This window comes from Balearica regulorum, chromosome W (assembly GCF_011004875.1).
Source record: "Balearica regulorum gibbericeps isolate bBalReg1 chromosome W, bBalReg1.pri, whole genome shotgun sequence".
Taxonomy (NCBI): domain Eukaryota; kingdom Metazoa; phylum Chordata; class Aves; order Gruiformes; family Gruidae; genus Balearica; species Balearica regulorum.
In genome coordinates this window covers 7,465,164-7,537,252 of record NC_046219.1, presented here as the reverse complement: position 1 = coordinate 7,537,252, position 72,089 = coordinate 7,465,164, and the positions used below count along the sequence as shown (strand labels likewise).

General features: G+C 43.5%; 1 protein-coding gene across 10 annotated transcripts; it reads left to right on the top strand.

Annotated features, from left to right (window-relative positions):
• Positions 1-14,351: 14,351 nt before the first annotated feature.
• On the top strand, positions 14,352-50,754 carry LOC142599191 (small glutamine-rich tetratricopeptide repeat-containing protein beta-like). 10 transcript variants are annotated; one of them, XR_012832828.1, is made up of 11 exons: positions 14,352-14,518; positions 16,765-16,891; positions 22,879-22,982; positions 24,376-24,445; positions 33,603-33,702; positions 36,558-36,662; positions 41,614-41,752; positions 41,840-41,902; positions 43,860-43,897; positions 44,046-44,316; positions 45,264-45,322. XR_012832828.1 is itself a non-coding variant. In XM_075739090.1 (11 exons), the coding sequence occupies exons 2-10, from the start codon at positions 16,792-16,794 to the stop codon at positions 44,218-44,220; spliced, it is 894 nt and encodes a 297-aa protein (XP_075595205.1). In that variant the 5' UTR covers positions 14,352-14,518; positions 16,765-16,791; the 3' UTR covers positions 44,221-44,227; positions 48,516-50,754. The 10 variants fall into 10 exon arrangements, 8 of the variants coding, with proteins under 8 accessions (XP_075595205.1, XP_075595206.1, XP_075595204.1 ...); XM_075739090.1 differs by lacking the exon at positions 45,264-45,322 and adding an exon at positions 48,516-50,754 and having other exon boundaries at positions 44,046-44,227; XM_075739091.1 differs by lacking the exon at positions 45,264-45,322 and adding an exon at positions 45,354-46,645 and having other exon boundaries at positions 44,046-44,227.
• The last annotated feature ends 21,335 nt before the right edge of the window (positions 50,755-72,089 follow it).

The window sequence follows — 72,089 nt, the reverse complement described above, 5'->3', positions numbered from 1 at the left end:
TGTTCAGGGTTAGCAAAAATCTTTTCAAGAGTACCACCCAGGGATCTTCCCCAAGGCTGAATGGTCAGGGCTGGCATGGCATGTGGGAGAGTATGGGTGGGTATCTAGAGACCTTTTCACCCCCAATGGTTTGGAGCTTCACTCCTGAACAATTGCAAGACCCTGATAAAATGGTAGAATATTTGAAAGGAAAATGCTGTGGGGATTCTAAGGAGACACAACTTACTGCACTGTGCTGGGCCCTGGCCACAATCTATCAAACACTGCTGGACAGTAGACAGCACCATCCAGAGGGAGAGAGCGGACCCACAGGCACTGCAGCTGCCCAGGCCCCTCCGACAGGCACTGCAGCTGCCCAAACCCCCGCAACAGGCACTGTAGTCGAGCCAAAAGATCAACCCACACCAGTATCAGTTGCCCCTATACACAAAAAGAAATACACAAGGAAATCAGTTCGCTTAGTGAAAGATGATGATGAACCAGGGCCATCACGAGAACAAGAAGAAGAGCCAGAACCAGAAGTGATTACTCGATCCCTGTCCCTGAGTGAGCTGCGAGATATGCGGAAAGATTTCAGCCGCCTTCCAGGGGAGCATATTATTACCTGGCTGCTCCGCTGCTGGGATAATGGGGCCAGTAGCCTGGAACTGGAGGGCAGGGAGGCCAAGCAGCTAGGATCCCTGTCTAGGGAAGGGGGCATTGACAAAGCAATTGGGAAGAAGGCACAGGCCCTTAGCCTCTGGAGGCGACTCCTGTCAAGTGTGAGGGAAAGGTATCCTTTCAGTGAAGATGTCGTATGTCGGCCAGGCAAGTGGACCACTATGGAGAGAGGTATTCAATATCTGAGGGAATTAGCTGTGCGGGAGATGGTTTATTATGATCCGGACAATGCACAGTTGCCCACAGACCCTGATGAAGTCCACTGTACCCGACCCATGTGGCGAAAATTTGTGCGAAGTGCACCATCTTCGTACGCCAACTCACTGGCAGTAATCGACTGGAAAAGTGAAGAGGCACCCACGGTGGACGAAGTGGCTGGCCGGCTCCGGCAGTATGAAGAGAGCCTTTCCTCCTCCCTAATCTCGGCTGTGGAGAAACTGTCTCAGGATGTCCGGCAACTCAAAGAGGATATATCTTACTCCCCACCTGTACAGACCCGCATTTCAGCTGTTAGGAGTAAGCGTTTTTCTGCTCCAGAGAGGGGATATAGAGCATACACACCACGAGGTATCCTGTGGTTTTTCCTGCGTGACCACGGAGAAGACATGAGGAAATGGGATGGGAAGCCCACCTCAACCCTGCGGGCACGCGTACATGAGCTACAAGGCAAGACAGCTGTAAGAAGGGACTCTTCCAGAAAGAATGCTGCTCCAGTTTCCACCGGGCAGCCCCCCAGACCAAGTGAAAGGCCAGATCGCACTTCTGATCCTCTTGAAGGGACCTCTAAGTCCTTTTTGCAAGACGTGAGTAGTGACTATGACGAGCAGGACTAGAGGGGCCCTGCCTCCAGCCAGGTGGAGGAAAGGGACAATAGGGTTTATTGGACTGTGTGGATCCGATGGCCTGGCACATCGAACCCACAAGAGTACAAGGCCCTAGTGGACACGGGTGCACAGTGTACCCTAATGCCATCGAACTATGAAGGGGTGGAACCAATATCTATTTCTGGTGTGACGGGGGGATCCCAACAGTTGACTCTGTTGGAGGCTGAAGTAAGTCTAACTGGGAATGAGTGGCAAAAGCACCCCATTGTGACTGGGCCAGAGGCTCCATGCATCCTGGGCATAGACTACCTCCGGAAAGGGTATTTCAAAGACCCAAAAGGTTACAGGTGGGCTTTTGGAATAGCTGCCTTAGAAGCGGAGGAAATTGAACCATTGTCTAGTTTGCCTGGTCTCTCGGAGGACCCTTCTGTTGTAGGGTTGCTGAAGGTTGAAGAGCAACAGGTGCCGATTGCTACTACAACTGTGCACCGGCGGCAATACCGCACCAACAGAGACTCCCTGGTTCCCATCCACAAACTAATTCATCAACTGGAGGGTCAGGGAGTGATCAGCAGAACCCACTCACCCTTTAACAGTCCCATATGGCCAGTGCGGAAGTCCAATGGAGAGTGGAGGCTGACGGTAGACTATCGTGGCCTGAATGAAGTCACACCGCCCATGAGTGCTGCCGTGCCGGATATGCTGGAACTTCAATATGAACTGGAGTCAAAGGCAGCCAAATGGTATGCCACAACTGATATAGCTAATGCATTTTTCTCGATCCCTTTGGCAGCAGAGTGCAGGCCACAGTTTGCCTTCACTTGGAGGGGCGTCCAGTACACCTGGAATCGACTGCCCCAGGGGTGGAAACACAGCCCCACAATTTGCCATGGACTGATCCAGACTGCACTGGAAAAGGGTGAAGCCCCAGAGCACCTGCAATACATTGATGACATCATTGTATGGGGCAACTCAGCAGAGGAAGTTTCTGAGAAAGGGAAGAAAATAATCCAAATCCTGCTGCAGGCTGGCTTTGCCATAAAACAAAGTAAGGTGAAGGGGCCTGCGCAGGAAATCCAATTTTTAGGCATAAGGTGGCATGATGGGCGGCGTCAAATCCCAATGGATATTATCAACAAAATAGCAGCCATGTCCCCACCAACCAACAAAAAGGAGACACAGGCCTTCTTAGGTGTTGTGGGTTTCTGGCGAATGCACATTCCGAATTACAGTTTGATAGTAAGCCCTCTCTACCATGTAACCCGGAAGAAGAATGATTTTAAATGGGGCCCTGAGCAACGACAAGCTTTCGAACAGATTAAACAAGAAATAGTTCATGCTGTAGCTCTTGGGCCAGTCCGGGCAGGACCAGATGTAAAAAATGTGCTGTACACCGCAGCCGGGGAGAATGGCCCTACCTGGAGTCTCTGGCAGAAAGCACCAGGGGAGACTCGAGGTCGACCTCTGGGGTTTTGGAGCCGGGGATATAGAGGATCCGAGGCCCGCTACACTCCAACAGAAAAGGAGATATTGGCAGCCTACGAAGGGGTTCGAGCTGCTTCAGAGGTGATTGGCACTGAAGCACAGCTCCTCTTGGCACCCCGACTCCCAGTGCTGGGTTGGATGTTCAAAGAGAGGGCTCCTTCTACACATCATGCAACCGATGCTACGTGGAGTAAGTGGGTTGCGCTGATCACACAACGGGCTAGAATAGGAAGCCCCAATCGTCCAGGGATTCTGGAAGTGATCACAGACTGGCCAGAAGGGAAAGATTTCAGAATGTCGCCAGAGGAGGAGGTGACACGTGCTGAAGAAGCCCCACCGTATAATAAACTACCAGAAGATGAGAAACCATATGCCCTCTTCACTGATGGGTCCTGTCGCATTGTGGGAAAGCATCGAAGGTGGAAGGCCGCTGTATGGAGTCCTACACGGCGAGTTGCAGAAGCTGCTGAAGGAGAAGGTGAATCGAGCCAGTTTGCAGAGGTGAAAGCCATCCAGCTGGCTTTAGATATTGCTGAAAGAGAAAAGTGGCCAACGCTGTACCTCTACACTGACTCATGGATGGTGGCCAATGCCCTGTGGGGGTGGTTACAGCAGTGGAAGCGGAGCAACTGGCAGCGTAGAGGCAAACCCATCTGGGCTGCCCCACTGTGGCAAGATATTGCTGCCCGGCTAGAGAAGCTGATTGTAAAGGTACGTCATGTAGATGCCCACGTACCCAAGAGTCGGGCCACTGAGGAACATCAGAACAACCAGCAGGTAGATCAGGCTGCCAAGATTGAAGTGGCTCAGGTGGATTTGGACTGGCAGCGTAAGGGTGAATTATTTCTAGCTCGGTGGGCCCATGACACTTCAGGTCATCAAGGAAGAGATGCGACATATAGATGGGCCCATGATCAAGGGGTGGACTTGACCATGGATGCCATCTCACAGGTCATCCATCAATGTGAAACATGCGTTGCAATCAAGCAAGCCAAGCGGGTAAAGCCTCTGTGGTATGGAGGCCGATGGCTGAAATATAAATATGGGGAAGCATGGCAAATCGACTACATCACGCTCCCACAAACCCGCCAAGGCAAGCGTTATGTCCTCACAATGGTGGAAGCAACCACTGGGTGGCTAGAAACATATCCTGTGCCCCATGCCACTGCCCGGAACACTATTCTGGGTCTTGAAAAGCAAGTCCTGTGGCGACATGGCACCCCAGAGAGAATTGAGTCAGACAACGGGACTCATTTTCGGAACAACCTCATAGACACCTGGGCCAAAGAGCATGGCATTGAGTGGGTGTATCACATCCCCTATCATGCGCCAGCCTCTGGGAAAGTTGAAAGGTGTAATGGGCTGCTAAAAACCACCCTGAGGGCAATGGGTGGTGGGACTCTCAAACACTGGGATACGCATTTAGCAAAGGCCACCTGGTTAGTTAACACTAGGGGATCTGCCAATCGAGCTGGCCCTGCCCAGTCAAAATTCCCACGCCCAGTAGAAGGAGATAAAGTTCCTGTAGTGCACACGAAAAATATGTTGGGTAAAACAGTTTGGGTTATCCCTGCTTCAAGCAAAGGCAAGCCCATCTGCGGGATTGCTTTTGCTCAGGGACCAGGGTGCACTTGGTGGGTGATGAGAAAAGATGGGGAAGTCCGGTGTGTACCCCAAGGGGATTTGATTTTGGGTGAAAATAGCCAATAAATTAAATTGCATGATATTAATAGCGATATGCTGTATCAATGGTATGACCATAAGAATCACCCAAAACTAATGAAGGATGGACTTTGAAACTGAGCAAAGTGCCACGATGATGGAACTAGAACTGCCTTCAACTGGTGCCCAGAAACTTCATCGAAAAATCACATCTTTGACATCCAGACTGTGAGCATGGACCATACCAGATACACCGGCTGTGAAGACTCCGGATGCAGCGTGCAACAATCCAGCAGCACGCACCATTGCTCCTGCTCTGAGAGACTGTAATGGCAGATGGAACCCAGAACCCTGGACTAAATGAACTCAACAGACATTTTAGAGCAATAGCCCATAGAGTAAGGCAATGAGTTCTGTAAAATAATCTGGGCATGACGTAGATGGTATGGAATAAGGGGTGGATAATGTCCTGGTTCTGGCAAGGATAGAGTTAATTTCCCAAGGAGCCAGGACAGGTGAGCCAAGCTGGCCGGGGGCTATTCCATACCATGTGACATCATGCTCCCCATAAAAGGGGGCCAGGCGGGGAGGGGCGGGTTCGGCGTGTCGGCGTGGCTCCGGGACGGGTCGAGCGTCCGGTCGGTCGGTCGTCGGATCGGTAAAATCGTTCTCTGTTATCACCATTGTTACTATCTGTTATCAGCACTGTTGTTGACTGTTCTCCCTCTCCCTTGCTGTCCCAGTAAACTGCCCTTATCCCAACCCTCGAGGCTTTGCCGTTGTTTTTCCGTTCTCCTCCCCATCCCGCCGGGGGAGGGGTGAGCGAGCGGCTGGGGCTAAACCACGTCACCGGGACAGGCCCGCATTGGGACAGGCCCACACTAGGAGCACGGGAGGCCTGCTCGTAAGGCGCGGTGAAAGCTGCGCAGAGTTGGGCTGAGGAGACGTTTCAGGTAAAAGTCTCTGCTAGGCGAAAGCCTGTGGAGCAGGGCCCACTGGGGAGGGGAAGCCTCCAAGGTAGGGATTTCTGGTGGCAGCAGAAATCCCTGGGATTTCCAGTGGCAGGGGAAATCCCTGAGGGAGATCTAACACGGGTTGGAGTCCCTCTGACTAGTGCTTGTGATAGTGCACAATCACAACCACTGAGTCCTTGAGAGATGGGTACTTTTCCGAGTAAGAAATCAATCCCACGAAAAACACCACTGGGATGTATTTTGGAACATTGGAAAGATCTGGGAAACATTGATCCTTTGACTCGGAAACAGTTGATTGAATATTGTAATCACTGGTGGCCACTGTATATTTTAGAGAATGGGGAAAAGTGGCCGGAAAACGGGATGTTGCAGTATAACACAATTTTGCAACTAATGTTATTTTGTAAAGGGAAGGTAAATGAAATGAAATGGCATATGTGGATTTTGTTTTTCACACTGCGAAATCATCCGGAATGGCAAAGGCAATGTGAATTGGTTTCAGCTAGTTCTGTGGTAATGGCATTAAAGGGGCAGGAACCTGGTAAAGATTTGAAAACAGGTTGCTCATCTTGTGATATTGGTAAACAATGTTTTAAATGTGAATTTGAAGATGATGATGTTGAATTATTGGTTGCACCTCGCAGGAGGTTAGGAAATGATCAAGGGGATCAAAATCTGGGGGTCAATAATGCTTCCGCCCCTCCTGTGGAAGAGGAAGCGGAAGGATTTAGCCCAATTGCTGGGAGAACAAGGGGAAGAGGGGGAGGAAACGGATTAACTCCCCTCCAGGCCCCTCTTCGACAGGCAGTTGGTAATGAGGGTCCGGTAATGGTGAAAGTCCCCTTCTCCATAACCGATTTAAGAGCATGGAAAGAAACTGCAGGCACTATCAGGATGACCCAGAAAGAGTTGCCAAAGTAATGGAAACAATAATTAGAACCCAAAATCCTGATTGGGAAGATTTGCAAGTAATATTGGATACATTATTGGAAGACACTGAAAAGAAAATGGTATTAAACACAGCCCGAAAACAAGTAGAAAGTGCCCATGCTAATGGAAATATACAAGGATCGGTGGACCAGAATTTTCCATCCACAAACCCTAAATGGGACCCTAATCAGCCGGGGCCCAGAAGAATGTTGACTAGGTACCAGAAGTGGATTTTGTTTGGCGTTAGACATGCAATGCCAAAAGCAATTAATTGGTCTAAATTATATGAAATAAGACAAGAATTAAATGAATCCCCTTCGGCCTTTATGGAAAGACTGAAGGTGACTGCTAGAAAATATACCAATCTGGACCCAGAGAAACCCGAGGAAGCTTTACAATTGGCCTCTATATTTATGGGACAATCAGCCCCAGACATAAGGAAAAAGCTTCAGAAACTGGAAGGGGCTGAGTCCAGAGACTTAGGTAAAATGCTTGAAGTAGCCTAGGCTGTGTATAACAACAGAGAAAAAGAAAAAGAAGTCAGACAAATGCAAAGGGATGGAAAATTCTGGCAATCTTGACCGAGAATAATAAACATGTAAAGCAAAACTCAGCTATAAATGAGCAGAGGGTGTTGGTGCGACAGGGCGAAAAGAGAACTGGCCTTTCTTGAAACTGTTAAAATTTAAGCTGGGAAAACAGTGGGTAACACATCAATTTTTATATATGCCCGAATGTCCATTGCCTTTATTGGGACGAGATTTATTAAGCAAATTAGAGGCACAAATTATTTTTAAAGATGGAGAAATTAGATTACTAATACCAGAATCAAAAGCTATAGAGGCGAGAGTGTTTATGTTACAGGATTCCCCCAAGGAGGAACAGGTTCCAGAAGTAGTGGACAATGCAGTCATCCCCCTGGTATGGGCAAGTGGAGTTCCGGGACGATCCAAACTGGCAGAACCGGTAAAGGTGACTTTAAAACCTGGAGCCAAGCCGGTAAGACAAAAACAGTACCCTCTCAAATGGGAAGCCCAAAAAGGGGCTAGAGGAATTAATCACAAAATTTTTAGAATATGGGCTGTTAGTAGAATGTGAATCAGAATATAATACCCCTATATTACCAGTAAGGAAATCAGGAGGCAGGGAATACCGATTGGTTCAGGATTTAAGGGCCATAAATCAGATAGTTCAAGATATACACCCAGTAGTGGCCAATCCATATACCTTGCTGACATCTCTGAGGGAGGAACATAAATGGTTTACTGTGCTGGATTTAAAGGATGCCTTCTTTTGCATACCTCTGGATACGAAAAGTCAAGGCATATTTGCCTTTGAATGGAAGAGTCCCACTACAGGAAGGAAAACGCAATTAACATGGACTGTACTTCCACAAGGATTTAAAAATAGCCCTACAATATTTGGAAACCAATTGGCAAAGGAATTAGAAATGTGGAAGAAACAGAATCAAGGAGGAGGCATATTACTACAATATGTGGATGACATCCTGATAGCAGCAGAAAGTAAAGAAACATGTTTTGAAATGACTATCAGTTTATTGAATTTCCTGGGCCAGGGAGGATATAGAGTCTCCAGAAACAAGGCTCAGATAGGGAAAGAAGCAGTGATTTATTTGGGATTTGAGATATCACAAGGACAGAGACAATTGGGAAACGAAAGGAAAGAAGCCATTTGTCAGATTCCCGAACCTAACAGTCCAAAGGAACTGAGAGCCTTTTTGGGAATGATTGGATGGTGCCGACTCTGGATTTTAAATTATGGACTGTATGTGAAACCCCTATATGAAGCCCTGAAAGAATCTAAAGATCAATACCTGACTTGGACACCTGAATGCCATAAATCATTTAAAGAACTCAAAAAGGCATTGATGACAGCCCCTGCACTGGGTCTACCTGATCTAACCAAACCTTTTGAGCTGTTTGTACACGAAAGGCAACCTCTGGCCCTTGGAGTGCTGGCGCAACGGCTGGGACCTTGGAAGCGACCGGTGGGGTACTTCTCCAAACAACTTGACACTGTGAGTAAAGGACGGCCGGGATGTTTGCGTGCCGTGGCAGCAACGGTGCTGCTGATTCAGGAAGCCCGAAAATTGACTATGGGCCAAAGAATAGTGGTATATGTACCGCATATGGTAATAACTGTCTTAGAACAAAAGGGGGGTCATTGGTTATCCCCTAGCAGAATGTTGAAATACCAGGTTGTCCTATTGGAACAAGATGATGTGGAATTAAAAACCACAGCAATTGTAAATCCAGCAATGTTCCTGTCAACAGAAAATCCTACTGAGAAATTGGAACATGACTGTCTGTTAACCATTGAACAAGTTTATTCCAGCAGACCGGACCTGAGGGACGAACCCTTGGAGAATCCTGATCTGGAACTGTTCACGGATGGAAGCAGTTTTGTGCAAGAAGGAAGGCGAATGGCCGGGTATGCTGTTGTCACCATCGACAAGATATTGGAGTCAGGGACACTACCTGCAAACACATCAGCACAGAAAGCAGAATTGGTGGCGCTGAAGCAGGCCTTACGAATGGCTGAAGGGAAAAGAGTAAACATATGGACTGATTCCAAATATGCATTTGGTGTGATCCATGCTCATGGAGCCATATGGAAAGAAAGAGGGCTGTTATCAGCCCAAGGATCACCTATAAGACATAAGGAGGAAATTCTTCAGCTCCTGCAAGATGTGCAAAAACCAAAGGAAGTGGCCGTAATGCATTGCAAAGCTCATCAATTTGGTCAGACGGCTGTCAATATAGGTAATCGGTTGGCGGATAAAGCTGCAAAGGAGGCTGCAGAACGAGGTATCCTTGCACTGGTACCAGTAAAACAGGTAAAAATTCCAAATGTAAAAATAAGATATGGTAAATTAGACGAACAATTGGCAGAGCATTTAAAGGCATCCCAAAATGCAGAAGGATGGTGGGTAACACCAGAAAATCAGGTAATAGTGACCCCACAAATTATGTTGGAACTTGCAAAAGAGCAACATGAGCAGACACATTGGGGTGTAGATGCTATGGTTACAAATTTGAAAACATTTGTAGTGTGCGTAGGAATGACAGGAATAATTAAGTCAATAATAGCTAAGTGCCCGATCTGTCTTAAAAATTATCCTTTAAACCAGAGGAAAGCACCTTTAGGAGTAACAAAGCAGGGTAATTCCCCAGGAGATTATTGGCAAATCGATTTTTCTGAATTACCCAGACAAAATGGGTATAGATATCTGCTGGTACTGATTGATACGTTTTCTGGATGGCCAGAAGCTTTTCCTTGTCGCACCAACAAAGCGAAAGAAGTGGTTAAAATATTGTTAAAAGAGATAATACCAAGGTTTGGGGTACCATTGGGCATGTCTTCTGATAGAGGACCACATTTTGTAGCAGAAATAGTCCAACAAGTAAGTAAAATTCTGGGGATAAAATGGGACTTACACACTCCCTGGAGACCGCAATCAAGCGGGAAGATTGAAAGAATGAATCAGACCTTGAAAAGACAAATGAATAAAATTTGCCAAGAAACATCTCTGAAATGACCACAGGCTTTGCCATTAGCTCTGTTAAGAATAAGAATCCAACCAAGGTCTAAAGACGGTGTAAGTCCATATGAAATATTATATGGCAAACCCTACCAAACTCCTTTAATCCCAGGCGACATGAGGGTAACAGGGGAAACAGATTTGAAAACATATCTGATTTCTTTAGGAAAGACCCTCGAAGCGCTCAGAAGATATATTGTGCTGACCAGACCACTTGCTCTTGATACGCCTGTACATCCATACCAGCCGGGTGACTTTGTGTATATAAGAACATGGAGTTCTGAACCACTCCAAGAAAAGTGGAAGGGACCCTTCCAGGTACTGTTGACAACTTATACCGCAGTTAAGGTAGAAGGAGTGGAGCCGTGGATTCATTATACTCGAGTAAAGAAGGCACCGTCAGAGCAGTGGACATCTACGCAAGAAGGACCTTTGAAACTCAGACTGTGTAGAAAATTTGACAAGGAACTGGAAAGCTAAAAGAACTGGTTCTCAAAATGGAAAATTTATAAAAGGAACTAACCAGTGGCTGTTGTCAAATATATTACCCACATGGGAAAGAATAAATGTAAGGGACCACGAGTTAATTACGGACGCACTTGGGGTGATCCAAAATAACCTCTCCTTGGCTCTCAGTTGCATTCAGGCTCAATTATGGATGCAGTCGGTGGCTGCCTCAATTATAAGAGAAGGCGAAGAAGGCACTCTCCCTACTGAAATTAGGAAAATAATTTGGGACAGTGCTACTGATTTTGAGAAAGAACTCCAGTCCTGGTGGAGCCTGGTAAACTTTACTTATGATCCCGTTACAAACACAGCTACAACTTTTGTGCTCACTATATCTAATGCTACTAAATACTCAATTTATCCCATCATTGCATTAGGGATAAACCACAACAGAACTATACTCTATCCTTCCGAGCATAGAGTATGGGCCCGAAAGATGAATGAAAAATGGCAAGCTGTTAATTTGGAATCTTGCATCATACGAGAACAACAAGGATTTGTCTGTGAAGGTAATGCAATTGAGGCACAAGATATTTGTTTGGACACTGAACAAAATATTTGCCATTTTGGGGTTCATCCTAACGAAAACCCTAATAACTGTTCATCACAATGTGAAAGAAATACATTGAGTTTTTGAAAGAGTGCAGAGAGATGCAGAACTTAAATGGTGGGACACACTTTTCAGATGGTCGCCTACTGCTACAGGCATCCTAAACAAGTTGTGTCGCCCCATCGTGATTCTTTTAACATTGGTTTTGATCAGCATGACCTTGTCAGTAATATTATATATCATAACTTGGAAAATGATGAATCGGTTAACACATCTGAAAAAAACAAATTATTCGTGAAACTTCTCTCACTCATATGATCATCCAAGCTGTTGTGAAACAGCAAAATAAACAAACAATCCCAGAGTTTCCTCCAACACATAGAAAATAATTAGTATAGTGGAAGTATTGAAAAGGTGATTATTTCAAAACTTCCAAAGGGGGGATTGTAACCGATGTGTTTAAGTTTTTAACCATGGTGATGGGATCAAGATGAGATTATTAGCAATAGTAGGGAATGAGAAAATATTTTAGGAATGAGGACCTGAGAGCTTGGTGGTACCATGGAACTGATAAACTGTGTGGTTGGTATGTACCATGGAACTGATAAACTGCATTATTGGTACGTGAGCCAAATAATATTTCATTTTCTGTCAAAATCATGTCCTTTGAGTGAACTTTGTTCGTTATAATCTCATTATAATACCAAAACACACCTCCATGCTAAAAGTTACCCACCTCCAAGGTACGACCACCCCTCACTGGGCATGCTCTCTGAATTTCTTTAAGTATATAGCTTTAAAAGCAAAGCGAGAAAGTTTTACACCAATCATAATGAAGTAACTATGTAACTATGTGATGTAATTGTAACCATGTGTGTATTGAGAATATAAATATGTGCGTGTTCGTAGGCTAGGTATGCACGTTAGGTGGAACTATCCCCTGTGCATCCAGCGCTGCAATAAAGAATGCCTGCCTTTTAACACTACATTGGTGTTACGAGGTTTATTCCCGGATTTCGGTGACAATTATTTGGGCACACTCAAATGATGAGTGACACAAAAAAATAATCACAATTAGTGAACTGCAGTGATCATTTCTGGCTGTACTTACAACAAGCAATAAAAAAATTTAAATCAATACCAAATACTTCATTATTACTTAAGGGAGGTATCTTTAGTTTCCAAATGCAAACAAAAAGACCTTTTAATTTTTTTCTAAAGAAAAAACTTTCCATCCTTCAAATATTTCCCTTCCTTTTTTTTCTATTTGAAAAATCTGTAGGAGAAACAAGGACAGTCAACACAAGACATGGAGAACAGTGAAAATGACCATAAAAAAAATCTAAGTGTATATTTGGAAAAAAAAATAGTTGTGCACTTTATTTGACAACAGTAAATTGATCAATTCCTTTACAACAGCAGCTTTATGAAAATATTCTGAATCTTATTTTCTAACTGCTATTCCCCCTCAATCCTAATTTGACCTGAACAATGTCTGTGAAGTGAGATGAAAATGGTACATTTTATGCAGTAAGCACATAATTGCAATTTCTCAAAAGTCCACAAGAGGTAACCATCTTCTTCATTTTACACTCAAATTCAGCTCTGTTCTCATGACCACAACGTATTTACATTGTGACCTTTCAACTATTTCCATATTCTCTATTAAATCTGGTCCTTTGCTTATGTTATTCTGTCCTCTCAGTGATGCTAATTTCAGGTTCTCATTTGTCTAGTTCATCTAGTACTGCCTACAAGCCTTCTTCCACACTGGTTTTTCTGGGTCCATTTAGACCTAGTATTTATTACAGAGAAAGCAATTACCGCCTTATTTGAAACCGATAATATATTTGTACTTGTCTCACCCCTCGTATAATGTTAAATAGTGACACGCCTTTTTATAAGGCTATTAAAAACACTGCCCCATCTTGCTTCACACATACCTTGCTGAAAAGCCTCACTGCTACAGCCTTAACCACACTATAGCTTTCCTGCCCATTTCTCCTGTGGTACTGTCACTGAAATCCGGGAATAAACCTCATAACACCAATGTAGTGTTAAAAGGCAGGCATTCTTTATTGCAGCGCTGGATGCACGGGGGATAGCTCCACCCAACGTGCATGCCAGGTGATCACCAACACACAGGTTATGTAGGATCAAAACATACATATTCATCGTTTTTCTCAGAAAGGGCAGTCCTAGGATAATCATTTCTTAGAATCCATTTCCATATTCTCCTCCCCATCACGCATGCTCAGTGATTTGAGTCGGTGGTCCTCAAGGGTCTCTGGTGGTCGTCAGTGGTCTCGCACCCATGTTCGCTGAATGACCCTCTTCTTGTGGGCATGCGCAGTACCCTTGCTGTGGATGCACCTGTCCATAACAACTTCATAAGATTAATATCTCCAAGCCTATTGTTCAGTTTGGTAGGGACTGTACATGGAACATAGCAGCATTGTACCTTGCCATGGTCAGTTAGCTTCAATACCTATTACCTTGGTTACAAACTAATTATCTCAACCTGATTCTATAGTTTCTGTTTCACGGTCCCTATCCCATGGTTACAGTACATCTGGTACTCGATGTAAAAAAATATAAGATAGAGACCTCATCCGCACTGTCCACCCGGAAGCTGTACACAACGGCGGTTATTTCAGGGAAGGCGGACTGCGGGAAATACGCCAAGAGCTAAGTAAATAAGCCCCACAGGATGTAAACTTTCCTGTCCTATTTTTTGCCTGGCCCCTCGGAGCACCCCACACACACCTGCAGCCTGCGCCCGCCCTGCGCGTGAGCGGGCGTTTTTCTCCTCAGAGCCGCTCGGCAGCTTCCCCCTCAGCCCGGCTGCACGGGGGTCAGCCAGACCCCACTGCCGCGCCAAGACGGCTGCCCACAGCCGAGGCCCATCTCCCCAAGGGACGGAGATCTCCCTGCCAGCTGTGGACGGCTCAGGGCTCTCACAGGTTCCCGACAAGCAGCTCCCACATCAGAGATCGATTGCTACGGCTGGTCATAAGGTGCAGCGCGATACTCACGCTCCCTCCTCTGCCTAGCTGTGAGCCGCACCCACGCACAGAGCTAACATAAGGAGGATGATGCGAGAGGAGGTGGAGTCAGGGAATGAAAGGGTAGTTTCATTTCAGTTGCTGTGGGCAGCTTGCTGACCTAAGTATCTGCTTATCTCCCTACATCTTTCTCACTGCGAGCATGCGCAGCCACCGTATGTGCCCTTTCCCCCCCCCTCCCGTTTTCTTTTTCCTGTCGTGGTGGTGTATGCTCTTGCGCTTCTTTTCTCTTCCACCCAGTGGTGGGGTTGACAGGGATTGAGGTGGTGTTTGCTGCGAGGTTCGCTGCGTCTCGCACGGTAAGGGCGATGCCCTGTCTCCGTAGAGAGCCCCGCTCTGCGGGGGTGGGAAGGTTGCGTGCCTTCTCCCCGGAGCTCGCGGATGGCGGGGCGGATCGGGCCCCGTCAGGGCGCTCGTTGAGCCCCAAGCGGCGGGAGGGGCTGGGCGGCGCAACCACTGTCCCCGCGGGCGGCGGGGTAGGTCCGTTCTCCGTGCCTGAGTGAGCGGCCTCGCGCCCGTGCCTGTCGCGGGACCGGGAGGTGGGCGTGGGAGTGGCGGGTGGATCGTGGCCCCTGGCTATGCCTGTAGGGGCCCGCCTGAGCCAACGGGGCCCCGTGCTGCCCGTCTGGTGGGGGCTCTCGGTGAGTAGTGGGGCACGGTGGCGGCCGCTTCCCCGACCCTTCTGTGCAGGGACCCCAAATACGTTGGGGACCGCTGCTGTGCACCTCCGGCAGCCTCCCCGCGGTAGCGGTTGCTTGGCGTGGGTTTGGCTGCACATCGGGGTTGTAGAAGGAAAATAACTTAGCGAGGGTTGGCCCTGGTCTTGCCATTAATTTTTTTTTTTTAACCTGCTTCCCTGACGACTGGATAAGGTTGTGCTCCTTTAAATTGAAAAGGTTTAAGAAAAAATAATTCAGAAAATTGGAACTAAAATTTTGCTCAAAGTTATGTAACTCCCAGCTGGTGCTAAGTGTGAATCAGACTGAGCCAGTACTGTCACTAATTACAAGTGTGCATTGTTCCATTTTTTTTTTCCCAAAGTGAATATAAATATTCAGCAGGGCGATGTCAGAAAACAGAATAGCTTTTATTAAAGTGTGTTTCACTATGTCATATTTATCAGTGCAGCTTTTAAAATGATCATTTCTTAAGCATGTGTTCCTGCTTCAAAATGTATGTCTTAGAAATAAAATCCAAACTAAGTCTTTCAGAAAAAAAGTTGCTGAATTATCCTTGATGAACTCTCCCACAGGAATGAATCTGAGGAAATCTTATACTCTTTTGCTGATAGTTGAATAATTATAGGAGTTCTCTATAATCCATGCAATTTAACGACTTGTTTGTATTGGGTTTGCATGGCAGGGTTTTGAGGGGGGAGAGGGGCTATGGGGTGGCTTCTGTGAGAAGCTGCTGGAAGCTTCTCCTAGGTCTGACAGAGCCAATACCAGTCAGCTCTAAGACTGACCCGCTGCTGGCCAAGGCAATCAACAACAGTGGTAGCACCTCTGTGATAACATATTTAAGAAGGAGCTTTTGCAGCCAGAGAGAGAAGTGAGAAGATGTGAGAAACTGCAGACACCAAAGTCAGTGCAGAAGGAGGGGGAGGAGGTGCTCCAGGCACCAGAGCAGAGATTCCCCCTGCAAGTCCCTGGAGAAGACCATGGTGAAGCAGGCTGTCCCCCTGCAGTCCATGGAGGAAGGATAATGGGGAACAGAGATTCCACCTGCAGCTGGTTTGCTGGCAGGACTTGTGACCCTGTGTGGGGGCCCTATGCTGGAGCAGTCTGTTCCTGAAGGACTGCACCCCGTGGGAGACCCACGCTGGAGCAGTTTGTGAAGAAGCGTAGCCCATGGGAAGGACTCACGTTGGAGAAGTTCTTGGAGGACTGTCTCCCATGGGAGGGACCCCACACTGGAGCAGGGGAAGGGTGTGAGGAGTCCTCCCCCTGAGGAGGATGGAGTGGCAGAGACAGCTTGTGATGAACTGACTGCAACCCCCCTTCCCTGTCCCCCTGTGCCACTGGGGGGGGGTGGGAGTAGGTAGAGAAACTGGGAATGAATTTAAGCCCAGGAAGAAGGGAGGGTTGGGGGGAAGTGTTTTAAGATTTGGGTTTGTTTCTCATTGCTCTACTCTATTTTCTTGGTAGAAAAAAAATATTTTATCTATTTTATTAAGTTTAGTTTGTTTTGCCCATGATGGTAATTGGTGAACAATCTCAACCTGTCCTTATCTTGACCTATGAGCCTTTTGTTATACTGTTTTCTCCCCTGTCTAGTTAAGGAGAGGGAGTGATAGAGCAGCTCTGGTGGGCACCTGGCCTCCAGCCAGGGTCAACTCACCACATTGTTTCAAGGCATTGCTGCTTTGGGTTTTCTGGTGAAGGATAAATTTTTGTGTATTGTGTGTACCTCTTACTGAGGTCAGTGGGAGGTTGGAATACTCAAGGAATTTATGGATGGGACCAAAGCATGTGTCCTGTCATATTCTAAAGTTTTTCTTTTTTTTTTTTTTTTTTTTAAAATAAGAGATCCTATCCTTTTTAAGACATAGGAGAAACCCATCGATTTCAAAATGTCATCAGTCAAACGCTTGGTTTATGCAGTCATACGTTTCTTGAGAGAGCAGAGTCAGATGGATGCTTTCACTCCAGATGAACAAGAGAGTTTGGAAGGTAAGTGATAAAGGTGCTAATACATGGGTAGGTATTATACATATATATATTTATTTTTTTTCCACTTCTATGTTTGGTTTCTTCCTGCATTTTGTGTGTGATGGTAGCTGTGCTGGCCAAGGAGGAAGTAAAACAATTACTATATATCAGTTTTGGTATATGGGAAGAACTGTTTCATACTTACAAGAATTCTGTGTAACTTATGAGGGAAGGCTAAGAGATCCTGAGAACATGGAAAATAAAATAAATGCTTTGCATCACTTTTTCACTTGAATATTGATTCCAAAGAGCACATGGTAGTGAATGTTTACATTAGAATCTGGATCATTTTGTAGATTTGAAAAGTGGTAGTCATCTATGAATTTAGCCTGTATCAGGTTATGATGGTGTTCAGCTGATGAAAGCAGGCAATGTTTTTGGAAATCATATAATGAGAAATGAAAATATTCCTTTTGATTTTATAATAAAGCTGATAAACATTGGGTTGTGACTATGAAGGTGTGTTGGGTTTGCATGGCAAGGTTTTGGTAGTGGGGGGGGGCGCTACAGGGGTGGCTTCTGTGAGAAGCTGCCAGAAGCTTCCCCTGTGTCTGATAGAGCCAATGCCAGCCGGCTCCAAGACGGACCCGCCGCTGGCCAAGGCCAAGCCAATCAGCGCCTCTGTGATAACATATTTAAGGGAAAAACAGTTAGGGAGAGCTTTTGCAGCCAGAGAGAGGAGTGAGAAGATGTAAGAAACTCTGCAGACACCAAGGTCAGTGCAGAAGGAGGGGGAGGAGGTGCTCCAGGCGCCGGAGCAGAGATCCCCCTGCAGCCCATGGTGAAGACCATGGTGAAGCAGGCTGTCCCCCTGCAGCCCATGGAGGAAGAATGAGGGGGTGTAGCGATTCCACCTGCAGCCCGTGGAGGACCCCATGCTGGAGCAGGTGGAGGCACCTGAAGGAGGCTGTGACCTCGTGGGAAGCCCATGCTGGAGCAAGTTCCTGGCAGGACCTGTGGCCCTGTGGAGAGAGGAGCCCACGCCAGAGCAGGTTTGCTGACAGGACTTGTGACCCTGTGGGGGACCCACGCTGGAGCAGTCTGCTCCTGAAGGTCTGCGACCCATGGAAGAGACCACGCTGGAGCAGTTCATGAAGGACTGTAGCCTGTGGGAGAGACTCACGTTGGGGAAGGTCGTGAAGGACTGCCTCCCGTGAGAGGGACTCCATGCTGGAGCAGAGGAATGATGAGAGGAGTCCTCCCCCTGAGGATGAAGAAGCGGCAGAAACAACGTGCGATGAACTGACCGTAACCCCCATCCACTGTCCCCCCTGTGCCACTGAGGGGGGCGGAGGTTGAAGCCAGGAGTGAAGTTAAGCCCAGGAAGATGGGAGGGGTGGGGGGAGGTGTTTTAAGATTTGATTTTATTTCTCATTCCTCTACTCTGTTTTGCTTAGTAATAAATTAGATTAATTCCCTCTCTATGTTCAGTCTGTTTTGCTCATGACAATAATTAGTGAGTGATCTCTCCCTGTCCTTATCTCGACCCATAAGCTTTTCATTGTACTTTTTCTCCCCTGCCTAGTGAAGGAGGGGGAGTGATAGAGTGGCTCTGGTGGGCACCTGGCCCCCAGCCAGGGTCAACCCACCACAGAAGGTTTACCTGATTACATGTCTTAGAGCAGCCTTAGCCAATGTCTATATGAAGGTATGACATGTTTTAAGATTCTATTTTCTGAACAAAAAATATTATAAAACTTCAGTTGTGCTTAAATGCTGATGTAAAAAATACAATTTTAATACAGATATGAAATCCTAATTTTAGAGCTGTACCCTGCCAAAATTATGGTACCATATGATATGTGTTAGAGGATCAGAAGCGGGCATTCTGAATAATTGACTCATTTTAATTGCTATTCCATATGCACTAAAGATATTTTGCACAATAGCCCAAGTCCCACCCGCTGAAGTGGTTCATGTTAGGTGGAGAAAAGGGATTAAAGAATTTGACTGATGTTTTTCATTGATACCTTATGTACTTCCTATGTCTATGAAAAGATAAAAAAAACAACTGTATGATTACACGTATGTGCCAAGAAGTAATTTAAACAGTTTCCATTCCCTAGAAAACAACAAAAAGCTAGAACATTACAAATAAAATTTTGACTTTATCAAAATAGAAGTCTAGCATGCATTCAAACTCCATTTATATTGATAACTTGCATTCTGCATGTTTGAATTATAAAATTATGTCAATGATAGTGTATATTTCCTCTAGGAATTTTTTACTTGATGAATACAAATGTCTTAATTTGAGAAAACAGAGTAATCTAAAGGTAGACTGGAGAAATATATTTCTAACAATCTAGGATCTAGAGCAGTGATATAGATCTCTGGTGGTTAATGTTCATCCCTATTGTATGAACTAGCAACTTCACTTCTTTCAAGTTATATTTTTAGATAGTGTGTTTAAATGGCAGTTATTTCCCTTTCCTGTTTACAGTTTCTAGGTTTTTGTTTTTTCTTGTCTATAGCACCTATTTCTGTGGGATTAAAGCAGAAACTTTCTACAACATGCACAAGGCTGTGATTTTTTTTTTAAAATTTCTTTCTTGCTTCTGAGATCAGTGTACTGCAATGAATTTCTTTTAGGCAGTGTTTCCAAAACTGTGGGATGCACCCCTTAAGGTGAGGGATGCATGTAATACTTGAGATGGGGGAAGGTTATGTGTAAGATGAAGCGAGATGATATCAAATATCAAAGGGGCCTCAGCAGACCAATTAATATTATTCAGTGATCAACAGCCTGCATGTGTGTTGTGATGCCTTGATGTTGTTCGCAGCTTGTGGAAAAGATCCTGGAGCTGTGTGGCACTGAGGATGCTGAGCTGGGCTCCAACATAGCCCAAGTGCTCTTGCCAGGTGTAGGTGTTTGTGTAAGCCTTGGCTGTACAGCAGTGAAGTAGGTATCTGTACTGGTTTGCAAGGTGGTCAGTACAAGCTTCAACAACTGCTTAGGCCTCTGAAAGTGTGTGTGACGATGAAAGTAATAAGAACAGATAGTTTTGGCCTCTGAAATTGGGCACAGGAAAAATCTTAGATTAATAGTTCATGTGGTACAGCAAATCTTTCCCAATTTACTGATGACTTTGAGCTTGCAGCAGTTGACAGTGCCTCACTTTGGTAATGAGACAGTGAGATGCTGGCAGTTGAGTCTTGAGACCCTTTTCAGACAAAACCAAATCTTCACCTCTTTGACTTTACTGGGGTCAGGTTTTTAACAGGATAGTTATTGATCTTGTCAGAACTTAATACATCTTCTGATTTGGAAAAATTTCAGCTTTTGCTATGTTTATTTTTACACGGGTTTCTATTGTTGGTTTGTGTGTTGTGGTGGTTTGTTTGGCTGGGTGCCAGGTGTCCACCAAGCTGTTCTATTACTCCCCTCCTCAGCAGGACAGGGAGGGGAGAAAAATAAGATGGAAGAGAGAGAGAGGGGAAAAAAAACCCCACCATCAACCAAACTTGTGGGTCAAGATAAAGACAGTTTAATACAGCAAAAGGCCATGTGTGGAAGCAAAGCAAACCCAAAAGATTTATTCTCTACTTCCTATCAGCAGGCTATGTCTGGCCACTTCCCAGGAAGCAGGGCTTCAGTACACATAGCGGTTGCTCTGGAAGACAAATGTCATAAATAATGAATGCCCCCCCCCTCCCCCCAACTTCCTCCCCTTTTCAGTGCTTTTTATTGCTGAGCATGAGGTCATATGGTATGGAATATCCCTTTGGTCAGTTTGGGTCAGCTGTCCTGGCTGTGTCCCCTCCCAAGATCTTGCCCACCCCCAGCCTACTGCTGAGAGGGGGAGAAATGTTGGAGAGACAGCCTTAATGCTGTGTCGGCACTACTCAGTAATAGCCGAAACACTGGTGTGTTATCAACACCTTGCTAGCTACCAATACACAGCACAGCACTATGAGGGCTGCTATGAGGAAAATTAACTCATCTCAGCCAGACCTAATACATGTGTTAAGCAGTGGTTATTATTCTAACCTACAGATTCATCTCATAAGAGCTCCTAATTTTGTTATGCCTGTGATAGATTATAAGGATTATAAATAAAATTTTTCAGTTAAAGGAGAAACGCTGGAGATCACTGTAACAACTGATCATTTCATGGAAATGCTTACTGGTAATAATACTATACTCAGGATTATTTTGTTTAAGCATAATTTGCGCTGCTGCACTTTGCAACAATCTCCTGTATGATAGAGTGTTGGTGTCACAGACTTAATGCCTTGAGAAAGATAAAGGAGGGGGTTCTGTTTTAAATTTATGCAAAACTAAAAATGAGATGAGGCTTTCAGGAAAGGGAATACCTTCAGGTGAAAGTAAGTTTGAGGGGAAAAATTGGTAAGTATACCCTAGACAGTGGTTTCCTATTAAGTCATATAAGGAAAACCAAGAGATGTAATTCCACTGATTTTTATGATAAACCTGGTAAGAAGTACTATTAATATATAATTTAGAATTCAGCATAATCAGTGCTCACTTTACTATAATTAATTTTTTCTACATAGCAAGAGACAAAGGAGTTTAACCCAAATCCTTCAGCACTCCTACTGAGTAATTTAGAACCTGGCAAATGATACATTTTTAGCACTTATAGGTTATAGGAGCAAATTGTATGCATATTTAACCATTCAATTAGTGTTACATGTTATCAACATTAAACTTGTATCATACTTGGCTTTTTCTGAACAATTTGTATTGTTTGTTATCAGAGTTTAAAAAAAAAATTACCTCTTCCAAGATTTACTATTTATTTTACAAATTTACTTTTTCCTCTCTCCCAGCTGCGATGTAGAAAATAAGTTCCTCAAACTGGCCTTACTGTTAACTTGAAGTAATTTAATTTTCTATTTTTGGGTTGATGTTCAGGTTCATTATAATGCATATAATATAATAAATATAATTTGAATTCTTAACATTGGACTGAAATTCAATTTAAATTCTAAGACTCATTTTTATTGATAGTTAATTTGGTTTCAGCTACTCCTGGTTATCTCTAGTTCAGGATGAAGTCATATCTATAAAATAAAACATAAAACTAATTTTTCTGTTCAAACTAGGCTTTACAAAGATTCTTCTTTTTTCCTCCTCAGTTTTCAGTCTACAACATTTAGATGTTTTACCTTAAAAACACTGTACTAGATTCTCAAAATGAAAGGGAAAATATTAATATAATTTGAGTTATTATAATTAACAGAATACATGTATATAGAGGATTGTATATAGTAATTGCCATTTATCATATTTTGTCTAAAATTATGTGAGCACATTTAAAACTTCTTTTTGGTATTTGGTTCTACTTTTTTCAGAACTGCTTATTGTGAGTGTACTTGTATTATTGCAGGATTGGGAGGGCCATTTAATCCTTACACAACAGAACATGTGGAAGGATACTGCAGATGTATTTTCTTATAGGATAAAGGCTTGTGATTAATGAAGCATTTTATTAATAAACAGTGTCTTCAAATGAATATATTTCATTCCAAAAAAGATGAATGTAATAAGTATCTTGCATTTATTCTTTACAATAAAGATGAGCCATTTTCTTCCAACTATTATGCTGCACAAATATATGGCAGTTTGGTTGTAGTGTTTTGGGGTGAGGTGTGCGACACATGCATAGTCGTATTATGAATTGTGGTGCTTCTGTTACATACTCACATTTTTATGTTAAAAAAAAAAAAAGACATCAAATGATTGAAAGAATTGAAATGAAAGTTTTAAATTGGTTTAAGGATAACGGCCAAACCATGTATAGATTCTGTATAGCTTATACTATTTTTCAGGCAGTCAATTTTATAGGGATCAAGTAGCCTCATTTTATGATGTGTTCCAAAGCTGCTTTTACTAGCTGAATAAGGAAGTGAATCAAAGCTTTATAAATGCTTTATTGAAATTGCACTTTTAAGAAACTGATGACTTTTTTTTTTCTTGTAAGTTGCAATTCAGTGTCTGGAGACTGTTTTTAAGATTAACCTGGAAGATAGTCATCTTGCACCTCCACAGCATTTGATAGAAATGTTCACAAATTCTTTTTGCAAGGTAAGAATTTAATTTAGATTTTAGAGTTACTTTGCCAGTATGTGCTAAGATTTCATATTGTATATTTTTTTAATTTATTTTTTATTTTTAGAATGGATTGAGTTGGAAGGGACCTCAAAGATCATCTAGTTCCAATCCCCCTGCCATGGGCAGGGACACCCTCCAGTAGACCAGGTTGCTCAAAACCCCATCCAACCTGGCCTTGAGCACTTCCAGGGAGGGGGCATCCACAAATTCTCTGGGCAACCTGTTCCAGTACCTCACCACCCTCACAGTAAAGAATTTTTTCCTAATATCTAATCTAAATCAACCTTCCTTCAGCTTGAACCCATTACCCCTTGTCCTGTCACTACGCTCCCTGATAAACAGTCCCTCCCCAGCTTTCCTGTAGGCCCCCTTCAGGTACTGGATGGCTGCAATAAGGTCTCCCCAGAGCCTTCTCTTCTCCAGGCTGAACAATCCCAACTCTCTCAGCCTGTCCTCATAGGAGAGGTGCTCCAGCCCTCTGATCAGCTTCGTGGCCCTCCTCTGGACTCGCTCCAACAGCTCCATGTCTCCATGTCTCTCCTGTACTGGGGCCCCCCAGAGCTGGATGCAGTACTCCAGGTGGGGTCTCACCAGAGCAGAGTAGAGGGGCAGGATCACCTCCCTTGACCTGCTGGTCATGTCTCTTTTGATGCAGCCCAGGATATGATTTGGCTTCTGGGCTGTAAGTGTGTGTTGCTGGGTCGTGTTGAGCTTTTCATCCACCAACACCCCCAAGTCGTCCTCCTCCTCAGGGCTGCTTTCAATCCATTCTCTGCCCAGCCCGTAGTTGTGCTTGGGAGTGCCCCAACCCACATGCAGGACCTTGCACTTGACCTTGTTGAAATTCATAAGGTTCACACAGGCCCACCTGTCAAGATCCCTCTGGATGGCATCCCTTCCCTCCAGGGTGTCGACTGCACCACACAATTTGGTATCGTTGGCAAACTTGCTGAGGGTGGACTCAGTCCCGCTTTCCATGTTTCTGACAAAGATGTTAAACAGTGCTGGTCCCAATATTGATCCCTGGGGAACACCACTCATCACTGGTCTCCAACTTATGTTGTCCAGAGTATGTATGTTATCCGTCTAACAGAGAGGTCTTAGAATAAAGCTGATCTTCTCAGAACTGTATATGGATATTCAAACTTTATTACTAAGTTTTTCAGATAGTTCACATCCTTAAAGTTTATATTGTTTCCTATATCTGTCTTTCTCTTCTAAGGATGTTTTAGTGATGTTTTACTACTTTTGTACCTCCTGTGCACTACAGAAAATCTAATTTGTTGATGCTGCCCAAGTTGAAATAACTTTAGTATAATCAGGGCTTATATTTTAATGAAAAAAGTTGTGTTTTGTTTACATACAGAATGACATGCTGCCTCTCTCAGACTCTTTACCAGAGGATGTTGAAAAGGCTGACCAACTGAAGGATGAAGGTTTGTAATAACCCAAAAGTCTTAATAAAAGCATAAAAAGTTTATTTCTATGTTTATCATGGATAGTGACAGTATAGCAGCTGGACAACACACACCCTGCACAAAAACTTCCATTTATATTCTCTGGCAATTGTTATGTTGTAAGAGGGCTAAGTGATTTGCTCCAACTGGGGTTTAAGAAAATATAGTCTATTCTCTTCCTTGCTCAGTAGGTCGCTTAAAAAATAAGCAATAACACATGAAGTCCTGGGCAACATTTCTTAGTAGAAGCTTTAAAGAATGAACAGTTATTGTTCAGTATATTATAGATGTGTCTGTCCATGGGATTTCTCTACAAATTTCTACTTTATGTTGAAAAGGTTGTTTGATGTCAAGGATTATGTGCTAGTTGAATATTAAAACATTGGTAACTGAAGCTAATGAAAAATTCCTGTCAGTTTACTAGAGTTAGTATTTCACATGTGTGAAATAACTTGTGTGCTCTATAAAAATTGTAGAAAAGCCAGTTGTTTGTTTTCCCTTTGATAGATGTTATTGCTGTTGACATGAGTTAAGCAAGCCATTGACAGAAGCTACCAAGGCAGAGGAAGTGGAGCCTATATGGTGGGGTCCAGAGAGAGAAAAGGCTTTCCAAACTATAAAAGGAGCTTTAGCTTCTGCTGACACTGGGATTGCCAGATGACTCCAAGCCTTTTGAACTATTTGTGCATGAGAACAAAGGAGTAACCAGTGGAATCCTTACTCAAAAGCTAGGACCACATTGCTGCCGTGTGGCTTATTACTCAACTGAATCCTGTGGTGGCAGGGAATAATTCCTGTGTTAAAGTGACAGCAGCAGCAGCAACTGCCATAAAAAGGAGTGAACCATTAGTTCTGGACCATAGAAGTCTTCATTAATGCTACCCAAGAAGAACTCAATTTTATTTCTTCTAAAAAAAAAAAAGTTAGCATGTAGCACTGATAACTGATATGAATTGGTATCAGGTGTATAGATGCTTTATAAATCACATTTTTTATGACCTGTTGGATTTTCAGATATTTGAGTTTTATAGAAGAAATAAGTAAGTTTCTAATTGCAAGACAGATGAAGTACTCAAATTTCAGGATAATCATGTGGGAAAAGTTCTACTGTATTTGAGAACAAGTTCATGTCTGGTTTTATCTTAAAACTAGTCATCTGTAGTCATGAATGCAGTTCATTACTGGCTCTGAAAGTAAGTTTTGCTAATTGTTGAAGTTGCTCATTAGCTCTTTAATCCTGAGGATAAGAGCTCAAACAAGGTTAGGTCACAAGTGAAAATTAGTTTGTAAGTTATAACTACTGTGCATGCTGGCTTTTCATTTTGCTGTCTGTTAGTCAGCTCATGGAAAGTGAAGAATACCTTCAGCACTCAGTACGGTTATTGGACTGTAGAGATATTCAGCACTTTCCAGGAGTGGGTATTATAGCAATGCATGTTTTAAATCATAGAATCGTTTAGGTTGGAAAAGATCCTTAAGATCATTGAGTCCAACCGTTAACCTAACACTACCAAGACCACCACTAAACTATGTCCCTAAGAAGCACATCTACATGTTGTTTTTTTTTTTTTAAATACTTCCAGGGATAGTGACTCAACTACTTCTCTGGGCAGCCTGTTCCAATGTTTGACCACCCTTTCAGTGAAGAAATTTTTCCTAATGTCCAATCTAAATCTCCCCTGGCACAACTTGAGGCCATTTCCTCTTGTCTTATCACTTGTTACTTTGGAGAGGAGACCAACATCCACCTCGCTATAATCTCCTTTCAGGTAGTTGTAGAGAGCAATAAGGTCTCCCCTCAGCCTCCTCTTCTCCAGGCTAAACAACCCCAGTTCCCTCAGCTGCTCCTCATAAGACTTGTGCTCCAGACCCTTCACCAGCTTCATTGCTCATCTTTGGACCTGCTCCAGCACCTCAATATCCTTCTTGTAGTGAGGGGCCCAAAAGTGAACACAGTACTTGAGGTGCGGCCTCACCCATACAGAGTATAGGGGGACGATCCCTTCCCTAGTCCTGCTGGCCACACTATTCCTGATACAAGCCAGGATGCTGTTGGTCGTCTTGGCCGCACTGCCAGCTCATATTCAGCCAGCTATCGACCAATCCCTCAGGTCCTTTTCTGCCAGGCAGCTTTCCAGCCAGTCTTCCCCAAGCCTGTAGCATTGCCTGGAGTTGTTGTGACCCAAGTGCAGGACCTGGCACTTAGCCTTGTTGAATCTCATAGAATTGTCCTCGGCCCATCGATCCAGCCTGCCCAGATCCCTCAGCAGAGCCTTCCTACCCTCAAGCAGATTGACGCTCCTGCCCAACTTGGTGTCCTCTGCAAACTTACTGAGGGTGCGCTCGATCCCCTCATCCAGATCATTGATAAAGATATTAAGGAGAACTGAGCCCTGGGGAACACCACTTGTGACCGGCCACCAACTGGATTTAACTCCATTCAGCACAACTCTTTGGGCCTAGCCATCCAGCTAATTTTTTACACAGTGAAGCGTACACCTATCCAAGCCATGAGTACATTGGGTTTGTGTGGCAAGGTTTTGGTAGTGGGGGGGGGGCTACAGTGGTGGCTTCTGCGAGAAGATGCTAGAAGCTTCCCCTAGATCCAACAGAGCCAATGCCAGCTGGCTCCAAGATGGACTTGCTGCTGGCCAAGGCCAAGCCAATCAGCGATGGTGGTAGTGCCTCTGTGATAACATATTTAAGAAGGAAAAAAAGATTTGGTTTTGTTTTTCATTGCTCTGTTTTGCTTGGTAATAAATTAGATTAATTTTATTTCTAAGTTCAGTCTGTTTTGCCCGTGACAGTAACTGGTGAATGATCTCTCCCTGTCCTTATCTTGACCCACAAGTCTTTCATTTTATTTTCTCTCCCCTGTCCAGTTGAGGAGGGGGAGTGATAGAGTGGCTTTGGTGGGCACCTGGCCTCCAGTCAATGTCAAACCACCACACATGAACAGCCAGTTTCTCCAGGAGAATGCTGTGGGGAAACTGTCAAAGGCTTTACTAAAGTCCGGGTAACCAACATCCACAGCCTTTCCCTCATCCACTAAGTGGGTCACCTGGTCATAGAAGGAGATCAGGTTGGTCAAGCAGGACCTGCCTTTCATAAACCAGTGCTGACTGGGCCCAATCACCTGATTATCCTGTACATGCCGCATGATGGCACTCAAGATGATCTGCTCCATAAACTTCCCCAGCATGAGGTCAGACTGACAGGCCTGTAGTTCCCCGGATCCTCCTTCCAGCCCTTCTTGTGGATGGGCATCACACTGGCTAACCTCCAGTCAACTGGGACCTCCCCGGTTAGCCAGAACTGCTGATAAATGATGGAAAGTGGCTTGGTGAGCACTTCCACCAGCTCCCTCAGTACCCTTGGGTGGATCCCATCTGGCCCCATAGACTTGTGTGTGTGTCTAAGTGGTGTAGCAGGTCTCTAATAATTTCCCCTTGGATTATGGGGGCTTCATTCTGCTCCCTGTCTTCCAGCTCAGGGGGCTGGGTACCCAGAGAACAACTGGTCTTACTGCTAAAGACTGAGGCAAGGAAGGCATTAAGTACCTCAGCCTTTTCCTCATCCTTTGTTACTACGTTTCTCCCTGCATCCAATAAAGGATGGAGATTCTCCTTAGTCCTCCTTTTGCTGCTAATGTATTTATAAAAACATTTTTTATTGTCCTTTACTGCAGTAGCCAAATTAAGCTCTAGCTGGGCTTTGGCCCTTCTAATTTTCTCCCTGCATGGCCTAACAACATTTTTGTAGTCCCTCTGAGTTGCCTGCCCCTTCTTCCAAAGGCCGTAAACTCTTCTTTTTTTCCCTGAGTTCCAGCCAAAGCTCTCTGTTCAGCCAGGCTAGTCGTCTTCCCCACCAGCTTGTTGTTTGGCACATGGGGATGGCCTGCTCCTGCGCCTTCAAGATTTCCTTCTTGAAGAATGTCCAGCCTTCCTGGACTCCTTTGCCCTTCAGGACTGCCTCCCAAGGGACTCTGCCAACCAGTTTCCTAAACAGGTCAAAGTGCCCTCTGGCAGTCCAAGGTTCTGCTGACCCCCACTTCTCTGAGAATCGAAAACTTGATCATTTCATGATTGCTATGCCCAAGATGGTGTCATGCACTTCACTTGTAAGAGAGAAGCAATAATATACTTTATTCATATAAAACAGTGAATTAACAAAGTTCAATGGTAAATGCAACAGTGGTTTAACAAGATTTGATAGCAAGGTACACTTGATTATTTACTGTGTAGAGGACAGGATCAGATAAAACTGTCAGAGAGACCCTCCTGTTCAGTCATGAGGTTCAGAAAGGACACTCTTGCTTTCTAAACTCCTTCTCAGAGAGGAGTCTAGGTGTGGCTGGATATGGTCCTAGTCCCAGACTTGATCAACGGTTTATGTCTAAAGGATTATATATGCACAATAAATCCTTTATATCACTTAGCTAAGATTTCATAGTTCCTTGTTGCAGCAAGGAATCTCTCAGCCTCAAGGAGTAACCTTGAGAGGTGTCCCTACTCAAGGAGAGATCTTGGCATGCAGCCTGCTGCCATGCAGGAGAGCTCAATAGGCTCTGGGCTGTCCACTATTTGTAGAGTAAGATGATTGATTTATAGTCATATTTGCATACCAGCAAGACGTCTGGGTCACTGTTCTAGACAGCCCTTGGCTTCCATGTTGCCATCTGTCACCCAAAGTCCAGCATAAGCCAGATGCAGCCATCACAACCCCACTGGTGGTTGTGGCTTAAGGTGGTGATGGTGGGGGGGAGCACACCACCACAGATGGCCTGCAACTGTCGCATCACTCACAAGTCCTCTGTTCACAAACAACAGGTCCAGCAGGGCACCTTCCCTAGTTGGCTCACTCACCAGCTTTGTCAGGTAGTTATCTTCCACACCCTCCAGGAACCTCCTAGACTGTTTCTTCTCCGCTGTATTGCATTCCCAGCAGATGTCTGGTAAGTTGAAGTCCCCCATGAGAACAAGGGCTAGTGATTGTGAGACTTCTCCCAGCTGCTTATAGAATATTTCGCCTGCCTCTTCATCCTGGTTGGGTGGTCTATAACAGACTCCCACCACGATATCTGCCTTATTGGTCTTTCCCCTGATTCTTACCCATAAACACTCAACCCTATCATTACCATCATCAAGCTCTAGACAGTCAAAACACTTCCTAACATACAGGGCCACCCCACCACCTCTCCTTCCTTGCCTATCTTTTCTGAAGAGTTTATAGCCACCCGTTGCAGCACTACAGTTGTGTGTCATCCCAACATGTTTCCATGATGGCAACTATATCTGTCAGCACTCAGGGATTTGTGAAATGGACTAAGAAAATGAAATTAATGTGTGCTATGTGTTAGTCTTTGTATGGTGCTACTAAAGCAGTTCCAAGTCTCTACTAAAAAAATTGAAGGGATCTAAACTTTGGCAAAAGGCCCTTTAAAGTGTCAGCTATCAGGGGCATTAGTAAGCAGTTTGTAACTGCTTGAAATTCTTTTGATTAATTTCCCATAATAAAATTAAAACTTCTTGTCCTGTTTTCTAGTGCTGCTCTGTCATATGAATCCTTCTCATTTTCACACATGTATATCTTATCACCAGTATCATGTTTTTGCAGTTATGAGTACTTTTCTGCCTGGGGTTAGGGAGATAAATTAAATAACTTGAAGTCCATTTGAGTCATATCTTCTATAATACTGTAATTCTATAACTCTGTCATTTCCTTGTTTCTATCTGTATGTCCTTACCTATGGAATAACTTCACTCACCATTTTAGCTACCAGCCTGCTCCTCCTCTGCTCTCAAACCAGCCCTGGTACCTGTAGAAATTGGCTAATGAATGGTGAAACAAAATCAGATAGTTGTGTTTTCTTTTTTGGTTGTTATGAAACCAGGAAGAAGTATGCCCTCCGGACTAGTAAATACTTGAATTTACTTGCCTATCACTTGACACTTTGGCTTTATGTAAGCTATGTAGAGCACAGATTGTGTGCAGGTTTGTATAGCGTAGCTGTGGCTGAATCCTAAAAAGAGCTGGGTACTACCACAGTATAAATTATAACAATAGGTAGTATTTTTGTTATAAAGGACACACATTCAAAAGTATAACCATTTGTGGTTTTTTATCTTAAGAATTTTTTGTCTGACATTAAAATAAAATATTACAATTGCTTTTCTTATTGACCCAAATTGCTTAATCTCAGCAGAAATAGTAGGTCTAGCTATTTTTTTGTTTTCCTTTAGCCAATTTTGAGCTGGGGAGAGAGAGAACAAGAATGGTACCCATCGATACTAGCTTCAACTTAGCCCCATATCCCGGGTCATCTTTGGTTCAGAGCAGTATCAGAAATTCTAACTTTGATAGTCATTGATATCAGTTTTGGTTTAGAGAAATGTTAACTGCTGCAATCTTGCTGAGTGCAGCTAACTTGCAAGTCTTTTAATTGACAATAGGATTTAGTGTGCAGACCTTTACCTTAGATCAAAGGAAAGCTGTGTAGATGGTGGGCCTGTAAAAATGAGGCAGATATGGTTACATTCTGTGTATATTTTGAAGGTATACATGCAATTACATTATCAGTTTGCCTTCTCACTGGCAGGGATTGCTGACTATAATTGCAGTCTAGTATATCACTATTGTGAAGAGGTGATTTTGTACTATATTGATGATACTTAGTTACTTAAATCTCATCTTGTTTGTTAAGCTCTTCATGTGTGGTGGGTTGACCCTGGCTAGATGCCAGGTGCCCACCAAAGCCACTCTATCACTCCCCCTCCTCAACTGGACAGGGGAGAAAAAAATATAATAAAAGGCTCATGGGTCGAGATAAGGACAGGGAGAGATCACTCACTAATTATCGTCACGGGCAAAACAGACTGAACTTAGAGAGGAAATTCATCTAATTTATTACTAAGCAAAACAGAGTAGAGCAATGCGAAATAAAATCAAATCTTAAAACACCTCCCCCCACCCCTCCCTTCTTCCTGGGCTTAACTTCACTCACGATTTCTACCTACTTCCCCCCTCAGTGGCACAGGGGGACGGGAAATGGGTGTTGTGGTCAGTTCATCACACATTGTTTCTGCAGCTCCTTCCTCCTCAGGGGGAGAACTCCTCACGATCTTCCCCTGCTCCAGCGTGGGGTCCCTCTCACGGGAAACAGTCCTCCACTAACTTCTCCAACGCGAGTCCTTCCCATGGGCTACATTTCTTCACAAACTGCTCCAGCATGGGTCTCTCCCACGGGGTGCAGTCCTTCAGGAGCAGACTGCTCCAGCGTAGGGCCCCCACGGGGTCACAAGTCCTGCCAGCAAACCTGCTCTGGCATGGGCTCCTCTCTCCACAGGGCCACAGGTCCTGCCAGGAGCCTGCTCCAGTGCGGGCTTCCCACGGGGCCACAGCCTCCTTCAGGTGCCTCCACCTGCTCCGGCGTGGGGTCCTCCACAGGCTGCAGGTGGAATCTCTACACCCCCTCATCCTTCCTCCATGGGCTGCAGGGGGACAATCTGCCTCACCATGGTCTTCACCACGGGCTGCAGGGGGATCTCTGCTCCAGCGCCTGGAACACCTCCTCCCCCTCCTTCTTCACTGACCTTGGTGTCCGCGAAGTTGTTTCTCTAACATCTTCTCACTCCTCTGGCTCCCATAAATGCTCCTAGTTTTTCTTTTTCCCTTCTTAAATATGTTATCACAGAGATGCTACCACTGTCGCTGATAGGCTTGGCCTTGGCCAGCAGCGGGTCTGTCTTGGAGCCGGCTGGCATTGGCTCTGTTGGACATAGGGGAAGCTTCTAGCAGCTTCTCCCAGAACCACCCCTGTAGCCCCCCCCCCCCGCTACCAAAACCTTGCCATGCAAACCCAATACACCGTGTTCATAAATAAGTGCAAGTATAGTTGTTTTCATTTAATCCTGGCACCTAGAACTGCTTGCTCCACAGCCTCTTGCTTTCCAGCAGAGATAAAATGTTGTACTCACTGAAATTTTCCAGCCTTTGCTTATGCAGTTTTATGCATCTGTAGTAACCTGTTGACCTATCCCTTCTCTTGCTTATTTTGGGAGAGGGTTGAAATATTTTGCCAAAATGCAAGGAAGTCAGTGAAAGTCTGTAATTTTCCTGACAATTTCTTGACATTGCTGGGGAACCAAGGCTTCTGTAGGGTCTAGCAGGCCAAGGATCCATAGTGGTGGGACCAAGAACAACCTTAAGCTTGGGCACTTTGAACTAGGACTTTTTCTCTACTACTCTGTCATGAGGAAGGAAAGAGGCTTTGGGCAATGTGGTCTAGTGGAGGGTGTCCCTGCCCGCAGCAGGGGGGTTGGAACTAGATGATCTTTAAGGTCCCTTCCAACCCAAACCATTCTGTGATTCTACGATTCTATGAAACTATAAGGACTTCCCTGTGTTGGGGAGGAAAGAATGTGCAAGATATCTTTTGTTTTGAAAGACCTTACTCCAGAATTTTCTTTCCATAGAAAAGTTATATTTTTCTATTTTTTTCACTGTACTAGGCTTAAAAATTATGAAATATTAAATTTCATTATAGAGCAGAAGTTCTGACTTTGAAGGTGAGAAATTTTACCTCTGAATCATTTTAGATTGTATGCTATACGTGCTTTTTATTATCTTAATGAATTAATTATGTGACAACATCAGAGAAGTGGGGTTATGTGCTTGGTTTTGCTTTTGTTTGATTTTCCATGTTCTATGGGTAGTTACAGGCAAGTTGTTGGGAGATGTGAGGAGACCAAAAAGAAATTAACATATAGCCTATTGGATTATGAGGCTTGCAAAGATAGTTAAGACTGATGAATCTATATTAGAGTGGAACTGTCATTACAATTACACTTCTCAACAAAGTGATCTTTGCTTAACAGCAGAAACTATCTGGGAAGTGTGAAATAGCAAGATGAGAAGGGGAAGGTTTATGTGGTGGACTACAATGTACATAATAAACTTTACAGACATAGTAGATATTTTTATTTGCATTATTCCATGCCAATTCCATTTAAAAGAATGTATCTCAAAAAGTACAGTCATAACTGCCTTATAGATGCTATAATGTAGCTGCTCTATTTCTTTCAAACATAGCACTGTATCTTTTAACTACTTAAGAGCTTTTTATAATTTATTTCAGGTAACAATCATATGAAAGAAGAAAATTATGGTGCTGCAGTGGATTGTTATACTAGGGCTATAGAACTCGATCCAAACAATGCAGTCTATTACTGCAACAGGTAAAACCAAAATAATACACGCTTTTCATTCCCAAAATTCATGAACATTTTTTTAAAGATAAACTGTGAAGTACATCAAAACAACATGAGGCTAGAAAAACCCGCAATTCAGAAATTTATCATGATAAATTTGTAACAGATTTAAAGGAAAAGTGAGATACGTCAGCATATCTGTATCACTTAAAGGTGTAATATGGGCTTTACAATTACTTGTAACACCTTGAGATCAGGTTTTTGTGAGTTGGGATTTCTATATTAAATTATAACTTAGGCTGTGATTTCCAGTCTGTTGAGAGTAGTAAGAGCCTTTTTTCTGGTGTTCTAGTGACTCAGCTGCCATCTCTATCTCCCTTAGTATTGACTTTCCCTGAAAAAATATCATCAATGTGGGTATACCATTTTGGAGATTTCAAGCATTGTATAAATATTCAGCACTACTGTTGTAGTTTCATTGTATAGTCAATTCTTCACCATAGTACTGACATGGGACCAGAGGAAGTGTGGAAGGGCATGTTATCCCAGTAGCAGCAGTATGCTCTTTCAGTATACTGCCCTGAAGACCAGCATAAGAACAAAGGCAGTATAGTCTATGAGACTGTCATGGTTTTACCCCAGCTGGCAGCTAAGCACCACGCAGCCACTCGCTCACTTTCCCCCAGCAGGATGGGGAAGAGAATCGGAAGAGTGAAAGTAAGAAAACTCATGGGTTGAGATTAAGACAGTTTAATAGGTAAAGCAAAAATCACACGCACAAGCAAAGCAAGACAAGGAATTCCTTCACCACTTCCCATCGGCGGGCAGGTGTTCAGCCATCTCCAGGAAAGCAGGGCTCCATCATGCATAACAGTTACTTGGGAAGACAAACACCATTGCCTCCCCTGTCCTTCCTCTTCCCCAATTATGTCATATGGTATGGAATATCTCTTTGGTCAGTTTGGGTCAGCTGTCCTGTCTGTGTCCCCTCCCAACTTCTTGTGCACCCCCAGCCATCCTGCTGGCAGGGCAGTGTGAGAAGCAGAAAAGGCCTTGACTCTGTGTAAGCACTGCTCAGCAACAACAACAGAAACATCTCTATAGTATTAACACTGTTTTCAGGACAAATCCAAAACATAGCCCCATACTAGCTACTATGAAAAAAATTAACTCTGCTGAAACCAGGACAGAGCCCTACTCAAACTGGCCTGCCTCTAGAGCCCCTCTACTCTACACTTTTCAGTGCCTCTGTTACCAGAAGGATTTACTAACTTAAGTGCAGTCAATCTGACCTTGTGGCACTGTACCCAGTTTTTTCCATTTTTGGAGCTGTGCTTCCATTACTTCAGAGTTAATTTGTGATAAATACAAGTGAATGATTCAGTGTTTTGTGGCAAGCATAAAGAGAAAGGGAATGCACAGTTTACTAATATTTTATGTCTAAGACAGTAGTTCAAAGTATAAATCATCTATTTTCCTTGAGAAAACTGACCACATATGTGCTTTTAGCTATCAAATGGTAATATAATTTCTGATTCAAAAGTCTCCCAAAATCACTGAATGGGCTTAAGCACCAAATCTGTAATTGGTGAAAGAGTAGAAATACTTCACTGTGCGCTACATTATCACATTTGTGAGGACCAAAATGAATCTTGATGTCAGTGAGCACAGTATTGTACAAAGTTATTTAAAAGAAGACAGGCAGTTGCTTGGGAGTTTTGAGGGTGATGTGGTATCTGAATATACATAAGCCTTATTCCTAGTATGGAAGCAATGGAGAATTACTGCCTTCAACAGTATTGCTTTTTACTCACAGCAGTGGAAAAAAAAGAGAGGTGAGATGGCCTTGAAGTTTTAACTGGCCATATAATTTTTTTGTAAACATGGACAAAACATTTTCTGTTCAAACACATGCGAGACTAAGCATTGTCCCCAAATTTTATCCATACATCTTCACTGGCATCTGCAGAATTGGACAACTAACTGTTAAGTAGCCTGAATATTTAAAAGATACAAGTAGTCCCATTCAGAAGAGATTTTAGTCAAATTCAGAAAAAAACATGCAATTTGGAGGTTATCACAGGAGAAAGGATTGAATACAGTGATGATTGTAGCATCTAGCATTCCTAATAAAAATAAAAATGCTTTATGCAATGGAAATATTATAATTTCTACTATAGTTTTTTTAATCAAGGAAGAACAAATTAGAGCATTTTGAGGCCTTTTAAGCAGGTAAAATTTTGAATACTAATCTGTTCCAATGTCCTTTTTAATTTGGGCAAGTCTTTAATTTTATTGTATAAATGTCCACAACATTTAGTATTTTTCTGGTATAAAGATGCAATTTTAATTTAGTAATTCAGATATTATTGAGAAATGTTATCCTGACTTACCTGCAAGTATGAGTTGCCTGCTAAAAAATTGAGCAGGGAAAAATCACAGCATTCCTTTGAGTGGCAGTAAAACTATACTTACTGGAAAAGCGCAATTGTATAAAACACTTCTATTTAAATTACTTCAGAGTTTTCACTTCTTGTAATAGGTTTTGTGATGTATTTTGTGCATAGTCATATGCTGGATCTAAAACAGTTCCTTAGAATTATTTATCCTTTATGTCTTCGAAGGTGAGTGCGTGTTCTCCAAAACCCTAGTCTAGCAATGCACTTAAGCACATACTTAATTCAGAACATTTGCTTGTCCTGCTTAATTGAGGAAAACTGAGGCATTGCCTAAATAGTGAATGAAAAGTCAGTAAGATTAAACAAGTCTAAAGTTAGTCATGGACATGTGAATATCTAAGCTGTTTTTTGTTTGGGTTTTTTTTGCTGTTATCAGTGAGTTTTTTTTACAAAGCTATCCCTTCCCTCTCCTCTTCCTCTTAGGGCTGCTGCTCAAAGTAAGCTCAACAACTACAGTGAAGCAATAGAGGATTGTGAGAGAGCCATAGCAATAGATCCGAAGTACAGCAGAGCATATGGGAAAATGGGGTAAGCTAATACAAATCTGAGTAAACACTGAAGACCTAAGTGTAAATCACCATAGATTTTCTGAAATAAGTGGAACTATGTTGTTTTACTTAGCTGATATTCTTGTTCTGAAAGTGTAGCAATTTTCTGAAGATGACCCTATCAGGCTGTCAGCTTTAAGTTTTATATAGGTAATTGATCTCAGCATTTTCATATCAGATTTCATCAGTTTGCTTTTCTTTTTTCTTTTAGTTTATCTGCAAAAAAACCCAAACTTTAACTTTGCAAATTTAGTTTAGGAAGTCATGCTGTGTTTTTCTACCTCCTACCTAGTTATGAGTAATAAAAATTCTGCAGTTGGAACAGTGAATCTTGTTAACGATGCTGTTAGAGAACAGGATCCTAAAATTATTGAGGCATCACACTAGCAGGAATAGAGGCTTAATTTTTCTGTTCAGTAACTCTCAGGAAGCAGATATTTTAGCAAGACTAAGCTATGTCCCTTTAGTATTTTTTCGCAGTCATGTCTGAGTGATTAACAGTATTGCCCCTTTAGGCGGTGGGTCTGATTAAGTGCTATATGAAAAAAAAAGTTCTCCTGCATGGGATATCTACTTGAGTAGATATCTCGGGCTGTTTTCCCAAGATGTGTAGCTTTGCATTTTCAATAATCAAATATGTTGCAGGTGTGGGCTGAATGCTGCTTAAGGCTTTTGAGGTTAGATCTATATAAGTAAATTAAAAAACACTTGGGATTGTTCTTTGGGGTCAGCTGGCACAAAATGGCCCGTGTCCATATTATTAAAATCTAGTTTGCAGTATGGAGTGACCACATCCAAGCTGCCTACTGCTAAATTGCCTTGACCTGTATTAAATTCGGAACCATGCCCCAAAATTGTATGGGATAATGCTTGTTGGCCTGGAACAAAACCTTGCCAGGGGGTGTTTATTTGAGATCAAAGATGATGGAATTCTATCACTTGAAAACTTTCCCTGATACAGTTTATTTTACTAGTACAAATGTAGCTGATGAACAGCTTCTCTAGCTGGGCAGCAATATCTTACCACAGTGGGGCATCAGCCCAGATGGGTTTGCCTCTGAGCTGCCAGTTGCTCTGCTTCCGTTGCTATAACCACACCCACAGGGCATTTGCCACCATCCATGAGTAGGTACAGAGGTAGGGCATCAGCCACTTTTCTCTTTCAGCAATATCTAAAACCAGCTGGATGGCTTTCACCTCTGCAAACTGGCTTGATTCACCTCATCCTTCAGCAGCTTCTGCAACTCATTGTGTAGGACTCCATACAGCAGCCTTCCACCTCCGATGCTTTCCCACAATGCGACCACACCCATCAGTGAACAGGGCACATTGCTTCTCATCATCTCTTAGTTTATTATACGGTGAGGACTCTTCAGCACGTGTCACCTCCTTCTCTGGCGACATTCCAAAATCTTTGCCTTCTGGCCAGTCCATGATCACTTCCAGAATTCCTAGGTGGTTGGGGTTTCCTATTCGAGCCTGCTGTGTGATCAGTGCAATCCACTTACTCCACGTAGCATTGCATGCATGGTGTGTAGAGGGGACCCTCTCTTTGAACATCCAGCCCAGCACCAGCAGTCAGGGTGCCAGGAGGAGCTGTGCTTCAGTGCCAATCACTTCTGAAGCAGATCAAGCCCCTTCATATGCTGCCAATATCTCTCTTTCAGATGGAGTGTAGGAAGACTCGGATCCTCTGTATCCCCGACTCCAAAACCCCAGGGGTCGAGCTTGAGTCTCCCCTGGTGCTTTCTGCCAGAGACTCCAGGTAGGGCCATTCCCCTCGGCTGCAGTGTAGAGCACACATTCTTTACATCTGCCCCTGCCTGGACTGGCCCAAGAGCTACGGCATGAACTATTTCTTGTTTAATTTGTTCGAAAGCTTGTCGTTGCTCAGGGCCCCATTTGAAATCATTCTTCTTCCGGGTTACGTGGTAGAGAGGGCTTACTGTCAGACTGTAATTCGGAATGTGCATTCACCAGAAACCCACAACACCTAAGAAAGCCTGTGTTTCCTTTTTGTTGGTCAGTGGAGACATAACTGCTATTTTGTTGATAACATCCATTGGGATCTGACACCGCCCATCATGCCATCTTATTCCTAAAAACTGGATCTCCTGCACAGGCCCCTTCACCTTACTTCATTTTATGGCAAAGCCAGCCTGCAGCAGGATTTGGATTATTCTCTTTCCTTTCTCAAGAACAACTTCTGCTGTATTGCCCCATACAATGATGTCATCAATGTATTGCAGGTGCTCTGGGGCTTCACCCTTTTCCAGTGCAGTCTGGATCAGTCCATGGCAGATGGTGGGGCTGTGTTTCCACCCCTGGGGCAGTCGATTCCAGGTGTACTGGACGCCCCTCCAAGTGAAGGCAAACTGTGGCCTGCACGCTGCTGCCAAAGGGATCGAGAAAAATGCATTAGCTATATCAATTGTGGCATTCCATTTTGGCTGCCTTTGACTCCAGTTCATATTGAAGTTCCAGGATGTCTGGCATGGCAGCACTCATGGGCGGTGTGACTTCATTCAGGCCATGATAGTCGACTGTCAGCCTCCACTCTCCATTGGACTTCCGCACTGGCCATATGGGACTGTTAAAGGGTGAGCGGGTTCTGCTGATCACTCCCTGACTCTCCAGTTGATGAATCAGCTTATGGATGGGAGCCAGGGAGTGTCATTTGGTGTGATATTGCCGCTGGTGCACGGTTGTGGTAGCGATTGGCACCTGTTGTTCTTTGACCCTCAGCAACCCTACAACAGAAGGGTCCTCCGAGAGACCGGCCAGACTAGACAATAGTTCAATTTCCTCCATCTCCAAGCCAGCTATACCAAAAGCCCATTGGTAGCCTTTTGGGTCACCTCTTAATAGCTCGATGGCATTAGGGTACACTGTGCGCTAGTGTCCACTAGAGCCTTATACTCTTGTGGATCTGATGTGCCAGGGTGATCACTTCTGGTTCTGGCTCTTCTTCCTGTTCTCGTGATGGTCCTGGTTCATCATCATCTTTCACTAAGCGAACTGATTTCTTTGTGTATTTATTCTTGGGTATAGGGCCGACTGATACTGATATCGGTTGGTCTTTTGGTTCAGCTACAGTCCCTGTCACTGGGGTTTGAGTAGCCACAGTGTCTGTTGAAGGGGTTTGGGTAGCTGCGGTACCTGTGGGTCTGTTTTCCCTCTCTTTCCCTCTCTGAGGGTGCTGTCTACTATCGAGCAATGTTTGGTAGATTGTGGCCAGGGCCCAGCACAGCGCAGTAAGTTGTGCCTCCTTGGAATAGCCACAGCATTTTCCTTTCAAATATTCTACCACTTTATCAGGGTCTTGCATTTGTTCGGGAGTGAAGCTCAAAACCATTGGGGGTGAGAAGTTCTCTAGACACCTGCCCATACTCTCCCACATGCCATGCCAGCCCTGACCATTCAGCCTCGGGGAAGATCCCTGGGTGATATTCTTAAAACATTTTTTGCTAACCCTGAACAGGACTTGAAACACATTTAGGAGACCTAGCAATACAAACATGCTGGCTTGAACATCCCAAGGATATTCAGAATTCTCAAAAGCTGTTGTAACCAACCATACGGGAAAAGGGGAGGTAAAAGAGTGGGAGAAGGTTTCCCCCCCGTCTTCCCCATAGATTGGGTGCAATTATTAATCAATTCTGAGAGATGTTGTCTAAGGTACAGGCATGACAGAAATGCTACATACAAATACCAACTTAGGCTCATGACTATTGATGTTATCATATCATAAGTCGATATCACACAATACAACAAAATGAGAATACGAACCCCTCTCCCAAAGGTGATAAACAGTGCCCCAGGGATTACATAGAGTAAATACAGGTTTACATACCACAGCCATGTGACCAAACAAAACATCATTGTGACCAGCGACTGTTTAAATAATACAGTAAATGATTATAACAACTTTGTTTTAACACACTCGGGTCATATCTGTCATTATCTCAACCCTTCTTGCCCCATGTTGGGCACCAAAAAGGACTGACATGGTTTAGCCCCAGCCGGCAGCTGAGCACCACGTGCTGCTCTCTCACTTCTCCCCCAGCAGGATGGGGAGGAGAATGGGAAAGACAAAGGCAAAGCCTTGTGGGTTGGGATAAGGACAGTTTACTGGGACAGCAAGGGAGAGGGAAACAATCAACAACAGTACTGATAACAGAATATTCACAATGGGTGACAACAGAAAGCAATTTACCAATCCCAGGACCAACCAGATGCTGAGTCCACACTCAGACATTCTGGGAGCCATGCCAAACATGCCTCTCCCGGACTAGCCCCCTTTGATGGTGAGTATGATGTCACATGGTATGGAATAGCTCCCTGGCCAGCTTGGCTCACCTGTCCTGGGTCTTTGTGAAAATTAACTCTATCCTAGCCAAAACCAGGATACACATTTTTCAAGCTGTTGAAGTAAAAGATCCAAGAGGAGAATCTTGCACTGATCCTAAGACAAAAATCTGTTATGCTGAAACTTGTGGTTCCAGTATTTGGTTTCTTGAAGCTGCAGTATTTTCACCTTACTTACTCATGTGTTCTTGTGAATAATCTCTCGGATCAGAAGGACTGGAGGAAGCATTTAGAGGAATTCCTTAGCTTATGTGAAAAGTCATGTATGATGGATCCAGCTTGTGCTCTCCAATACAGACTAAATCACTTGATGCCAAAGAGTTTTTAATGAAACTTGCATATATATGGAACAGACAGTACAAGATGAGTTCTCGAGGGTTCATCTGTTCTGCAAAAATAAGGGCTTACACTAAGCAATAATAGCACATTAGCAAAACGTGCTTTAACTTAGTGCTCAAGCTAAGAATTAGTTGTGAGATACTGTTTTTCTTAGGACAGAAAACATATCATTATCTTTTGATGGTCATTTATGTTCTACCCGGGATTTCTTTATTTCACATTAGGTTGGCTCTGACCTCAGTGAATAAATATGAAGAAGCAGTTACAAGTTACCAAAAAGCCCTGGATCTTGATCCAGAAAATGACTCTTATAAGTCAAATTTGAAAATAGCAGAACAGAAACTAAGAGACATGTCCAGTCCTGTAAGTTAGCTCTGCATCTATTTATTTACAATAGTTTTAACTAGGATTTTGTAAGTAAACTTATCTTCAATTGTAATTTTTTTGTAGACTGGAACTGGGCTGAGTTTTGACATGGCAAGCTTGATAAACAATCCTGCCTTCATTAGTATGGTGAGTATATTTCAAGCTTTACATTTTATTGTTTTTAAAATTGAAGTTTTAAGAACAACTCTTGTTTAATAACACAAGTGATTTTAATGCTTATTGTAATGGCAATAGTTTCATTATACTGAATTTAAACTTTTCTAAGTCATTTTACACTCAAACCAATAAGTGAAGCATAAATCTCCTATAATGCCTGTCTTATTTCCAATTGATTCTATCCTGCTTATGAACAACGTGCATAGATTAGCTATGCTGTTTTTATAGATGGCATGAATATCAAAACACTTGTCAACAACATGGTGAAAATATCTTTTCTATTCTCCGCATAGCAGTTAACAATGAATACAAAGAAATTGCCTCTTAAGTGAATAGCAAACATACAGTGCTTTCTTTTGCTTCCAGTACATGGCAAATTGTGGTTTTGTCCCTCAGTAGTTTTTCTCCATGCATGGCTGGCTTAGCCAAATTGTATGAATTAACTTTGAAGAATAGAATTTGGAGAAAAAAAATGTAAAAAATACTTATTTCCTTTGATAATTCAGTTAAAACTTTGCTACCCATCTGGTAGCTTCATTAGGACAGGACATTTTAACCAGTGCTTCAGCATGGAAATGCACTGCATGCAAGATAGATCAATACATCTGGTCTGATACTATGGTCCAAATAGCAGAGATGGTAGGCAAGGAAGAAGTGAATGAGTTCTCCAATGGCATTAGTGATTAAATAGCACTAGAACTCCATGTACCACTTCAATGGCCATGTGACTTATTCAGACAGTCTGCATCTGTTCAGAGTTAAAGATGTACTCTTCAGTATGGAGCTAACTATAGGGAAAGGATTTTTGCATCATTTCCAGAACATGCATAGTCAAGTAGATAAAACACAGGGCATTCAGCCAGGAATGAATGAATTATTTTCCTGTGGTGTGTTTTATTGCTTTGTTTTGTTTTTAAGGAAAAAAAAATTGACTCACTGTCTGACCTTGAGAAAGTTATTTCTCCATTTTGGGTCCCTAACCTATATCAGACTTCTTACTAATGGAAGAGAGAAAAAAAAAATCCTATACTTCCCATAGAATTGACCCAAATTTGGCATTTTATATCCAACTGTAGGCTAGAGAAAACTGTTGATTTACTTTTGAGAGGTTGTATGGAAATATATCAATCGATAAACTTAATACTGTATATGTCCGTCTGGTTTTTGAAGTACCTTTAATAAGATAGTGAATGAGCAGATACTGTGTTGTGCTATTGATCTTATATTCATAGGACACTGATTTTTGTAGGAATTATGTTGCTAACTTTAAACCATCACCTGGTTTATTCTATAGTATCTGTCTATATACACCCTTATACTATAAACACAATATAATTTTTGAGGTACCTTATGAATGAGAAATTTAAATAACCTCATGCTTACTACAAAGTAAGAAGATATGCAAGTTACCACAGAAGATATATGTTACCACAAAACCATGGTACAAAGTAAATCCCCACTGGTTTACTCTGCAGTATTTTGTGGCCATAATCTTAACAGTTTATACCCACTAGTAATAATAGTTGCAAAACTGATTTGTCCAGGCTAGAAATCAAAATACAGACCTTGCTCCAAAAAGCCCAACAGAAAACCTTTGTCCTTGGAAGTATTAAGTTTTGTGGGTTTTTTTAAAGTTTTCTGGTACTGGGTTTTTATGTTTAATATCATATTTTTCATGTCTGAATCTGTAACCAGTATTTGTTTTCTCACGTGTAACAAATTGTCTCAGCTTCATATCCTGGAAATACTTTCCTGTAATGATTCTTTTTGCTGGGGACCATACATCTCTGTGCACATAAACTTAGCTTAATTTTGTAATGAAACATAGAATACATCCTCTGGGTTTTTCTTTTTTCCCCCACATTTTCCTCAGTGATACCTAAGTAGTAAATGTGTTATAATTTCAGCTATATATTGTCTATTCTAGGCAGCAAGCTTAGTGCAGAATCCTCAAGTTCAACAATTGTAAGTATTAAAATGGAGTAACATTGAAACAAATGTCTTTAGGCATTTGAATTAATAAGAGAAAAGGTGAATAGTACTGTATTCCTAAAAATGTAATTTTATTTTTGCTTATGGTAAATAAAACTACTGCAGTTTCTTCCTCCTGCAGCTTATTTCCTCCCAGCAATTCAATAGAGAACTACAGTTTATTGCTTACTGTAAAGGTCCCTGCATACCCCAATGCCAAGACTGTGCTAACTGTTTCAGGATGTCGGGGATCATGTCAAACACCATTGGTGGCCCTGCTGCGGGTGTTGGTGGCCTGTCAGATTTGTCCAGCCTGATCCATGCGTAAGTGTTATGTATTGCATAGTTTTAACATGTGTAGAAGCATCATTGTGCATGATCTATTTAAAAGGGATACTGTCAAGCCAATTATACTGTGGCCCATTGTCGCATGAAAGGGTACAAGTCTGATATGTGGGTGAGGGAGGCCCTCCCGTTGAGTCACGAGGTTCAGAAAGGACCCCCTTGCTTTCTAAACTCCTTCTCAGAGAGGAGCCTAGGTGCGGCTAGGTCCAGTCTTAGTCTCAGACTTGGTCAAGGGTTTATGTCTAAAGGGTTATGTGTGTAGCCACTTATCAGAGTCAACGTTTGCCTGTCAGAGCCCCACTAAGGACTTTCACTGAAACAGTTTCGCAAAGTTGAAAAGAAAAATAGGTAATTTATTGAGGCGACAGATATAAAAGTTCAGAATTGCCGTTGATAAATGCACTAACTGCAACGATTTTGAGCTCAAGTTAATAGTTCAGCACTTTTGTTAATGATAGTTTTCCCGGGGTAACATCCGACATAATTGGAGGCGCAAGTCTTACCAAAGAGGCGTCCCTGCTTGGGGAGGAGAGAGGTCCAGGCCCGTCGACCCGTCCGGATAGTTGGAGTTCTCGTCCTCAGAAAAGAGGATTCTAAATGCCAGATTTATACTTTTGGCGAGGTGGGACTAAGTCAGGTATTGTGTGTTGATTGGCCCTTAACAAGGCTTGTTGTGCAGTTGATGGGGGCTGGGGGGGGAAGTGGCGGAGAACAAAGGCGTTCAGTACAGAGGAGCGGTGGTCTGTTTAGTTTTACCAAAGTAACGTCAAGCTGTGAAGGCTCCCCCTCACCCCAGGCGTCAGTTGATTAAGGAGCAGACCCGTCAGGCGCTGCATCTTGTTAAGATGAACCAATTGCTCATCTCCTGCCCCTGTTCAGGTCCAGTGCTTATCAGTGCAAGATAAGCAAGTTGCTCAATCCCTGCTCTCGCCCAAGCTGGACTCCCCCAGGGCCCCTTCTGCTGGGTCATAATGGCCCTGTATTCGGCACCAACAAGCCTGGACAAGTCCGGCACCCCACACCCATCCCCATTGTATAACTGATTATTATTAAAACTGAGAACTTGAAGACTTATTTTCCACTATCTTGTTTGTTTGCTTTCTAGTTTTCCATCAATTAGAATGACTGAACTATGTGCTTGGTTTCACTTTCTGGGTCTCATACACTGTTTACTTTCTAAATGCCAGTTATTAAAAATGTTCCTTTAAACCTTTTAAATGGTCCTTTAAACCTTTAGGTACTCCTATGTGTGCTTTCAAATTGTATTGATCGATTTATTACTGGATATCCCAGACACTAGTTAGAAAAGCTACAGATTTATTTTGCACAGATTTCAACAAGGTCTAAAGTTGACTCCTGACTGACTGTGCTCTGGCATCCCTCTATTTGGACTAGAAAGGCTTCAGGGAACTCAGTATAATGAGAGGAGTAGCTTTTATTAAAACCAGGACCCAAGTCTTTTATAACATAATAATGATAATCCATCTGGAAGAGTTTGCACAAAAACATGCAATTTGCTTATATGTCAAGAATTCTTAACAAGCATACAATTTTACTTTATTTCAGCATTCTAGCCCGTTTCAAACTGTTTTTAAGTTTTTCCCCTTCAGGGTAAAAGTAATTTATAATTCACATCACAGACAGAAATGTGCCCCCAAAAAATCAATGGCTCTTTTCACAAAAATGATGTGCTATGCCTAGATCTATGAAAATGGTGGCTTTCCTTCAACCTGCACTATGGTTTAAAGGAGTCTTGATAACTTACTACTTGGGCAAAATGCAGAAGTTACAGAGAATGTCATGACAGTCTATTCATGAAGTAATATGTTTTACTTGCTTTTTCTAGTAAACCAGGGTTATGCTTATCTTTTACATGGAATTAATCTCACCTATTAATTTTACTCAAGCTACAACTGTTATGGAGATGGATCTGTCATTACTTCAGTCATACAGGTGTAATTGTGTGCTTGCTTTCTACTAATGACATCTTGTTGGCCGTACAAGTTGGCAGCTGCATACTGTATTTCTGGAAAAAAATAGAACTTCAGCTATAAGAGTACTTATCTTAACTAGAATGGATCCTCTCAAAAAGAAGGGAGCAAATCACTGGAGCAGATTTGTTGCTAAATTTTAATTTTAGCAAGTAAGATAATACTTTTTCCTCCATGCTATCAAGTAGAAGTAATAGTCCTAAAGAATAAAAATGAAGACCTGATGATAATCCTGTTTGGAGAGACTTTAGCTAGATAAAGTGCTGTATGGTCTTAATCAAGATATCTTTAGTCTTAATTTTCATATAATGCAGCTTTCAGTTATATTAGGATATCCTGTTTTCTTACAAATGCTGTTTGTCAATTTTTTTTTAATCCACTTGTTGATTTTACTTAAAACTGTTCAACACAGGGGGCAGCAGTTTGCACAACAGATACAGCAGCAGAATCCAGAGCTCATAGAGCAACTGAGAAATCATGTCCGGAGCAGATCTTTCAGTGGCAGCACTGAAGAGCATTCCTGACTTAAAGGAGGCATGTGAATTAGAATGGCATATAACCCCAAAATGCGTACCATAGTTAGTAGCAAAAGCACCACTGTAACTTCTGCTTGAATAGAAGACAGAAAATTCTTTGTGCGTGTTTGCAAACAAGAATAAATCTGTTAAACAGACCTATTTCACATAACTTGGAACATATCATTTATGTATAGTTACTCCTCTGAAAATGAATACACTAAATAGATTAAGTGGTTTATTAAAATCCCTACATACAAGTCATTTTCAGTATGTGCATTAGATTGATCTCCAGAGCTATTGAGTGGAGAGGAGTTTTGTAGTAGACTGATCTCGCATAACAGCTTAATTCTAAAATCCTAGTGTAAAAGGCACATTATTCTTATGGTGAAAATTGTTATGGCTATACTCCCTGTCAAATATGCTATTGAAACAATAGGCCTATTTGATGTGCCTTTGTATAATGAGCATAAACCAGTGTTGGAGTATAGAATGTACTTAAAACTAATGCTTGAAAAGTCTGTTTCTTTAAGCCTGTGGAGGGGCTGTCATTATTAACATGAAATACTTTTCAACTTCATTTGGCAGAAGAGAGGGAGATGATTGCATATGAAGGAGTACCAAAAATTGTAGAGAAAGAGAAGATGCTAATCCTGAGTAGGATAATACACAGAAACCAAAATAGAACTTGGCTTGGGAAAGGAAAGATTATTAAGTTTTAGGCTTTTCTACTGCCATGTCTACCCTCAAATCATGATGGTAGCCTTGGAGGTCAGCATTACGGCACTATTTTCCTAGGCATGGCAAACTTTATTATATTCCATATGTATGCAGTATTTAATATAAGCTTAAAATTCTTAACCGTAATAAGCTAAAACTGATCCTATGATTGTACAAATACTTAGTACTGAAAATTTATCAAAAAATAACTGCCTTAGAAGGATTCTCTTTCTATTCTTGTGTGGTAAATCACTGGCTTAAACAATTAAGGATTTTTTTTTTAAGTTTCATCACACATATCTATCTTAAGTGATGGTTATATGGCCAAGTTAAAGATTTTTCTAGTCTAAAGCATTTCTCTTCTTACCCTGCTCAGCTAATCTTACTCTTTCAGAGACCACTGATTTTCTGTATTTTGTTATCTTTTTTTTTATTCTGCTTACTGTTCACACTGCTTTCTGCTACAAGGTACACTTGATTTTACTCCAGGGAGGTTCTCAACACTCCCAATTTCCAATTTGTATATCAAAACTAATTTGATTCCTAAGACAAAGTGACCTCTGCTGGCCAGTTAGACTGGAGAAAGCATGTGGAGGAGTAACAGTAGAGACCGCCAAGAAGAAAATCCCTAACACAATCTTCTTTCAGAGGTTGTTCCAATTCTGAATCTAATCCATTCAAGAAAACTGCTACTTAAGTTCAGTCACATTTAATAGGACAGGATACCATTTACAAGAAAGATTGACGGAGTCTGTAGGTGGGCTACAACTACTGTACAAACATTGCTTATAGTGTGTTGTGTCAGGAGAGAAGCATTGCTCCTAGCATATCTCCTATTAAACTTCATGTTTATTCTTAGTTCTCTCTTTCATATTTTCAACTGCTCACTACTAACTTTGAACCAATATATCCAATGTGGACTGGACAGCACTGCAAGATCTCTCAACACTCAATTTATCCTTACTGTGTGACAGTGTAGTGGGTTGACCTTGGCTGGATGCCAGGTGCCCACTAAGTTGCTCTATCACTCACTCTCCTCAGCAGGACAGGGGGAAGAAAATAAGATGAAAAAGAACTCATTTGTCAAGATAAAGGCAGTTTATTAAAGCAAAAGGCCACACATGGAAGCGAAAGAAAACAAAAGATTTATTCTCTACATCCCATCAGCAGGCGATGTCCAGCCACTTCCTGGGAAGTAGGGCCTCAATATATGTAGCAGTTGCTCTGGAAGACAAATGCCTTAATAACTAATGACCCCTCTCATCCTCCTTAGCATTTATTGCTGAGTATGCGGTCATATGGTATGCAATATCCCTTTGATCAGTTTGGATCAGCTGTCCTGGCTATGTTCCCTCCTAAGATCTTGCCCACCCCCAATCTACTGGCCTTTGGGGGTGAAGGGGGGGATGTTGGAGAGACAGGCTTGATGCTGTGCCAGCACTGCTCAGCAGTAGCCAAAACACTGGTGTGTTATCAATGCCTTCCTAGCTACCAATACACAGCACAGCACTATGAGGGCTGCTATGGGGAAAGTTAACTCCATCCCAGCCAGACCAAATACTTCTCATGCTGAGAAGTAAAGAAATACATCATCATGACTGACAGCAGCTATAGAACTTAAACTGGACTGTAATGTCCAACTATCTCAAACTACTTCTGACAAGAACTTACCACACTACAATTTTCTGTAATCACTACAGCTTTTCCAATAGACCTTTAAGTTTTTGCCTTCAAGACTTACAGTCTCTGTATCTTCAGTAACCCTTTGTTTTGCCTCCCCCTACACTGTTCTTTAATCTCCTCTATAGTATTCTTGCTAGCCTTGATAAGGTTTTCCTTAACTGCTTAGATGCCATACTGTGGCAGTGATCACCAAATGGAATTTGATGCACAGGTGCAGAACCACATCTGATACAGTGCATTCATTAAGTCTCAATATGCAAAACCAATTCATTCTAAATCTTTCTAAATATATCTGCTATGCAAACTGCTATTTGGTTCCCTCCCAGTGGGAGACTATCTCAGTCTCAAAAGCCCATGGTTCCCGTTCAGGACAAGAACCATTACAGCAGATGCAAACACTTTGTAAGAACAATGCTCCACAATGCTGCAGCTGAACCCTTCGACAGACAAGGAAAAGACAGAATTTTCAACTTCAGCCCCCACTACAGAAGCACCCAAACCACACCTCCTCCAAAATATAATATTCAAAGTCTGGTTGTAGAAGTTGTACTGTCAAGTACAACCCCTATAGCTTACTGGATTTATGGGGAAAATATCCCCAAGGTTAAATGGAGTGAAGCATTGGTTAGTTATCTGAAAAATTCTCTTGAAATAATCTTTATAGAGCAGTAACTTTCATTTTGCATACTACACTATTGTCATGTTTAGGTTTTACTCCAATACAGATAATATGTGACCGGAGTATTTATTAAAATGTTGATGGCATTAGCTAACCCTTTAGGAATTTGCTACAACTGGCACAATACTTAACTTGTAAACAATCTTTGTTTCTTATATATTAAAAGAAAGGGCTTTATAGCCTAAATAAAAAACAGTGAAACCAATAACAGGAGCTATCATTACGTGCTTTTCCACTGAAGCCAGGAACAGAGAGATCATTTATGCTAAAATCTATTTTGCCTTAAATAGGTTAGATTGTTTCACAGTCATGCAATATGTCCTAATCACAGAGTAAGGAAGGAATCTTTTCCCATGTAATAACTGCACTTTATTTTACACTAAAATTTTTCATTCTGCTAGATCAGGTGGTACCAGTAAATACTGCTTTAATTTAAGGTTAATTGCAGTTTATCATTCAACTGAACAAATATGCATTTAACACTTAATTGGTTTTGTATCATTACTGTTCCAGCATATAAGTGTGATAATTGTTAGAGAAGAAAATGTTTTGCACTCAAATTGTAAACTCCTGTAACATGCTTATGTGGAAATATATTCTTCTAACTATGCCTGATAAGAAAAAGAGCTAGTGAAATATTCAGTGTAGAAATTATTTCAGTTGCACTTCTGGTTTTGTAACAAGTACAAAGTAAAATCACTCATTCATAGTGAGAAAGAACTAAGTAAGTTTGCAATTTCAAAATAAATCTTCATACACTGTTTGAAGGCTACAGATAGTCATACTGGCAAAATGCAACTAGTCTACCATTTCTGTATCTCTCCTACCTCTTGTTACCATATAGTTACATCTCTTTCAACTTGTGTCATTTTAACTTGGAAATAGATTATAAATAAACCTATTTACATTTTTTGTGTGGATAGTTGTGGTTTTACTGTTTTGGTTTGTTGATATATCTAGATTAACAGGTAAATTGTATTATTTTTTTTATATTGTATTGGGTTTGCGTGGCAAGGTTTTGGTAGTGGGGGGGTTACAGGGATGGTTTCTATGAGAAGATGCCAGAAGCTTCCCCCATGTCCAGCAGAGCCAGTGCCAGCCAGCTCCAAGATGGACCCACCACTGGCCAAGGCTGAGCCAATCAGTGACAGTGGTAGCACCTGTGTGATAACATATTTAAGAAGGGAAAAAAAAACTGCTGTGCAACAGTAGCTGGGAGAGAGGAGTGAGAATATGTGAGGGAAACAACTCTGCAGATAGATAGCAAGATCAGTGAAGAAGGAGAGGGAGGAGGTGCTCCAGGTGCCAGAGCAGAGATCCCCTGCAGCCCATGGTGAAGACTGTGGTGAGGCAGGCTCTCCCCCTGTAGTCCATGGAGGTTAACACTGGAGCATATATCCACCTGCACCCTATGCCAGAGCAGGTGGATGCGCCCGAAGGAGGCTGTGACCCCATGGGAAGCCTGTGCTGGAGCAGGCTCCTGGCAGGACCTGTGTCCCCGTGGAGAGAGGAGCCCACGCTGGAGCAGGTTTGCTGGCAGGACTTGTGACCCCATGGGGGACCCATGCTGTAGCAGTCTGTTCCTGAAGGACTCCACACTATGGAAAAGGACCCATGCTGGAGCAGTTCGTGAAGATCTGTAGCCTGTGGAAAGACCTACGTTGGAGAAGTTCGTGGAGGACTGTCTCCCATGAGAGGGACCCCACGCTGGAGCAGGGGAAGAGTGTGAGGAGGAAGGAGCAGCAGATACAATGTGTGATGAACTGACTGCAACCCTTGTTCCCCATCCCCCTGTTCCACTCGAGGGGAGGAGGTAGAGAAGTCGGGAGTGAAGTTAAGCCTGGGAAGAAGGGAGGGGTGGGGGGAGGTGTTTTAAGATTTGATTTTATTTCTCATTATCCTACTCTGATTTGATTGGCGATAAATTAAATTAATTTCCCTGAGTTGAGTCTGTTTTGGCTATGACGATAATTGGTGCATGATCTCCTTGTCCTTATCTCGACCCATGAGCCTTTCATCATATTTTTCTCCCCCTGTCCAGTTGAGGAGCGATAGAGTGGCTTTGGTGGACACCTGGCATTCTGCCAGGGTCAACCCACCACATACATACCTGTTTATGTTGGTTGCTCTGCATATTATTAGATGTGCAGGATATACTTTTTATTATTTTTTTCTCCTGCATGGACTCATTCCCCTAATTTAATAAGCTGGTCAGAAAATTATCCATAATGTTATATTTTATACATAGGAAAGTTAAATAAATACTGTCAAACTTAAGGTTGCCAAGTGTCAATACAGTAGCTGAGAAATACAAGCCACTGAGTTGAATCTTTAACACTAGTTAACCAGGAAAGCCAGTCACCATTTTCTGTATTAAAAGGCTACCTTTAGGTGACCTTAGATATTTCAGCCAAAAATATTTCCATCTTTTGTCAAAACAAAAGCTAGGGAAAAGTACATTTCGGTGCTTTTTTAGTCCTGAATTGCTTCCTGCATATGCTTTGGAGAACTTGATCTAGGGCAGCTATGCAGGGGTTTTCTCATTTTCTTAAAAATCTACTTAAATGCCTCTAGCCTGGGAGGAATAATTTGCACCACCTCAGTTTAACAATGAATAAAAAGCCTGAGTTCTGCTATTTTAGTTTTCAGTTCTGTACTAATTTGGAAGTAACATACATACCCATTCACAGCACTCCCTGTATTGCAGGGATGCACAGCTCTGCGCAAGACTGCAGCTAATTGGGACAGATTTGCTCTATTACTACTTCATAATGACTGAGCCACAACCAGCACATTCTTTGGCTCATACTCTACTTTCTAGCTACTAGCATCCTGACAGTGCCAGTTGTACTCACTCTCTCATCTCGTGCCTTTATCAGGCTCTAGTTCGTATGGCTATGCATGTAACCATGCAAATACACTGCCACTCCAAGTACCCAGAAGTATTTATTTTAGGGATTTAGATTCCAGGAATTCAGTCTGTAAAAGGCCAGTTCCTTCAAACTGAAGCAGTTTTGTCAGAACCACAATTTAAAAACTTTAAATATTTTAAAAATAATTAAAATAACAAAAACAAGTACAAAGTGCTACTGTTTCATACTAATCTCCCCCTCCCCCCAAGATGATGTTAATGCAATATAATTTGCCAGAGCTACACTTTTTTCAAAGGTTTTATTTTTATTAGATAAAATGCATATGCAAATTTTAAAAATATTTTAAAACATTTCAATAATAGTCAGAGAAATTAAATAAGCATAATTGTCACAGAAGGCAGGGACTGGGAGAATGCAGAACCGCCCACTGTAGGAGAAGATCAGGTTGGAGAATATCTAAGGAACCTGAAGGTGCACAAGTCCATGGGACCTGATGAGATGCATCCACAGGTCCTGAAAGGAACTGGCGGATGAAGTGGCCAGGCCACTCTCCATCATATCTGAGAAGTCCTGGCAGTCCGGCGAAGTTCCCACCGACTGGAAAAGGGGGAACATAACCCCCATTTTTTAAAAAGGGAAAAAAGGAAGACCTAGGGAACTACAGGCTGGTCAGTCTCACCTCCATGCCTGGCAAGATCATGGAGCAGACCCTCCTGGAGACTATGCTCAGGCACATGGAAGATAAGGAGGTGATTGGTGACAGCCACCAGGGCTTCACTAGGGGCAAATCGTGCCTGACAAACTTGGTGGCCTTCTAGGATGGGGTTACAGTGTTGGTGGATAAGGGAAGGGCAACTGACATCATCTACCAGGGCTTGTGCAAGGCATTTGACACTGTCCCGCACAACATCCTTGTGTCTAAAGTGGAGGGACATGGATTCGATGGATGGACCACTCGATGGATAAGGAATTGGCTGGATGGTCGCACTCAAAGAGTTGTGGTCAACAGCTCAATGTCCAAGTGGAGACCAGTGACAAGTGGTGTTCCTCAGGGGTCGGTACTGGGACCGGCACTGTTCAACATCTTTGTTGGCAACATGGACAGTGGGATCGAGTGCACCCTCAGCAAGTTTGCCTATGGCACCAAGCTGTGTGGTGTGGTCGACACGCTGGAGGGAAGGGATGCCATCCAGAGGGACCTTGACAGGCTGGAGAGGCGGGCCCGTGTGAATCTCATGAAGTTCAGCAAGGCCAAGTGCAAGGTCCTGCACGTGGGTCGGCGCAATCCCAAGCACAACTACAGGCTGGGCAGAGAATGGATTGAAAGCAGCCCTGAGGAGAAGGACTTGGGAGTGTTGGTTGATGAAAAGCTCAACATGACTTGGCAATGTGCGCCTGCAGCCCCAAAAGCCAACCGTGTCCTGGGCTGCATCAAAAGAAGTGTGACCAGCAGGTCGAGGGAGGTGATTCTGCCCCTCTACTCCGCTCTAGTGAGACCCCACCTGGAGTACTGCATCCAGCTCTTGGGTCCCCAGTCACTGTCGTATGGGCGAGCACAAAGCTAAGTGTTTTAGGAGAAGCAGCTAGGATAAGAACACTCTCCTACATCTGTGTTTAGCAAAAAAAATGTAAGACAAAGGTGGCAAAGTCAAGATTTTTACAGAATGGAATGGCATGCAGTGTCATAGGTAATCCTCCCTAATTCACTGAGGCTACATCTACATTAACAAGTGATGCAAGAGACAGTGTGTACAGCAAATCAGTTGGTGCTGAGGACCTGACATCTATTCCATATGTGACCTGGGATTTACTTTGGACTGGTTCTAGTCTAGTCCTGGACTGAATGCCCATGAGCAGATGGAGCACCCTTGGCATACTGTGGACATGCATCATCTGGTTTAATGCCATCCAAAAAGAACATAGTTTGTGAATGCCAAGACCACTCTACAAAACAAACAAAATTATGGTTGATTGTGAAAAACTGTCTGAAGGATTGTTTTTCTAAAGCGTATCATTCTTATATACCAGCCTTCCCCATGCTGTGAAGCTGAGACGATTGGTTCTCAGCATCTGAATTACTTTCTTCCCTTTTCCTTATGAGAAGATAGTTGAACATACCGTTGGAGCAGTCAGATGTAAGAACTCTTGAAAAATAGGATGATGAAATTTAATTTAATTCATCTTTACTGTTGTCCTTGCCTTCCGATTATTATGTGATACCATCCAAATTTGTTCATTAAGTAATGTTTCAGCATGTTTCAGGCAGTAAACTTAATCTTTTTTATGTTAGAAGCTCCATTAAGTTACCGGCCTTTTTATGCAACTTTTTCAGCATTTTAATAGCAAATTAAAGAATGTATTCAGTTTTGTAAAGCAGACTATATTTCCCTTTGCTTTAAAATCCATCCCACAAGTTGTTGAATAATAATGTTGTGGTTTAACCCCCAGTAGGCAGCTAAGCACCACCCAGCCACTCGCTTACTCCACCTCAATGGGATCAGGGGAGACAATCACAAGAGTAAAAGTGAGAAAACTCATGGGTTGAGATAAAGACATAAGTAAAGCGAAACAAGGAATTCATTCACCACTTCCCATCGGCGGGCAGGTGTTCAGCCATCTCCAGGAAAGCAGGGCTCCATCATGCATAACGGTTACTTGGGAAGACAAATGGCATCACTGCAACATCCCCCCTTCCTCCTTCTTCTCCTAGCTTTTATTGCTTATCATGACGTCATATGGTATGGAATATCCCTTTCGTCAGTTTGGGTCAGCTGTCCTGGCTGTGTCCCCTCCCAACTTCTTGTGCACCCCCAGCCTACTCACTGGCAGGGCAGTGTGAGAAACAGAAAAGGCCTTGACTCTGTGTAAGCACTGCTCAACAATAACTAAAACATCCCTGTGTTATCAACACTATTTTCCAGCACAAATCCAAAACATAAACCCATACAAAGCTACTGTGAAGAAAATTAACTCTATGCCAGCCAAAACCAGCACAAATAGTTTGGTAGGTACTTTAGGTACATGCCTCTATATAGACCTCTTAAGTATTTATTTCCTGGATTATTTCATTCCATGAGTAAATTTTAAAATCCTTGTCAAATTACACTGTTAAGATGAAGAACTGTTTACTTCAAAATACTAATGATACACAGAGAGACTGAACTGTAGCAGTTGCTTTTTCTACTCTCATCTGACTAGGTAAGCCCCAAATTGATAAGAAAATCAAAGCGGGCATCCAGATTAATTTTTAATCTAGTACCAGTGTTTGCCTCTCCCTCAATCAGATACCTTGCTTCTGTATAGCTGTGTTTTTCATTTGTATCTGTTTCCTGAGAGTAAAAAATATACATGAAATATCAAAGTTATTTTTGCATATTGTTTTACATCTGTCTCAGTCTATGAATATCTCAGGCAGAATTAACAGGGTAAGTTAAACTTACTTAATGTATATGTTTGAGGTAGATGGAGCATTGCTGCAGTTGATTTTTTTTTACTTACAAATAAATCAGTATCTTAAAATACTATTCTAAATTATATTTATTGTGCTTTGCTTTTTTTTCAGAGCACTATACAAGCCTTGACTAATGAGATTAAATTGTATTTTCAAAATTATTGGAACTGTTGTTCAAATGCTAAGATGCCAGATAATAAATTATAACATATCAAAGTGGATTTCCACCTCAGTTCTCTCTGGCTCAGCTACATCGGTTTTCTTCTCATCTAAACATGGTCTTTTAGTTCTACATAAAATCTAGAATTGTTTTCTGTTGTGAAAACACAAAAATGCAATGTGTTTTTCCATAAATAAAATATCACACACCCAGTAAAACTGAGGAGGGATTGGAAGAAAGGTTGGGTTCTTCTTAAATCCTCTTGAAAATAACCGTTTAAATTAAGGCACCATGTTTTTTCTTTTAATGAGTCTACTTTTGGCTCAAGGACTTATTTACAACCTATGGATACATGTCAGTACTTATACTGCCTAAAACCAAAGCAGGAATTTTCAGAGAAAGCTGGAGTAATAAAAGGTGTAATGGTGATTGGTAAACTATACATCATGCAGAAAACGAATCTGCAGGAACGAGGAAGGTTGCAAACTAGCCAACTCAAAAGAACAGTAAGCCTTTAACTTAAGCATCAATTTAACTTAGCATCCATTTTTAAGGCAACCCTATGAACAATTGCATAATGACTCAAAGGAAAAATTCAAGCTGCTTACTTTCTGGACCTCATTCTGAATTCACATTGCTACCAAAATTCAGGAATAAAAGAAAACTCCTTAACACCAATTTAGCATTAAGAAGCAGGCATTTTCCTTTATTGCAGTGCTGGGTGTCAGGAGGATAATTCCTCTAAACAGGCACACCTAGGTTTCTATAGCTACAGTTTATATAGGTCTAATACATACATATGCGTTACATTTCCCAGAATAGCTATACATATTCATTCTATTTACATACTTATTATGCATGCATCCTAAGCCTTTGAGAAACTTCTATGAGGGTCCTTGGTGGTCTCTGGTGGTCCCTTGTGGTTGTTGAAGGGGTACCTCTTAGTGTCCTTTCCATGAACCCTGAGTCTTTCTTCCTTATATGGTCTTGCCTTAGCTCATCACTCTGCTTGCAGATTCCTCAAGCTCCTTATCTTAGTTCCATCTGGTTTCTTGCTGGTTTATCTGCACTCCTCCAGGATGTGCCCATCATGGTTGCAAATTTTATGTCCTTGATTGCATTCTTGCATGAGGGCCCTCACACTTCTTAGTTTCTGGTTTGATGTTCCCCTTCTGTCCCTGGTAAATATACGCTTTGTTCCACTACACAACAATAGCTCATTCTTGTAAATTTGGCTTTTTTACAGGTCACGTATCAACATGTTTCTGTACATATTTTGGAAAATTATTTAATACAGATACTGAGCACACATTTGGTCAGTGAAGTGTGGAAAAAACATTATTCCAAGGGACTGGAGCTGAACAAAAGCATTCTTATTCCTTTCGGTCATTTTTGGTTTTCTTGAGGATTTGTTTTCTGGCACATAACATGCCTCTTTTTTCATAGCACTGAACAACATAACTTAATGGATTGTGTACCTGAATTGCCACAATCAAGTAACTTATGTAGCAAAATACATTGTTTAGAATAAAATTAACTTCTTGGATGCCATTTGGCAACAAACTGAAAAGCACTGCCAAAAGAACTGTTGACACAGAAGTCTGCTACCTAATTCATACAGACATTTTAGCTTCTTTCAGTAACAATTTTTATGTATAGCTGTCGTGGTTTAGCCCCAGCTGGCAACTGAGCACCACGAAGCCATTTGCTCACCCCTCCCCCTCCCCTCAAGGGGATGGGGAGGAGAATGGGAAGACAAAGGGAAAACCTCGTGGATTGGGACAAGGACAGTTTACTGAGACAGCAAGGGGAAAAGGGAAATAACAACAGTACTTAACAGAATATACAAAACTGGTGATACACAATGCAGTTTCTCACCCAAGATGGTACAACTCAGACCGCATGCTCAGACCTGTCCTAAAGCTGGACCGAACCACACATCCTGGAGCTGCGCCGCCCCTCCCCGACTAGCCCCCTTTTATGCTGAGCATGATGTCACATGGTATGGAACACCCCCTTTGGCTAGTTTGGGTCACCTGTCCTGGCTGTGTCCCATCCCACCTTCTGGTGAAAATTAACTCTATCCTAGCTGAACCCAGGACATTAACCACCCCTTACTCTATACCATCTACGTCATGCCCAGATCCTACACTTCCCAATTAATCACTACTTTAGTTGTGGTAATCACTGGTGACTGTAAGACTATATGTATAAATATACAAACACATGAATATCATTCCCTCAGTCTATCAGCCATCCCCCTATGATGTCCATTGAGTTCATTTAGTCAGTGACTTTGGGCTCCGTCTGTCATAAGAGTCTCTCAGGGCAGGAGTGATGATGTGCGCTGTTAGAATGTTGCATTCTGGAACTCGTGGCTGGTGTATCTGGAGTGGTCCATGCTCACAGTCTGTGGGTTCAAATTGTTGATTTCAAGAAAGTTGCTGGGTGCTGGTTGCTAAGGCCAGTTCTAGTTCCATCATCATGGCATTCATCCTTCATTAATTTGGGTGATTCTTATGGTAATACTGTTGATAGAGCATATAGCAATTGTAGCAATGATGACATACAATGGCAGGGTTATTTAGCAATTCACAACAGACAATTTAATTTATTGGCAATTCTCACTCAAAATCAGATCCTCTTCAGGTACACATTTGACTTCCCCATCCTTATGCATCACCCACCAAGTACACCCAGGTCCTTGAGCGAAACCAAACCCACGGACGGGTATGTTTTTGCCTGAAGCAGGGCTAACCCAGACTGTCTTCCCCAGCATATTCTTCATACATACTATGGGGACTTTATCCCCTTCTACAGTGCGTGGAAGTTTTGATTGGGCAGGGCCAGCTCGATTGGCAGACCCCCTAGAATTTACTAACCAAGTGGCCTTTGCTAAATGTGTATCCCAATGTTTGAGGGTCCCACCACCCATTGCCCTCAGGGTAGTCTTTAGCAGTCCATTGTATCGTTCAATTTTCCCAGAGGCTGGTGCATGGTAGGGGATGTGATACACCCACTCAATGCCATGCTCTTTGGCCCAGGTGTCTATGAGGTTGTTCCCGAAATGAGTCCCATTGTCTGACTCAATTCTTTCTGGGGTGCCATGTTGCCACAAGACTTGCTTTTCAAGGCCGAGGATAGTGTTTCGGGCGGCGGCATGGGGCACGGGATATGTTTCCAGCCACACAGTGGTTGCCTCCACCGCTGTAAGAACATAGTGCTTGCCTTGGTGGGTTTGTGGGAGTGTGATGCAATCAATCTGCCAGGCCTCCCCATATTTATATTTCAGCCATCGTCCTCCATACCAGATAGGCTTTACCCGCTTGGCTTGCTTGATTGCAGCGCATGTTTCACATTCATGGACGACCTCTGAGATAGCATCCATGGTTAAGTCCACCCCTTGGTTAGGAGCCCATCTATATGTTTCATCCCTTCCTTGATGGCCTGAGGTGTGATGGGCCCAACAAGCTATCAATAATTCACCTTTACATTGCCAGTCCAGATCCACCTGAGCCACTTCAATCTGAGCAGCCTGATCCACCTGCTGGTTGTTCTGATGTTCCTCAGTGGCCCGACTCTTGGGTACGTGGGCATCTACATGACGTACTTTTACAATCAGCTTCTCCAGCTGTGCAGCAGTATCTTGCCACAGTGGGGCAGCCCAGATGGGTTTGCCTCTGAGCTGCCAGTTGCTCTGCTTCCATTGCTGCAACCACCCCCACAGGGCGTTTGTCACCATCCATGGAGTCAGTACGGAGGTCGAGCATCGGCCACTACGCTCTTTCAGCAATGTCTAGAGCCAGCTGGATGGCTTTCACTTCTGCAAACTGGCTCGATTCACCTTCTCCTTCAGCAGCTTCTGCAACTCGCCGTGTAGGACTCCATACAGCGGCCTTCCACCTCCAGTGCTTTCCCACGATGTGACAGGACCCATCAGTGAACAGGGCACATATTGCTTCTCATTCTCTGGCAGTTTATTATACAGTGGGGTTTCTTCAGAACACATCACCTCCTCCTCTGGTGATATTCCGAAATGTTTACCTTCTGGACAGTTTGTGATCACTTCTAAGATTCCTGGGCAACTGGGGATTCCTATCCGATCCTCCTGTGTGATCAGTGCAATCCACTTACTCCACATAGCATCACTTGCATGATCTGTAGAGGGGACCCTCCCTTTGAACATCCAGCCCAGAACTGGCAGTCCGGGTGCCAGGAGGAGCTTCAGTACCAATCACATCAGGAACAGCTCCAACCCCTTAATATGCTGCCAAAATCACTTTTTCAGATGGAGTGTAGCAGGCCTCGGATCCTCTGTATCCCCAACTCCAAAACCCCAGGGGTCGACCTCGAGTCTCCCCTGGTGCTTTCTGCCAGAGACTCCAGGTAGGGCCATTCTTCCTGGCTGCAGTGTAGAGCACATTCTTTACATTTGGTCCTGCTCGGACTGACCCAAGGGCCATTGCATTAACTATTTCCTGTTTAATTTGTTCAAAGGCTTGTCGTTGCTCACGACCTCATTTGAAATCATTCTTCTTCCGGGTTACATGATAGAGAGGGCTTACTATCAGACTGTAATTTGGAAAGTGCATCCTCCAGAAACCCACAACACCTAAGAAAGCCTGTATTTCCTTTTCCTTGGTCGGTGGAGACATGGCTGCTATTTTGTTGATAATATCCATTGGGATCTGACACCACCCATCATGCCACCTTATGCCTAAAAATTGGATTTCCTGCGCAGGCCCCTTCACCTTACTTCGTTTTATGGCAAAGCCAGCCTGCAGCAGGATTTGGATTATTCTCTTCCCTTTCTCAAGAACAACTTCTGCTCTGTTGCCCATACGATAATGTCATCGATGTATTGCAGGTGCTCTGGGGCTTCACCCTTTTCCAGTGCAGTCTGGATCAGTCCATGGCCAATGGTGGGGCTGTGTTTCCACCCCTGGGGCAGTCGATTCCAGGTGTACTGGATGCCCCTCCAAGTGAAGGCAAACTGTGGCCTACACACTGCTGCCAAAGGGATTGAGAAAAATGCATTAGCTATATCATTTGTGGCATACCACTCGGTTGCCTTTGACTCCAGTTCATATTGAAGTTCCAGGATGTCTGGCATGGCAGCACTCATGGGTGGTGTGACTTCATTCAGGCCACGATAGACTACTGTCAGCCTCCACTCTCCATTGGACTTCCACACTGGCCATATGGGACTGTTAAAGGGTGAGAGGGTTCTGCTGATCACTCCCTGGCTCTCCATTTGACAAATCAGCTTATGGATAGTAATCAGGGAGTCTCAGCTGGTGTGATATTGCTGCTGGTGCATGGTTGTGGTAGCAATTGTCACCTGTTGTTCTTTGACCCTCAGCAACCCTACAACAGAAGGGTCCTCCGAGAGATCAGGCAAAGTAGAAAATGGTTCAGTTTCCTCCATCTCCAAGCCAGCTATACCAAAAGCCCACCGGTAGCCTTTTGGGTTTTTGAAATACGCTCTCTGGAGGTAGTCTATGCCCAGGATGCACGGACCCTCTGGGCCAGTCACAATGGGGTGCTTTTCCCAGTCATTCCCAGTTAAAATTCACTTCAGCCTCCAGTAGACTCAACTGTAGGGATCTTCCTGTCACTCCAGAAATACAGATGGGTTCCACCCCTTCAGAGCTGGATGGCATTAAAGTACACTGTGCACCAGTGTCCACAAGAGCCTTATACTCTTGTGGGTCCGACGTGCCAGGCCACACAGTCCCGAAAACCTGGTTGTCCCTCTCCTCCACCTGGCTGGAGGCAGGGCCCCTTGAATCCTGCTCATCATATTCAGTACTCCCTTCTTGCAAAAAGGACTTAGAAGTCCCTTCAAGAGGATCATAAGTACAAGTAGGCCTTCCACTCGGTCTGGGGAACTGCCACCTGTAAATTGGAGTGGCATTTTTCCTGGAAGAATCCCTTTTTATGACTGTTTTGCCTTGCAGATCATGTACTCGTGCCTGCAGGGTTGAGGTAGGTTTTCCATCCCACTTCCTCATGTCCTCTCCATGGTCATGCAGATAAAACCACAGAGTGCCTTGTTGTGTGTACCCTCTATATCCTCTCTCCTGAGCAGAGGAACGCTTACGCCTGGTAGCTGAGATACTGGTCCATACAGGTGGGGAATAGGACATATCCTATCTGAATTGCTGGAACTCCCGGTACAGTTCCTCCACAGTCGAGATGAGAGAGGAGGAGAGACTCTCTTCATATTGCTGGAGTCAGCCAGCCACTTCATCCACTGTTGGCACCTGTTTGGTTTTCCAGGCCAGTACTGCCAGTGAGTTGGCATATGATTATGGTGCACTCCGTACAAACTTCTGCCGCATGGGGTGTGTGCACTGGAATTCATTGGGGTCTGTGCATAACCACATGTTGTCCGGCTCATACTAAACCATCTCCCGCATGGCTAATTCCCTCAGGTACTGGATACCTCGTTCCATGGTGGTCCACTTGCCTGGCCGCCATACATCATCTTCACTGAAGGGGTACCTTTCCTTCACACTTGACAGGAGTCTCCTCCAGAGGCTGAGTGATTGTGTCTTTTTCCCACTCGCCTTGTCAATGCCCCCTTCCCTAGACAGGGATCCTAGCTGCTTGGCCTCCCTACCCTCCAGTTCCAGGCTACAGGCCCTGTTATCGCAGCATCAGAGCAGCCAGGTAATGATGTGCTCCCCCGGAAGGCGGCTGAAATCTTTTCTCATATCTCACAGCTCACTCAGGGACAGGGATCGGGTGATTACCTCTGCTTCTGGCTCTTCTTCCTGTTCTCGTGATGGTCCTGGTTCATCATCATCCTTCACTAAGCGAACTGATTTCCTTGTGTATTTCTTTTTGTGTATAGGGGTAACTGATACCGGTACGGGTTGATCTTTTGGTTCACCTGCAGTCCCTGTCATGGGGGTTTCAGTAGCCACCATGCCTGTTGCAGGGGTTGGGGTAGTGGCCGTGCTGGTGGGTCTTATTGTCCCTCTCTTCCCCCGATGGTGCTGCCTACTATTGAGCAGTGTTTGTTAGATAGTGGCCAGGGCCCAGCACAGTGCAGTAAGTTGTGCCTCCTTGGAATCCCCACAGCATTTTCCTTTCAAATATTCTATCACTTCATCAGGGTCCTGTAGTTGTTCCAGGGTGAAGCTCCAAACCATTGGGGGTGAGAAGGTCTCTAGATACCTGCCCATACACTCCCACATTCCATGCCAGCCCTGACCATTCAGCCTTGGGGAAGATCCCTGGGTGGTATTCTTAAAACACTTTTTTGTAACTCTAAACAAGACCTGGAACACATTCAGGAGACCTAGCTATAGGAATATACTGGCCTGAACATCCCAAGGGTATTCAAAATTCTCAAAAGCTACTGTAACCAGCCTGAAGGAAAAAGAGGAGGTGAAAGAGTGGGAGAAAGTATCCCCCCATCTTTCCCATAGCTTGGGTGTGATTATTAACCAATTCAAAGAGATGTTGTCCGAGGTATGGGAATGACAGCAAAGCCCTATAGAAATACCAACTTAAGCTCATGACCATTGATGTTATCATATTGTAAATTGATATCGCACAGTACAGCAAAATGAGAATCCATGCCCCTCTCCCAGAGATGATAAACAGCATCACAAGGAGTACATACAGCAAGTAAGGGTTTAGATACCACAGCCACGTGACCAAACAAAACACCATTGTGACCAGCGGCTGCATAAAATAATGCAGTAAATACTTATAACAACTTTGTTTTAACACACTTGGGTCAAATCTGTTGTTATCTCAACCCTTCATGCCCCACGTTGGGTGCCAAAAAGGACTGTTGTGGTTTAGTCCTGGCTGGCAACTAATCTCCATGCAGCCGCTCGCTCACCCCCTCCTCCCCCAGTGGGATGGGGAGGAGAATGGGAAGACAAAGGGAAAAACCTCGCGGGTTGGGATAAGGACAGTTTACCGGGACAGCAAAGGGAGAGGGAAATAACAACAACAGTACTTAACAGAATATACACAACTGGTGATACACAATGCAGTTTCTCACCAGACGACCGTACAATTCAGACCACATGCTCAGACTCATCCTGAAGCCAGACTGTCCCTGAGCCACATGTCCTGGAGCCACACCGCCCCTCCCTGACTACCCCCCCCTTTTTATGCTGAGCATGATGTCACATGGTATGGAATAACTCCTTTGGCTAGTTTGGGTCACCTGTCCTGGCTGTGTCCCATCCCAGCTTCTGGTAAAAATTAACTCTGTCCTAGCTGAACCCAGGACAATAACATAATACTATTTATCTTTCATGTCTACAGTTTTGATTGAATCTAATCTATTCTGGTTGATTTATAAATTGTTCATTAATTTTAAGTTGTAATTACGAGCTTGCTTAAGTCAGCTGAACAGCTTGTCTACTCTTATGCCTAAACCTGACTCTCACCTTTGGAATTGAAGATGGTGGAATATGGGAGAAAAGTAAAAAAGCTTTAAGAATTGCATCTTAGTCTGAGTTTGCAAAGCTTGTAATTGGGTTTCTGACTCTGTTTCTCCCACCCCTTCCCCCAATATCTTCTAGTAAATTTAGCAGTTCTGTAGGGAAATCAATCACATCAACTTGGAACTGGGCAAGGAGACCTGGATCCTGAAAATTCACAGCTAAGTCACTAAAATTTCTCTTTGTTTTTAATTTAGGTGTCAAGTATCTGTATAACCATATCGAATTAGAAACTAGCCTTTTTTCTAAACTTAGGTACTCCCATTACTTTAAAACTTGTTGCTTGTTTTTGGTTTGTTGTGTTTGTTTGTGTTTTTTGACTAATAAACTATCACATTTTCAACTGAACTTTTCTATCATTTCTCTTTAAAGACAGATTTTCCCTTCCTAAACTGATATTCTCTCTTCATCCTTTCTTGTTGAACCTTTGAGAATTGCATTTGAAACAGACAGTGGTCAATAACCTGAAGTGTGGAGGTGTGTTAGTTTTATTTATTCATCCATCATTGTTTTGTGCTAGTGATTGACAGAGAAACAGGAGATATTTTGTGTACTTTGAGAAACTTCTGTCTTTGGAAAATGATCAAATGGGTTTTGTTTTTTTCCTTTGAGTTTCATTGCAACTCCCACTTGTGTTCTCCTCATCTTTTAAGTGCTATCAGATTATTTCATTTCTAGGCTCTTTGACCTTCCATCATTTTCCTCCTAATCCACTTCCTAGCCCTATAACCATTGTTTTTCTCCCAGGACCAAAATTTTACCTGTACTGTGCATCTCTGTCATTGTTTTGGTTCACATCAGGAATGCACTTTTGAAACAAGTATCTTGGATCATCCCCACATACGATAGAATCATAGAATCATAGAATAGTTTGGGTTGGAAGGGACCTTTAAAAGTCATCTAGTCCAACCCTCATGCAATGAGCAGGGACATCTTCAACTAGATCAGGTTGCTCAGAGCCCTATCAAATCTGACTTTGAATGTTTCCAGGGATGGGGTATCTACAACCTCTCTGGGCAACCTGTTCCAGTGCCTCACCACTCTAATTCCAGTAAAGAATTTCTTCCTTATATCTAGTCTGAATCTACCCTCATTTAGGTTAAAGCCATTACCCCTTGTCCTATCGCTATAGACCCTAGTAAAAAGTTTGTCCCCATCTTTCTTATAAGCCCCCTTTAAGTATTGAAAGGCTGCAATAAGGTCTCCCCAGAGCCTTCTTTTCTCCAGGCTGAACAATCCCAACTCTCTCAGCCTGTCCTCATAGGAGAGGTGTTCCATTCCTCTGATCATTTTTGTGGTCCTCCTCTGGACCTGCTCTAACAGATCCATCTCTTTCCTGTGCTGAGGATTCCAGAGCTGGATGCAGTACTCCAGGTGGGGTCTCAAGAGAGTGGAGAAGAGGGGCAGAATCGCCTCCCTTGACCTGCTGACCACGTTTCTTTTGATGCAGCCCAGGATACAGTTGGCTTTCTGGGCTGTGAGCGCACGTTGCTGGGTGTGGGAAAATAACGGAAGACTGGTGAGGAGGATTGTAAACACACTCAATTGACTTGTAGCTGAGGTGTAAAAAAACATATCATACTAATCGTTGTTTAGTCTTGTGTGCTTGACAAGTAGAACATCTGTGTTTGGATAACTGTGGTGGGTTAACCCTGGCTAAAGGCCAGGTACCCACCACAGCCACTCTATCACTCCCCCTCCACAAATGGACAGGGGAGAAAAGGTATAACAAAAGGCTTGTGGGTCGAGATAAGGACAGGGAGAGATCACTCACTAATTGTCGTCACGGGCAAAACAGACTGAACTTAGAGAGGAAATTCATCTAATTTATTACTAAGCAAAACAGAGTAGAGGAATGCGAAATAAAATCAAATCTTAAAACACCTCCCCCCACCCCTCCCATCTTCCCGGGCTCAACTTCACTCCTGATTTCTACCTACTCCTCCCTCAGCCGCACAGGGGGATGGGGAATGGGGGTTACGGTCAGTTCATCACACGTTGTTTTCTGCTGCTCCTTCCTCCTCAGGGGGAGGACTCCTCACACTCTTCCCCTGCTCCAGCGTGGGGTCCCTCTCATGGGAGGCAGTCCTCCATGAACTTCTCCAACATGAGTCCTTCCCACGGGGTCACAGTTCTTCACGAACTGCCCCAACATGAGTCCTTCTCACGGGGCGCAGACCTTCAGGAACAGACTGCTCCAGCGTGGGGTCCCCCATGGGGGTCACAAGTCCTGCCAGCAAACCTGCTCTGGCGTGGGGTCCTCTCTCCATGGGTCCTGCCAGGAGCTTGCTCCAGTGCGGGCTTCCCACGGGGTCACAGCCTCCTTCAGGTGCCTCCACCTGCTCCGGCATGGGGTCCTCCACAGGCTGCAGGTGGAATCTCTACACCCCCTCATTCTTCCTCCATGGGCTGCAGGGGGACAGCCTGCTTCACCATGGTCTTCACCACGGGCTGCAGGGGGATCTTGCTCCGACGCCTGGAGCACCTCCTCCCCCTCCTTCTGCACTGATCTTGGTGTCTGCAGAGTTTCTTACATCTTCTCACTCCTCTCTCTGGCTGCAAAAGCTCTCTCTGTTTTTTTCCCTTTTTAACTGTATTATCACAGAGGCACTACCACTGTTGCTGATTGGCTCGCCTTGGCCAGCAGTGGGTCCATCTTGGAGCTGACTGGCATTGACTCTATCAGACACAGGGGAAGCTTCTAGCAGCTTCTCACAGAAGCCACCCCTGTAGGCACCCCCCCACCCCGCTACCAAAACCTTGCCACACAAACCCAATATAATAACATAGGTCTGCAATAGACTCAGAGGCACCCTATCAAACTTGCTTGAGATTCCTGCACTGCTGTGGGAAAAATCAAAGCACAGGGGTAAACTGCGCCTGTGTGAAGTCCTAATATACAGACGAAACCAGCAGGTTTGGTGATCCTTTAGCAAGGACCGAGCTTCGTGGTGCCTGTATTCCCACTTTTGTGCCTCTGCGTGGATTGCCATGGAAAGCAGCATCGGATTCTTCTTGCAAGTTAGTGGGGAGGTTAGGATGGTTATTAGTTATTGGTCTTAGAGATCTTGACCATGAAGTTGTTGCATTACGGAGAAAAATGAGAGAATTGGAAAAGGAAGTCAGGACTTTACAAGACGCAAAGGTGATCTCACTAGAAGTAATTATTACTCAAGCAGGGTGGTGCATTGGGCTGCAAGATAATGTAGAGCTGCTGGTAGTGTGTATCGCTAATAAATGAAGGGACAGATATGGAAAAAGTAAGGTTTCAGTTTCCCAAGTTTGTGCTCTCACCACAAAACCTTCATGGGATCCCGAGGAACGGGATGGAAATATTTGGTGTGATTCCTCGAACTCTGAGACTGAGTTTGAATTTGAGCTGGATTTAAAAGTCAGGGAGGTGGTAGAAGCACAACCCCTCATACAAATGATGGGGCGGCAGGAACAAGCAAACAGGGGAGTGCAGATCACACGTACCTACACTCTGAAAGAGGGAATTTTTAGAGATCTATTGGCAAAAGATTGCCAATATATGCCTGGGGAAGGCATACTGGCATGGATTTTGCGAGCTTGGGATAGTGGAGCTACATCTATCAATTTATTAATGGGTGAAAAAGATTTATTAAGCTCTATAGTCAATGATGATCAGATACAATGAGGTTATGCTCAGTTGCAAAATATGATGAGCAAGATATTATTGTACCTACACTATATCAATGGTTATGTGCAGCAGTTTTAACAGCATATTCAGAACCTGTAGAATTAGTGTCATCCCTTGGAAACGGATGTACAATGGAAGAAAGTATTAACTTGGTGCGGCAGATGGGGATGGCTCATGCATTAGTTATGGAATCCAATTTGGAGGGGGTAGTAGTAAGAAGAAGTATCAAAATGCAGTTTTTGAGAGGAGCGCCTGCCTCACTAAAACTCTTGATTATACCAGCAGTAACAAATGCTATGAGTAATTGTCCTGGTTTCAGCTGAGAGAGAGTTAGTTTTCTTCACAGAAGCTAGTATGGGGCTATGTTTTGGATTTGTGCTGGAAATAGTGTTGACAATACAGAGGTGTTTTTGTTATATAGAGATGGTTTTGTTGTTGTTGAGCAGTGCTTACACAGAGTCAAGGTCTTTTCTGCTTCTCACACTGCCTCACCAGCAAGTAGGCTGAGGGTGCACAAGAAGTTGGGAGGGGACACAGCCAGGGCAGCTGACCCCAACTGACCAAAGGGATATTCCATACCATATGACATCATGTTCAGCTTATAAGGGGCTTAAGGAAGAGGAAGGACTGGAGGAGGGGGCGGCAGCGGCAGCGTTTGGAGTGATGGTGTTTGTCTTCCCAAGAAAACATTACGCATGATGGAGCCCTGCTTTCCTAGAGATGGCTGAACATCTGCCTGCTGAGGGGAAGTGGTGAATGAATTCCTTGTCTTGCTTTGCTTGTGCACGCGGCTTTTGCTTTATCTATTAAAGTGTTTTTATCTCAACCCATGAGTTTTCTCACTTTTACCCTTTCAATTCTTTCCTCCATCCCACTGGCAGAGAAGTGAGCGAGCGGCTGCGTGGTGCTCAGCTGCCAGCTGGGGTAAAACCACGACAGTCCTTTTTAGTGCCCAATGTGGGGCTCGAAGGGTTCGAGATAATGACAGATTTGATTGGAATGTGCTAGATTGAATTTATAGCTGTTATTAGCTATTTAGTATTAGCTGTTTAGCTATTAATTGTCAGGCTCCTGTGCTTGCCATGGGGCTTGCTTGCCTTACCATATAGTAGAGTCTAGTGCTCATTAGTGGCTGCTTTTTGCTTTCACTGCTTGCTGTAATGCTGTACTGCTTATCATCTTACTGTGCTGTGCCTGGGAACATGTTGATAACAGCAATGGTGATGCGCCTGGGCTGGCAGATTGCCAGGGCATCGCTGCTGTTTCTGTGCTGCCGTCCTGGACAGGCTGGAACTCCTGTGTGCACTCAAGTCGAAGGGACTGTGACCTGTGGATGAGTCCACGTCGGAGCAGGACACCCCAAAGCATCTGTGGCTGTGAATAAGTCTACCCCAGAGCAGGTATATCTCGAAGTGTCTGTGGCCATGGTTATGTCTGTGCTGCAGCAGGTATACCTTTTCTGCTTCTCACACCACCCCACCAGCGAGTAGGCTGGGGGTGCACAAGAAGTTGGGAGGGGACATAGACAGGACAGCTGACCCAAACTGACCAAAGGGATATTCCATACCATATGACATCATGCTCAGTTTATAAGGGGCTGGAGGAAGAGAAAGGAAGAGAGGGACACGTTCAGAGTGATGGCATTTGTCTTCCCAAGTAACTGTTATGTGTGATGGAGCCCTGCTTTCCTGGAGATGGCTGAACACCTGCCTGCTGAGGGGAAGTAGTGAATGAATTCCTTGTCTTGCTTTGCTTGTGCACGTGGCTTTTGCTTTATCTATTAAACTGTCTTTATCTCAGCCCATGAGTTTTCTCACTTTCACTCTTCCAATTCTCTCCCCCATCCCACTGTGGGGGGAGTGAGTGAGCTGTATGGTGTATTGTGCTCAGCTGCCAGCTGGGGTAAAATCGTGACAGTAATGTAGGCACCCTAGCAAATACCTTGAGGGAAATTGGGGCTGTAATTTCGGTACCATCTGTTTGGGTGGTGAATAAAGGAAATCCGGCAAAACTAAAAGGAGTTACAGCATGGGTGATGATTAAACAAATGTGGAATAATCTTGTATAAGATGATATCCCAGGATCAGAAATAGATGGGATCGCAACATCAGAAATGTTTTGCTGATGACAAAAATTAGCACTTATGCAAAAAAGCTGATTACCTCTGGCCCCACCACCAACTCCATGCCCACCCTCTACCCCACCTGCCACCTCAATGCAAGACACTACCTAGCAAATGCCAAAACAGCAGAAATGAAGGTTTGGCAGGTCCCCCAAAATTGCCATCACTAGCCTCTTACCATGAGGGGGACCAATGCCCTTATGTTCCTCTAACTATAGGGTGACGATCTGGGGGGATTTTACATGTATTAACTCTGGTGGATACTGGAGCTGAGGTTACTGTATTACATCATAATATTAATAATAAAGAAGCCACATCACAGATCTGTTGATTGGGGGGAAATCTGACCCCTGCCCTCTGAGCTAAGGTGTATTGGGTTTGCATGGCAAGGTTTTGGTAGCAGAGGAGGCTACAGGGATGGTTTCTGTGAGAAGCTACTAGAAGCTATGTCCATAGAGCCAATGCCAGCTGGCTCCAAGACAGACCCGCCACTGGCCACGGCCAAGCCGATTAGCAACAGTGGTAGTGCCTTTGTGATAACATATTTAAGAAGGGGGGAAAAAAAACCCAGCAGGAGCAATTGCAATCAGAAGAGAGGAGTGAGAATATGTGAGAGAAACAACTCTGCAGACACCAAGGTCAGGGAAGAAGGAGGGGGAGGTACTCCAGGCACCAGAGCAGAGATTCCCCTGCAGCCTGTGGAGAAGACCATGGTGAAGCAGGCTGTCCCTCTGCAGCTCATGGAGGTTAATAGTGGAGCAGATATCCACCTGCAGCCTGTGGAGGACCCCATGACCAAGCAGGTGGATGCATCCCAAAGGAGGCTGTGATCCCGTGGGAAGCCTGTGCTGGAGCAAGCTCCTGGCAGGACCTGTGTCCCTGTGGAGAGAGGACCCCATGCCAGAGCAGGTTTGCTGGCAGGACTTGTGACCCCGTGGGGGCCCTACGCTGGAGCAGTCTGCTCCTGAAGGTCTGCACTCCGTGGAAGGGACCCACACTGGAGCAGGTCATGAAGAACTGCAGCCCGTGGGAGAGACTCACATTGGGGAAGTTCATGGAGGACTGTCTCCCATGAGAGGGACCCCATGCTGGAGCAGGGGAAGAGTGTGGGGAGTCCTCCCCCTGAGGAGGAAGTAGCAGCAGAGACAGCTTGTGATGACCCGACCATAACCCCCCATGTCCCTGTGCCACTCGGGGGGAGGAGGTAGAGAATTCAGGAGTGAAGTTAAGCCTGGGAAGAAGGAATGGGTGGGGGGAAGGTGTTTTTAAGATTTGTTTTTATTTCTTATTATCCTACTCTGATTTGATTGGTAATAAACTAAATTAATTTCCCCAAGTTGAGTCTGTTTTGCCCATGACGGTAATTCGTGAATGATCTCTCCCTGTCCTTATCTTGACCCACAAGCCTTTTGTTATATTTTCTGTCCCCTATCCAGCTGAGGAGGGGGAGTAAAATGGTCCTCATATGTGATCAGAAATCTGGGAGTTTTGTGCCCAATGGCCTCAGTAACC

Bases quoted from the DNA above. Each gene is read 5' to 3' on its own strand.
- LOC142599191 (XM_075739087.1), top strand. From the start codon at position 16,792: ATGTCATCAGTCAAACGCTTGGTTTATGCAGTCATACGTTTCTTGAGA. The intron at 33,703-36,557 runs GTAAAACCAAAA...TCTTCCTCTTAG, and splicing joins GCAGTCTATTACTGCAACAG to GGCTGCTGCTCAAAGTAAGC. The intron at 41,753-41,839 runs GTAAGTTAGCTC...ATTTTTTTGTAG, and splicing joins TAAGAGACATGTCCAGTCCT to ACTGGAACTGGGCTGAGTTT.